This window comes from Nilaparvata lugens, chromosome 2, assembly GCF_014356525.2.
Source record: "Nilaparvata lugens isolate BPH chromosome 2, ASM1435652v1, whole genome shotgun sequence".
NCBI lineage: Eukaryota > Metazoa > Arthropoda > Insecta > Hemiptera > Delphacidae > Nilaparvata > Nilaparvata lugens.
The window spans coordinates 90460717-90521664 of NC_052505.1; the positions used below are offsets into that span (position 1 = coordinate 90460717).

Consider the following 60948-nt stretch of genomic DNA (forward strand, 5'->3'; position numbering starts at 1 on the left):
TATCATCAGTTTAATAGATGAAAATTTATTTATGGAATCATATAGGAAATAAGATTGATATTTCAAAATTAATTATTTTTGCTTGAAGACATGACCGTTTCAGACTGTTGTGCAACACCTGAGAAGAACCTGATATTTTCAATCAAAAAATGATTCAATTGAAATAAATTATGGATAATATTGAAGAAAATACTATAAACTAATAAAATATATAGATTTATTTGAGTTTAATAGCTTACCATTTTGGATGATCTGCGATTATTTTCTCAATACACGACAAATGACTGCCAACGAAGGCAGACTCCCTTTGAAAGAAAGAAGGAATGGTCAAGTTTCTGGAGGAAAGACAAACGTGAACTTCCGCTTCAGTACCATAAATGAAATGTTGGCAATAGATATGAAGAGTATTCAAATCCAAGAATAATTGTAAATGTTATTCTGATATTTATAATTTTTCTAAATTATAATATAAATATAATTTTATTCACAAATGTCACTTGTGAAAAACTAAAGTATTATACCCAGCGCAGTGTGTCTGAACACACCAAGTGTGAAACGATCAATTCTACGCCGTAAATATTGAACGTTGTGAAATAGTAACGAAAATATGTAAGTAACGAGCTTACATACAGAGCCAACTACAGTAAGGTCCACGTTATAATGGCAGGGTTTGATTAGTAATGGTATTGATATCCTTGTCTATTATTCGGAAAACCAGATAGCGCTATATCTTTTTCGCTTTGGTATGTCGCCAGATCGATTTTCAACAATGTAGAACTAATAATTAATTAACAAAATACTTCATCTTGAATTTTTATCATAAAATTATTGAAAAATATCATTTCTTGCTTGATAAAATATAATTGATTATTTTTAACGAGAATTTAAAGTTCATATTACACCAATAAACCTGTATCAGCTACCATCAATAGAAGGCTTTGACAGAACAGAGGATCGGCAACGTTGTTCTCCTATCTTTCTCCACTGCCATTTTAACGTGGACCTCACTATAGTAAGACCTACTTTATAATGATAGCATTTTTAATACTGGCGTTGCCATACTTGTCTGTCACTCAACGATCGTTAACATTGTCAAACGGTTTTTAAGTGTAGAAATATGATAAATTAAATTTATAATCTCAATAAGGAATATTCATTATTAAAAATTTTATATAATTGATTATATATTCTATCCATTGTAAAAATATATTCTTCAATGATTAGTGATAAATTCTCAAAATTGAAATAATTATTCACTAATGATTGGTGATGGATTCACAAAATTGAAATTATAAACTTTTTAATTAATATTGTTATATTTTACAATACATAATGAGATCTATGTTATCAAGTTGGTGGAGATGAAAGGAATAGAGTTTGCCAATTCTCTGCATCACTACTGCATCTATAGTAGAGAGCTGATTCTGGTTATGGGATGTATTGATGATCGATAATTTTTTATGATATATTGAGATTTTTTCCTCTCCATCCCCTCAAAAGTGACATTTCATCAGTATCCTTCCTCACATTATTCTCAATCGTTCTCTTGGTCTCTCTACAGGTCCAGGCTGACCAGAAAATACCTTTGGCACTTGTGGTTTGGGAATTCTTTGTAGATACCCTGCCCATCAGAGGAACATCAATGATTGTTGGGGGTTTTCATAAAGCTCTGTCAACTCAGCATTAGTACATTATACGCTATTGTCCATCATCACATACTGGTCCATAAATATTTTCTAAAAACACATTTTCTATTGTCATTGAATATTTTGTAGGTTCATAATACTCATTCACAGTGTGAAAACAATATTGCAGTATTGGAAAAGGAAACATTTATCAAGTTTCTCCAATGACAGACATGGATAGCAAACCAACAATGGAAAAGGGTGCTGTCTTTTTACACACTACCTCTGTAAACAAAGGCATGGTGCATTTGTGTAACGTCAGCACAGGTGGGGATCACACACCATTAAAAACACTAGCTGATAGAGATCAGCTGAAATAAACAAATTTTCATTGGTGAAGGAGCCCTACCTGTGCTGACATCACATGAATTCATTACGGCTTTGTTTATGGAGGAAGTGTTTTATAGCGTGAAGTGCATCTTCAAACATTGATGGAAGAGGAGAATCAGCAAGACAACAGACTTCACAGACCATTATGTTAAAATATCTCTTATCTGAAAAATTCTTGTTTTCATAGCCCAATTATCTTGTTACACATAATATTAAGTCAAGAATTGCTACCGCACACAGATATCACAGTCTTTGTCGGTGCCATTATTCACAATTTTTTTTATGGTATTGCTATTGTTATTGAATCAATTATTGTCATTCACTAACATCAACACAGGTCCAAGTAGCCCAAAATTATTGATCATGACTTCGAAGAGTGAGGTATAACCATCTATAGTTTTAGGCTTAAACTCAATAAATTGTAGTGAATTCTACCAGAGACAAAAGATTAATCAATAATAATTGAACAGTATCTTTACACCATGATTCTACTCAATTGAACAAAAACTAGTATTTTTACTGAGTACACATTTCAAATAACTTGTATTGTCCATTCTTGATTCGAGCAATTTTGACCTATTGCAAAATAATGCGTAAAGATCTGTTGCACTCAGAAGCGACCAAAGCAAAATTCATAATTCAATGTATATATTTATTTCATGATGATTCAATTTTTTGGGAATATGAATTATTATATTTGAAAAATGTATTTATGAATTAAATTTATTCATTCATGAATAAAGCAATAACAATAATAACGTGAAACAATTATTTTTGACGTCAGCTGTGACATAATTTTGAAATCACAAATGTCGCAATCTCACAAATCTCACATACAGACATACTCCGACTCCGGTTTGTTTCAGATACAGAAAAAAAATTTTATCTATAAAGTCTATTTTAACATTATTTTGTGTAAGTTTTTCTCAATTTGGAATATATAAGTGTTTCAAGTTTTGATTGGTGAAAAATTTTGTGAAGATTTCAAGTGCTTGTTTGTGTGAACTGACTAAATTATCTTCACTAAAAAGATAACCTTATTTTGCTCAGTTTTTTCTTTCTTAACTGTTATCTTAAATTATTAAATTAAGATATAAAACCTGTGAACTATGGATACATTTGTTGTTATTCGTGATTATAAACCTGGTGACGAAAATATGTGCTATGAAATTGTTAAAGAAGGAACTATGTCTACAGTAAATACTGCATTTATAAATGGCCTGACAAGAGAAATAACATTTCAATCCATGGTTCTATCATCTGCACTTTTATTCATATTTTTTGGACTTCCGTTTGGATTTTGCCTGGCATCTATTCCAGGAGTCGTGGTTTTCATGTACTTCTGTATTTACTCTGGACACAAATTCAAAGCGTTACAAATTACCCAAGATATGTACAATATTCCTCGTGTCTACATGTCTTCAAAGTACACAGGTTTTTGGGTTGCTGAGGCTTTTGAGCCTGCAGCAAATTTTAAAAGTGGTCTAGTAAAATGCACAATTCTCAGTGAAAAAGATTTTAACAGTAAAAATATTGATACCGCATTATACTTCAAAAAGATTGTTGGAACAGTTGCGATCACAAGAAGTAAAAACAGCGAGGACTACGCATGGCTGAGAAGAATGGCGGTGTCATCATCCTACCAAAGGTTAGGCATAGCAGCTGCCCTGCTGAAAGAAGCTTTGGACTTTTGTCAAGATAAATATGTTGGAGTTGAATTGGTAACAACTGAATGTCACGATGTTGCGCGGGACTTCTATTTTAAAAAAGGGTTTGAATTGAGGAATATGTTTCACAAGCGATTGGTAGGAAATATTATTACTGTTTTGATTTATGAACTTGTCTACAAATTCAAGACTAATAAGATTCACGTATCACCATGAGTAGCCTCTTAGATGCTTCCTACTGAATAGAAGGCTGTCATTAAGACTGAATTAGATTTTAGAAATAGACGTAATGAATTAAGCTTACAATAAAAAAATCAATATTTACTACGCACATAAAAAATTTTAATTTATCGGTGTAAAAAAGAAACAGAAGCAATATACTTAGTTTTTTTATAGTTATTAGTGTTTGATAGCATTCCAGCATAGTAAAACTTTAACCGGCTTCTTTATAAATTGATATTTACTCTTTTTAGATTAGCTATTATCAAATAAAAATCTTTGATAAGGCACGTTATCTCAGCTTAGTGTACAGTTGGCATACCTTGATCTTAATCATCATCATTACAATGATTGGTTTGTCATGGAAGTGTCACTAATTTTTTGCAATTTTTTTCAGGTTTAATGGCAACAGGTTGAAAAGTAGGCTCTGCCGTATGCTAGAGACTATTTGAATTTTTTGAGGTGGTTATTGGGTAGATCGATATTTTTGATATTTCTTCAAAAAATTACGAACTGCTGACCGTTATACAGGCGGATAGGCCTATCCAGTCTGCGATCCTAACAAGGAGAGAAAACTCCTAATTGAGGGAGAAAAGCATGGTCACAATACAAGAAGATGTCAGGTTCACTTCCTGACACAGTCAATCCAGATCTCCGGTCATGACTTAGAGAGAAGTCTGAAGTAAGTATCGATCTCCCCAAACACCACCTCAAAAATTCAAGGAGTACAGAGCATAAGTTACGCCAGAACCATATTTTTTTTAATAAGATCTTCCAATATATTAGGAATCATATTATGTTCTATTTTATAAAATCATTTGTGTCAAACACTAATTGGAAAAATGTTGCCAACTAAGTGAAATATTATCAATAATTATAATGTCTCTCTCAATCCGGCTATAAAAAAGTGTATTTTTCGAAACACCAAATAATGTAATCAAACTCGTTTATTCAATAAATTTGCATCATGCTTGCCAATAATTTCTTGCAATGATTTTAAGATCGCCTATTGTGTAAAATATTCAGTTTCTATGATTTAGCATAGCATACTCACATTATCGTCGTAAATTGTTATTGTTCAAAATAAACGAAATTTTGTAATGGCTAAAACTAATCTTCAATCAGCCTCTTACCATTTTTCAGCAAAAACAGTTTTAGAACTTGTCCAAGAAATTATTAGTAATGCAAGAGAACCACCAATCATCTCAAAATACTAAAATATTCAAGAATACTTCATTTTTGTTTAAAGCATTTTTGTTTAACTGTGAAAATACAGTTTGTGTGTTTACAGAAGTTCTATTAAAATTTTCTATATAGTAGTGGAGGTGTTATTCTGATTGATATTCATATTCCACTTGAAATCGTCTTAACCAATCAATAATCAATCTATTCAAAAAAGTGACAAATTAGTTTTAGTTGTAAGTTGTTACACAAATATCAATTGAGTGAATTGAAGATTACAATTAATTGACCAGAGAATTTACTAGAATGACCAGTGAGTTTGATAAAAATCGATAATGTTTCAACTACCAAAACAAGTTTCTCGTTTTTTTAAAATGATAAATATAACTTAATTTCAATGCATTTTTTCAATTAGCTATAGTTGAATCAATTTGTAACACGACAGTTGTTTTGATTTGAATAACTACTGTAGTATGTGGAATGTAGTACGTGAATATGATGGAATTAAAGTGAACAGTTTCATCATAAAAACTTTATTTCAAGAAGCTATATATTTTTTACAACCTGCTAGTGAAAATTGCTATCTTAAACAAAATGAATCACAGCTTGAGATCTATGAACAAGAAGGTTTAAATGTCATCACCTCTCAAGTAGCAATGATTGGTTTTTTTTCAAATTACTTCTACGTCATGTTGTTACAACAAAATTATTATAATCATCACTTTTGATACCATGCAAATTTTGATCAATACCAGCTTTCAACAGTTTTTATAGACATGAAAGTTAAAATCATCGTTTAATTAAACCGAATCAAACTCAAATCTACAAGAAATTATCAATGTCAAGCATTTCAAGTTTTAAGCTTGCATTAGATTCTTTTGAAAACAGTCGATTATAATACTGAGATAATTACAATAATATTACTTCATTAAGCACATTTGTTACTCCTTTTACATTGATTCCAAGTCTTCATAAAAATGTCTAAAAATTCAAGCGAGGCACTCATCGGGAATCGATTCCTAAAAACAGAAAATGCATAAATATTATTAGTAAAAATATACAATTTATCAGCAATCTCTATAAAGGTGCATACAGATTTACGCGCCGCGCAATTCACTTTTAATCAGCTGATGCCAAGCTTTCTATATCTGTATCTTACCGTTTCTGTAAAAATACAGATATAATCAGCTGATTAAAAGTGAATTGCTCATGTTCGCGGCGCGTATATCAGTACGCACCTTTAGAATTACAAAGGAAGTGGTGGATATGAAAAATCTTAGCAGTTTGAGGCATAATTGGGAGACAAGTTGAATAATTAAAATACTTATAAAGCACAAAAATAAACATTTTCAACCAATTCTATTGATTCAAGAACACACACTGGAAATAATCTTTAGCACTCTTCTGTAGAATAATAAATATGAGAATATCACCCAAATAACTATTTTTGCGAACTTGAGCTTGAAAATCGTTTCATATTTGGTACACGATCATTTCGTAAGTAAAAACCTATTCAACTTCACATAAACAAGTCGAATCTGATAAGATCTGTTTTACATCAGCTCGTTTCATCACAATTTTTTTTAAAGATTACGTCCTAAGGACACTCCAGTTATGGAGTATAAAACAAGTCAGGTCAATTATTATGTAATTTTACATGAAAAATTATATATTTACATAAATATATAATTATATAATTTTACATAAACAATGAAATGACCCAGAAAAAACATTAATCGTGAAATTGATAATTTTGAGATATGACTTACTTGTGGAAATAATTTGCAAAGTTCCTTCCATAGATTTTTAAGTATTGAACGTTGATCACGTTGGCTCTGGAAATGAGAAAGAATCAACAGTCAGTAGAAATACGAATACCGTAAATCAATAAGTAGCCCACTAGTAATGTAGTAATGTTTCTAATATACAGTACTATACTATATTCACTAACCAAATGAATATTATTTAATGCTGAGTAGAATCAGTATTTTATTAGTAATCCATGTTTGGTTTTGAAGCATCTAAAATTAAAAATCTATTTTGTGAAAATAATTAAGAACTGAAAATTTTGTGAAGTGAACAACTACAACACTTAACCTATTTAGGACTATGTTTAACCTTATCTGAATTTGGGAGAGGAATAGCTCAAGGTTACCTTATTTTTTCTCTCCCTATCATTTTGATGATGTACTTATTGTATGTATCAATAAATAATCATTTAAGGAGAGCACTTTCTTTCTCTCTCTCTCATTCTCTCTCTCTCTCTCATTCTCTCTCACTCTCTCTCTATTTGTATGTTATCACATGACTTTCAAAAGATAGTTTCCGAAAATGTTGATCTTTGTTGGAATGGACCTCAAATAGCCACAATGGGATCGACAATATAGGGAACAGATGGGAATATTTGCCAGGATGGTTGCCGATAAAATACAATGGCCCGGTTGCACAAAAGCCGGTTAAATTTTAACCGTGATTAATTTCACGAAAACCAATCAGAGAAGGCCTTTTTGATATTTTAGTAGTTTTATCATAAAGTCGTCATTTTAGTCGTATTGAGCCATTTTATCAAAAATACCTTCTCTGATTGGTTCTCGTGAAATTAATCACGGTTAAAATTTAACTGGCTTTTGTGCAACCGGCACAGTAAGTATTAATGAATATAATTAAATACCTATATCTTCCTATTGAACCTTGTACTAAAATTATTACAAGAAAACCGTCCATTTCAAGCAGAATAATTGAACCTACCTTATTCAATAGGATTGTTGGAATGAATGAAACAGGCGGCCTTAGAATGTCAGTCGATTCTCCATGCTCTTTGAGCAATAGATCCCCTTCGGAGCCAGCAGCACATTCCTGTATCGGTTTCCAGTCAACACCATGGTCCCTACAACACTGAAGAAAAAAAACATAAATCACTTTCAAAATTATGATGCTTATGACATTTTCACACCAACAATAACAAAACTGGTAATCACCATTAAACTTGCATAATAAATTTATTTTTTAACTACCTTCAGTTTAAAAAATATAATATTGTTATAATTATTATTAAACGAAAATCCCAATTAAATGCTGTTAATCACCCCGAAGACTTCTGCTACTGCAAATATTGACAACGGTAAAAAGCTTAGATGGAAATTCGATGAGTGATACTATACTAAAATTATTTGTCAGCCCGGGAAAATTAGTCATCCTTTGTATAGTAGCGCTTATCGAATTTCCATCCAGCTGTTTACCCTGTTGTCAATATTTGCAGTAGCAGAAGTCTTCGGGGCGATTACAGCATTTAATTGGGATTTTCGTTTAATAATAATTATTTATTAATTAGCATTCGAACAAATGCAACTTCCAACTTATTTTCATCTGTATAATTGCTATAGTTTACTAATTTCATTCACAAATTAACACCAATGGAAATTTAAAAAATAATTTCATGTATTGAGTTAAAATGGACGATAATTTATGGTGTAAGGTGTGAGACTTTGGGAGTGTATGCTATTCTGCAACTGCATAAGGATCAAATTGAATAACCCAATTCAAGCCCCAATTCAGTTTACTGATTTCATTTACAAATGAACACCAATGGAAATTTCAAAAATAATTTCATGTATTGATTTAAAATGGACGATAATTTATGGTGTAAGGTGTGAGACTTTGGGAGTGTATGTTATTCTGCAACTGCATAAGGATCAAATTGAATAACTCAATTCAAGTCCCAATTCAGGACTCGTTTCTGTAAAATAGCATTGACCTTCAGCAGGTGTTGGAGAGGTCTGCAGAGCATCTGCGGTCTTCAACCTCATGGTTCCTGGCAAATCGGTCTTCAGCTAAATGAGAGCAAGGCACAAACCATCATCTGCAGTTTGTCGAAAAGTATGCCTCATGATCAGGAACCTGTGAAGCTGCTGGGCTTCAAAACTCAGCTGGGCCAGCCACATCCAGCAAGTGACCAGGAGACTGTCCCGAATCTGTTTCCTTTTGCTAAAACTGAGGTGACATGTGACGGAGGCATAACTGGTCATGGTGTATTATGCACTTTTCAACTGTCGTATCTCTTAGGCTCAACTCACACTGGCTCGACTCTAGTCTCTCAAATGTTATAATTATTATGAATATATTGTCTTATCTAAAATAATGATGAAACATCACTTTCATCAAACATAACCTCACTTTTATGAAAAATGCATGGTACTATGCAACTTAAGTCGAGGCTCGACCAACATGTTGAGTCAACGCTCGACTCAGTCTCACAGTCGCGAGGTCGCGGAGACTAGAATCGACTGGTCTGAGTGTCACCATTTGAAAACACATGCTGCGTCGAAAAGAAACTGGAGTCGCAGTCTGCGACTTGAGTCGCGTAAGTGTGTGTTGAGCCTTACGGTCTACCCATGTGGTGTCATTCCAAAGTTAGTAGACGGTTGGTCACTCATCAATTGTATTTAAGTTGACTATGCAATTGGAGTGAGGGAACTACAGCCGTGACGTAGGCTGTAGTACAGAGTAGGCAGAATATCGCATTCTTGAAAATCATACCGTGACATACAGTCAAATTATAAAACACAAATATGTTCTGACATGCATGCTTTCTGTTTCTGCTTTACAATAATTATCAAAACATTTAAATAGTACAAGCATTTTGCCATTTAAATGTAAAAACCCCACCTCCTAACCTACTATTTTAATCTCTTAAAGTTTCTCCATCTTCTAGGTCGTGTTTATGTTCTGTAGTTTGGCTATAAATAGTTCAGCTTGTAAATTTCGGGGATGAGATATTTTGATTTTCATAGAACATTTGCTCGATACCAGCATGTGTTCAGTGCATTTATATGAATGCAATGCATCGGATTTATCGGGATCAGTCACAGCCAACTAGTAGTTCTGTGAACAGTAGACCTCGCGCTCAGTAAGTTACATTGACCTGTTGTTATGTTTTCTCAAAAATTAATAAATAATTTATCAATTTAGAATGTCTAGTAAAAATCGTAAATAAATATAGAGCTTTCTGTCCTATCATACCGTAACGTGTCGTCCCGGAATGTGAGTGTGAGCGCTGTTATCAGGTCTGGCTGCAACTGTCTACAACGTTGATGGTAAGATACATTTTCAAGATGTTCGATGTTTTTGAGCGGGTAGTATTATAAATAGTCAACTGTCTACTAACGTTGATGGAAAGATACATTTTCAAGATGTTCGATGTTTTCGAACGGGTAGTATTATAGTCCACTAGACAGCTGATTTATGATGAATAATTCTATAATCTGATTTTCACGGTAATATTGGCGTATGAAGGTGGCTCCTTTTTCCTTTTATATTATCCTTGAAATGCAAAATTTCCAAAAACCTTGTATATACGTCGACGCGCAATTTAAAAAGATACCTGTCAAATTTCATGAAAATCTATTACAGCGTTTCGCCGTAAATGCGCAACATAAAAACATTAAGAGAAATGCTAAACCGTCGACTTGAATCTTAGACCTCACTTCGCTCGGTCAAGGGGTCAACTATAGATCTAAAGTAAGCCATGGATCAGTTTATCGGTTTATTGCAATGCATTGGGTTTATCAAGATTGTTTTATTGGTTAATCTGGAATTATAATAGTATAGCCTTGTCTACTAACGCTTTTCCAGCTTATCAACTTTTTCATGTCATGTTTTTAGATTCTTGAAAAACTTTCAACTTCATTTTATTCATACAAGTTGAATGATCTTAAAATATTTAATAACATCATTCGAATCGGTGATTCATTCCCTATAAGTACAAAGAATTTCAAAGTTCTAGGTCAATCTTGAGGGGATTAAACGACGATGTATTTGAATATGCAGTGGATAAACTATTTTGCTCAGTGTGGTTACTCTATCACTTTTTACAACACGTGATGTCACACTGGCGTTCCCCCCACAACTTCGAATCTTATACCTGTGAGTAATCAACCTTCTTTTCTACTAACGTTGGTGCCATTCAGCCAAGGTTGTGGACATACTGAAGCTGCAAAAACGGGCTGCCAGGTTCATTACTACAAGCAAACATCTTGCTCATTGCAAGCCCATTTTTGTTAGACTGCGTACTCTAACTGTAATCAGACACTTCCTCCTTCACAGTCTTATATACATCAAGGAGAAGCAACAGAATTTGTCAACTCCGACTGATGTGCGTCACCACAACATTAGGCCACAGAATACATACAGAATGGAAACTATCAATCTAACGCCTATCCAACCAATGCTTTTTACATGTCGCAAATACTATAGTAAGGTCCACGTTATAATGACAGTGGATAAAGATAGAAGAATAGCGATGCCGATTCTCTGAATTAATTAATTATATTTCTACACTGTCAAAAACATAAGTAGTAGTAGTAGTAAAAATGACTTTATTGATGATTCAAACATATTACAAAAAATGAAATTCATATAAAGAAATAGCAAAAACTAAATAAAACACCTTTAACATAATAAGAAAAAACAAGACATTATTATGGCATAACCTGTAAGGCTGTCTGCCAGGAGTCGGTTTTAATAGTTGAATTCTTCTATTAAATCTTTTCTAAGTTTAAGAGCCAATTTCAAGAAACTCATAAATTTTCCCCAATCTTTCTCATTTAGCCACTCAACTACTTCTGCCTCAGTGAGTACATATTTACCTAAGTATACTCTACGAACACCCCCTAACATCGGGCAAGCCCCCATAAAGTGAAGCATATCCTCTATCTCGCCCCTGTTACATAATGAGCATCGCCATTGTGTTTCTTCTCTGCCGTGCGAAAAATTGAGGTGGAAAAGAGACCCCCTAGCCTTAACTAATAAACTTATCTTCCTCCTATCAAAATGACCTTCAAGATAAGATCTACTATCGTTCTGCCGCTCTAACCGTTTATACAATCCGTGAAACTGGGCTTCATTCATCCTTCGTACCCACTCAGCTCTCATTTTCTCTTTCATTTTCTCACACAAATAACTAAATTCATTCCTCCATTCACTCTTTTCATTCAAACATCTTACTAGATTACACCCAAATTCATCATCCCATCTCCTCCATTCCTTGTACCATGAAATCCTACTTATTAATACTTTCTCTGCTAATACTCTAGGCAGCCTTCCTCGGGGCAATTTCATAACTATTCTAAAAATATATTCCACGTGTAACTTTATTATAAATAAGAAAATTGGTTCAATATCCAGTTCTAAGTGAATTATGTAATTGGGAGTCGATTGCGGTAACATAAAAAGTTTTTTAGCAAAATATCTTGGCAAGGTTTCTAGAACATCATAGTTTTTACAACCCCAGACCTGTGCTCCATATGTTGCCACTGTTCTCACTACTGCTCTATAAACTTTCCACTTCACCTTCATATCTATGTTATTGTTAACAATGAAGTTACGCCAGACACCATTCATTCCAAATTTTGCTAGTGACGTTCGCTCTCTAATATGTTCGGCAAATGATAATCTTGATGTTAGGATAACGCCCAAATATTTGTACCTGTTCACCACTTCTATCTCCTCACCACCTAGATACCATTTCTCATGCTCCGCCAAGCGTCCTCCCTTCCTAAACACAACTATTTTAGACTTTCCTCTATTTATCACTAGACCCCACCTTTCACAATAACACTAGATATCATCAACCATTCTCTGCAAAGCCTTTGGTGTAGATGCTAATAAAACTAAATCATCCGCATACAGCAGAACCTTTACGTTTAAATCATCCAACCAGATTCCCTCCCTTAAGCTATCACTCAAATCATTAATAAACAAGGAGAAGAGCAACGGGGACATCAAGCAACCTTGTTTTAATCCGCATGTTGTCTCGAAAAAATTCGACATCTTTTTTCCACACCAAATACTGGCCTTTGTGTCTACGTACAAACTAGAAATAATTCTAATAAACTGGTCTGACAAGCCCATCGCATAAAGTTTCTGTATGAGCGCTACTCTATCAATTTTATCATACGCGGATTTCAAGTCTACGAAAAAACAATACATTTTCTTCCCTCTACCTTTAAGTTTCAAGTTAATTATACTAACAAGGTTGAAAATATTGTCAGCAGTCGAATATCCCTTTCGGAAGCCTGCCTGATACTCACATAACACTCTATTTACGTTCACCCACTTTTCTAGTCTTCCAAGCATCACCCCTGCAAACCATTTAGCAATCGAGTTTACAAACGAAATCCCTCTATAGTTTTCTACATCTGATAAATCACCTTTTTTGAATATGGGGAAAATAACTGTTTCACTAAAACAGCTTGGTATTTCTGCGCTTTGGAGTATAAAATTGAATAGCGACAAAATAATATCCAACAGTTCAACGGGAGCTTTCTTAAAAAATTCTATCGGTATTCCATCCGTACCAGGGGCTTTTCCATCTTTACCTCTTTCCAGCGCTACCTTTAACTCATCCCTTCCTATAATTGCATCCAAGATCTCACTCCTATTGCTAGGGCCCACATGTACCTCAATACCTCTTAGAACCTCTGCTGTAAACTGGCGCTCAAAAAATCCTATCCACTGTTCCGGTGTTATTTCATTACTAGTTAACCTTCTTGATGATTTAAATAAACTCACAGTTTCCCAAAAGTTTTTGGAGTCTCTTACATTAGCCAATTTTTCTGCCGCATCTTGATAATACTTCTTTTTATTATCGCACAATAATTTATAATTACATTTTAATTCTAAATATGTACGTCTAGTGATCTCGGAATTACTTTTTCTAAACAAATTTAACATTTTAAAACACCTCACTCGCGCTCTTTCACACTGCCAATCATACCACAACTGTTTAAATTTACCATTCACTCTATTACTCTCCCGCTGTGCATTCATACTCTCCTTAATTATTACAAGTATTCGATTTGTAGCGCATTCAACATCACTAACCTCAATCACATCTGATTCATTCAATTTATTTCTTATACGCTCTTGATACTGTCGCTCTATATTTCCTGGCCAACCATACCTCGGTAGCGGCAACAAATAATCCTCATTCACTCGCAGCTCACTCACAATGACTTCTACCTCTACAGGGAAATGATCAGAAAATATTTCTTGTTTCACCTTAAAATCATTAATATCATTAAGCATACCTCTAGACACACAACATAAATCTATTACTGACGCACCTGAACCTCTCGTGAACGTAAACTCTCCTAACTCATCACCCATAGTTCTTCCATTTAATATAACTAAATCATATCTTTCACAAAAGTCTAAAATCAATCTACCTCTACGGTTCAATACTAAATCTTTTGATCTTCGATCCCATGTTATTCTACATTCTGGATTTAATAATTCTTCTGGTATTACCTGGCTATTCCCTACTCTACAATTAAAATCTCCCAATAAAATAAAATTCCCATTATTATATACTATCCAAACTCTCCACTCTTTGCCACAAATTCAGTAAATCCCCATCCCACCTATCTTCCGCACAATTTAAATATACAGGAACTATAACCGCACTTGTGTTAAGGAAATTAATTTCTAAACCTTGAAAATCATCAAATACTTTAAAACTAGCTTTTCCCCTCAATTTACTTTTATTGTACCCATATACCAGACCTCCACTTGCCCTTCCAAACAAACTAGTTCTTACTGCAGTAACAAAACGTAAATCAAATTCATTGAAAACTCTCTCAAAAATTATATTATCGGCTTGTTCCAAAAAGGTTTCACATAAACAAAATATATCATATGATTTAACGAATTGTATGAAATTTATATCCTTCATCTTCCCTCTCAGTCCAGCTACATTATAACCAAGTACTTTAATAAACTGACTTTCGGAATTTACGGAAAAATTATTTGTACTGGACTCGTGACAGACAACACTTCCCTATCCAGTCACACACTCGTCCTCAGCCTCGTTGACTGCTTCATTCGCGTTCGCCTCGTTCCGTCCTCCTGCTATAATTTTCCGGATACAGTCTGTCAAATCTACACGAAACATTTCCTTCAGCTTCCCGATTCCATCCAATTTTCCTGCTTTCAGCCCATCCTTGTCGGAATACGTGAATACTTGTCCATCCACATATAGTCGATCCACATTAAAAAACATAATTGGCATCGTTTTGGACCTAGAAATGGATAGTACCACCGGCTTTGTCGAATGATAGACAAGGATATCAAAACCAAAGTTGATCAAATACTGTCATTATAACGGGGACCTCACTATAGACACGTCAAGTGACTGCGCTATCTTGTTAGAAATTAAAATCCTGCTCTTTTGATTGGCTCGCGGCAGTGAACGAGACCGATTGATCCGGATCAGTAAAGTGATCCGAACCTCCCATATATATACTATTACAATGCTGAACAAGATGGCGGATTATTGTAACAGGATACTAGCCGAGTTTCCAATCTGTATGTATTCTGTGACTAGGCGTCGACAGCTGTTTGATGTCCCCAGGGGTGCGCCTCCAGAGATGGCGAGTATGCTATGGGAGTTGAGGACTACGCTACTCTAACAGGCTGCCTGCAGGGGTGGAACAGTTGGTCCACAGCGTGTTCGGGAGAGTTGTGACCGGTTTCCTGAGAACAAGGGCTTATTACGATGCCCTGGAATTTCTGGAAAATGACCTAACAGGCTAAAATGATCTCAAATGCTAACAGGCTAAAGTGCCATTAAGTTGAAGAGCAAGGCCTTAATGATAATTGATTTCGATTTGATTTTGATCACTGCCATCCTGATCAATTAGTGTTTTTAGTTTTGTTTTCATATTTTATTCATGACATGACGCCTACAAGTGTGGATAATGGATGAAGAAAAAGGTGTAAAGTACAAGGTGCGCCAGAGAAACTTACTTATTTGAAAAAAAATCCCGTGCGTTGAATTGGTCGTGTAGAGGGGCAGGACGTGCGCATCTGGAGGGGTAAGTTCTCAAATTTATCCTCCCTCAAGTAAATAGCCGTCCTGCTCCGGTCTAGAGGGCAGCGGGCCTTTGCAGTTGAGAGCTTCTTTTCTAATGGTCGATCACCTTCCGCGCTCGATTTGAAATTCCTCCCCACAGACTCGTTCCTGGCCATAATTCGATTCTGTCGTGGGCTTACTTATTCCAGGAGTGTGGAAGTATCGCTAAACCCAGAAATGGACTTCAATGAACCATCAGAACTGCAGAAAATATCGAAAGAGTGAGGGAGTCATTTGTGCGTTCTTCCCGGCGTTCGGCTCACAAACACGCAGCTGCTATGGAAATTTCTGACTCCACTGTTCGACGAATTTTCCATGAAGACCTTCAACTTCATCCCTATAAATTGGTTGTTGTTCAATAATTGACTGAACGCGATTTTGTTGCCCGTCAAAATGCTTGTGATATGCTGATTGACAACCTGCCTGAAGACGCTGTCATTTTTTTCAGTGACAAAGCTCATGCGATTTTTTCATTGGGTTATTTGAAACCCCTGCTTTATGTCGATCGACCACGGACCATAGCACACCTCAAGAACAGCATTCGAGACACCATTGCCAACATACCGATTGATATACTGCAACGAGTGGATACAAATTTCAAAAGTCGACTTTATAAGTGTATGCGCAATGGGGGTCGCCATTGATCTGATGTCATTTTCAAGAATGCATGAAAAAAATTGGGATATTGTATTCTCATATTAAAACAATAACTAAAGTACTTTCGTTTTTACTGACCTTTTAAATAAGTAAGATTCTCTGGCGCACCTTGTACAAGACAGAAGATCGGTGCTTCTACATTTCAATGAAAATAAAGCTCTGTTGTGATTGTCTCAACGTACCTGCATTCCTCTTTCTTCAGGGCTCATATTGTCATTGATCATACAGGATAGCAACGCGAGCAACGTGGTTTGATCGTACACTTTGGCAATGCTGCATGCGTGAACTTTGTTCCCATAACACTCCACGGAGCCATGCTGACAGGAGAACTTGTATTGGCCATCCTCGATGTAAGTCTGCAATCATTAAAATGCACCATATTATTATTCAGAATGAAAGAATTTGAAGATAGGAGAGGAGAAATTAATTTGAAATTAGATTTGTTTTTCTGAAGATAAGAGGAGAAATTACAATTTCTAATTACATAATTATACTATCATAATACATAATAATTATCTAATTATCTAATTATATAATTTGTAGTTAGAATTGATTTTTCTATCGCAATTTACGCGAATCATATTTCAGGTACTGTTGCTGGTGAGATGTTGTGATATCTATCCATAATGAAAACCCTGGTTTCTTGTCAAAAATATCACCATAGAGAAACGATAGCATAGATATCCCATGGTATAGGGCGTTTATGTCGCAACTTGTACTGTTGCTGGTGAGATGTTGTGATATCTATCCATAATGAAAACCCTGGTTTCTTGTCAAAAATATCACCATAGAGAAACGATAGCATAGATATCCCATGGTATAGGGCGTTTATGTCGCAACTTTTACTGTTATCCCAAGCCGATAGTTTACATAGTTCTTTCCTATGCAGCTGTGTGACGCTGGTAGTTTCTCAAATTGTGCCGTTCATACACTATTACCCCAACAAAACAGTAAAAATTGACAATAGTCGACAGTAGTCGGCTTGAGATAACAGTAAAAGTTGCGACATAAATTCCCTATACCTTGGGATATCTACTTACGCCATTGTTTCTCTATGATATCACTTATTTATTGTAAAAATTACAAACATGTTTCATCACCAATGGTGTCATCTTCAGTGTTGATGATGAAGATAAATGATGATATTGATGATTTTTACAATAAATAAGTGATATTTTTGACAACAACCCAGTGTTTTCATAATCATGAATATAATTTTCTTTTCATTTCCACTCCTTTCAAGATTTTCCGCAGATTTTCTTGCAATAATTGCTCTCATTGCAAATCCATTTAGTATAGTACAGTATATTATCTACAGTACAGTACATAAGATACCTGGCAGCCCATATCTTGTCCAACCAATACAGGAGCCAACCACGTCCAGTTTTCGTGATCAACTCAAAAATAAAAAATATTTATGGCGAATTAATTGAATTTCGAGCAAACTTTTGTACTCCGTGACGTTTGCACAAGTAGAAATACATATCAATATGGACGATTTAAATGCATTTTGTCATAGAAAGTAGTCGAAACCTATTCTATGCTTGTATAAAATTAACATTTCTCAGACCGAGAAATTTTATTCTGAACTCTAAATCAATTACTATCGTATTTAAAAAAACTTTTAAGTTGAAAAACACTCACATTTTCTTATGTGGCGACGTCCGTTTCGTGCTGGTATTGCACATTTTCAAGCCAAACAAAGACTGAAGTATTTAAGGTTATGAGGGTGAAATTTGGTCAGATTGGGGGTGGAGGGGAGTTTTGGCGGTTAATGGAGGAGGATTTAAATGAGTTTGTCAGAGTGTGGGAGGAAAAGTTGATTTGGTCATTTAGAATATTGTTTGGCTGTTGTTTGGTATATTTGTATATTTCAAACTGTTCTAGTACATTTAATTTTCTGCTTTTGTGGGAATAGTGGAGTATTGGCTTGAAAATGTGCAATACCAGCAAACTAAACGAAACGGTCGTCGCCACATCAAAAAATGTGTTTTTTCACTTAAAGGATTTATTAAATACGATAGTAATAATAATAGTGAAACCAAGATGGATAACCAACATCTAAATCAATTTTACTCTTAGGGCCAGTTTCCGAGCTCGGGATTAGGCTAAGTTCTAGACTTTAAACTGCTGGAGTCAGAGAATTGGCTTTCCGAAACGGGCCGTAGTCGTAGTCGTTGTCAAAGTCACGTTTGAATTAAATTTCGAAAAACTAGAAAATTGAACACAAAATAGAATAAAGAGAAAATAGTGTGAAGTTTCAGCTATTTTGAATTATTTTGGAATGTTTGATTTCGTCAAGGAAAAACGTTTTCAATCATAGAAATGAGAAAATAAAAACTGCGAACTACTGTCATAAAAACTGAGACTATGCCCCGTTTTTTCTGACTACAGCTGTTTTAAGTCAAAATAAATCAATGATAAGTTAATGTGGCATCAACAAAACTCAATTCAAGTCTTCAATACCTTCTGCTTCATCCATTACTCTTACATTTCACACTCTTCTAGTTTTCTCAGAAAGACACTAGCCTATCTCTCAAAACATCAAAGATCTAATACTCCCACTATTTATTGAAATACTTGAGAGCAGCCTATTTGTAATACCGGCGCCACACTTTTGCCTAGTGCGTACAAGTGACGACTAGGCGAGAGTGTGGATGGCTACTGTGCCACCGCTCGTTTCCACTCAGCTCAGCTTGTCTTCGCTCGGATTTTTGTGGCGACGAGACGAGCGAAGGCGATTGGCTCCCTACCACTGATATTGATGGGGCGCTCGTTTTCTGGTCACATTGCAGCGTTGATGGCAGGACAAACGCGAGCCGCTCGAGTTGGCCGTTAGGCGAGACATTTGACAAGCGACTTGGCAAGAGTTCGACTTTAAAAAAGTTCTACATAATCTTATCCAACAATCAACATATTTGCATGACTTTAAAACAAGTTCAACTTAATGTTTTTCATTGAATGATTTGAAAGGTCATGTTTGATTTTTCACTTTTCACTCATTCAGTCCTGATTTCCAAAAAACGTCAAGGGCCAGACCACCCAGACCAGCGTTTTCAGACGGCGTTTTAAGAGTCGTTAGGGCACAAAAATCTCCGATTTGTTGATTGTGTTGGCGTCTGAAAAACGATAAATATGGACTGGCCCTAATTGAACTGTAAAAAAGCTTTCAACTGAATAAACATATTGAATCGCATCACTATCATGAAATTCAGTGCTTGTAATAGATTATTGTTGGGTAATAATATTGTTTCTCAAACAGATTGATCAAGTGCCATTGATCAATAGCTGGTCGAGAACCAACAAGAGAAAGGACTCCTTCCCTATCTTTGCACTGCGCCTGTATAACGTCCTGCCTGTTAGTGTACAGAACCTGCAGGGTATTCATTCATTTATCTATTCAATAAGTACATTATCAAAGTTATTGCTTTCAGAAACAGAGTTGAGATATGGCTGAAGGTAAATCCATTCTACTTTGTGAATGAATATTTTGATGCCTACAAGGACAGTATAGTTTGACTTGTCATCATGTTTTTTAACGTCATCTATCCAGTAAACTTGTCATGGATGTAGAAGGAGGAATTGCGGAAATCTTCTGTGGCAAAAAATTATTTTGATCCTGTCTATATGGAAATCGCAGTCCTTGGCAACGTCTTCAAGTATTCAAGGATGGGTTACATTGCGTTTTTATAAGAAAGAAAGGAGTGACTGTAGTCGAGTGGATCAGATGCTGGCTTTGTAATTCAGAGGCCCGGGTTCAAATTCCGGCCCGGGCAAGATATTTTTCCCGGGCCACTCCCGTATTTCGGATGGACACGTTAACCGTCGGTCCCAGCTGCCTAATAACAGTCGTTAGGTCATGTCAGAGACACTGAAATTGATAAGGTGCGATCTAACACCAGACCTGAGCCAGCCAGGTCACTCGATATTATAACATATTATCAGAAAGAATTTGGAAATCATACCTTAGCCTTGCCATATGGAACGAAATCCAAGTCAATTAAATGCGGCGCTCTCTCATATGAAGGCAGAAGGTGGTGCAGGAAGAAACTGCGTGAATCAGGACACAAACATTCGTAGAATACACTTATTGTCACTGGTTTGGCTTTTGTTTTCTTTTGGCTGAATGTATGTACCAGGCTATCTTCTTTCAAATTCAGAGATGCGTCATCGGCTATCTGAAATAATAGAAAATTTTCATTATTAAGATTGTTTTCAAATCTTAAATTGTTTTAATTGTTTTATCTGATACAAGAATTTTATACAAGAATAAAATTGTGATAGCTCAAGAGTTTTATTGTTTAGTATAGTTCTAATTTTGTTGTTTGATTTTAGTAAGTATATTATATCGTTTCTTGAATTGTATAAACTTTATTGCTTAAGATTCTATGTAACTGCTTTGAATTGTGTTCAGAAGGAAAAAATAAATTGAATTCTGTTTTTTAATATTATTGTAATTTAATTAATTATGAAATTGTTTTCAATATAGTAAGTGAGCTGTTGGATGCCCCCAGGAGACGCCTCCACCGATCACAGGCCAGTTATAGGATATCAAATTCAAATGATCTTTATTCACAAAAAAGTAATACAGCATCAGAAACATTATATAAATAGTGAATATCCCCCACAAAGACAACAAGTCTGGGTGTGGGCAATGAGCACCGTGAACTGCATTATAACGACCTGACAGTTGAAGATTTACAATAAAAAAAACAACAAAAACAATAGAATAAGTAAGGTAGAGTAAATAAATAAAAAAGCATCTTTAGAGGATGTGGAGAGCACTTAACGTTGTTGAACCCAAATTTCTGTAGTTTGAAAAAAAAAAATATATACATATATATGGTACTGAAAAAAAGAAAAGGTACTGAAAAAAATATCTGCCCTGAAACTTTCCAACAGTCTGCCTCCTGGTTTGAAGCAGTTGGATGAGGCCGCCTTCAAGAGAACCGCCCAGAAGCTGCCGTGTGACAAGGCATATTTCTGTGTGAATGAATAATGTATGGGTGATAATTTGAATTTTTAATGAAAGCGGTCACTGGATCACTGCCATCTGGATGGTTATGTGTTGAATTACGTATTTTGAGTTTTATGACGTCATCGATTCCACAAGAGTGTGAGTAATCAATGAAGCAGAAGATTCATTCAGAAGAACTCCTCTCTGAGGAGCTCAGTTGACGCCGTCAGTAGATCCCCTCTAAAGTGGCTTTACTGACGCGGAGCTCTACTGTCGGGGAGCTTAGTTGGCGCGTTCCCTATTAGAGTGGTTTTCGGCCTTAAGTATGAAGAGGATAATAAAAATTATTAACGATATCGACCATTCACTTCAGAAAAGCTCATACTCCGAATTATTGGGTTTGAAAATAGATCAACGATTGTAAATTGAAATTACAACGTGGATAATATGTTGGAGAAGTTAATATCTGACCTCTACTCACTAAGAAAAATCTATCAGGCCAATTAGTGTTACCAAAGAGAATATCAATAGAATAGGCATAAGTTACTTATTCCCATCCTCTTTGCTGCAACCTAAGGACATTACGTACCATTTTCTATGTATTTTTTCTCCTATATGTTGCCCAAGTTTTTCAATAACCTGCCCCGGAGCATCCAATACAGACAAGGACAAGGGAGTAACTATGCTTTGTCTTTACAACTGTAAAGCAGCCTGGGATATTATAAACAGCCATCGTCCCAGGAAAACACCGATGGAGTCACAACTCAGCCCTGATGAGTTCAACTACTTTGTCAGTGTGGTTGATGAAATACTTGTGGACTTGCCAGACTGTGGCTCAAATCCTGTGGCCAATGTTGGTCAGGTGCAGCAGCGGTTGGGGTCATGAAACCAGTGGATGCTACCCGGGTCAGGAACATCATTTCTAATCTGAAGAACTCCAGGTCACAGGATATGCATGGGCTTTCTACTCTTGTGCTAAAGGCAACTGCTGAGCAAATACCAGAACCAATGGCTGCTGCCAAAAACAACTGTTTCAAGGCTGGAAGGTTGCCGGACAGTCTCAAGAAAGCTACGACGTTGCCAACACACAAGAAAGGGGAGTCTAGTAATCCTCCAATCTCCATTGTTCCAGTCTTCTCGAAGGTGATCGAGACGGAGATGAAGATGCAACTGACCAACTTCTTCGAAAGAAACAACCCACTGTCCTCTTTACAACACGATTTCAGGAATGGTCGATCCACCACAAGCGCTCTGCTCACATTGGCGGACAGTATCCGGAGTGCTTTCGAGGCTGGTGGTTCCCTTGCCCCCACACTGTGTGACCTCAGTAAAGCCTTTGACTGCGTTCCTCACAAAATACTGATAGGAAAACTTAAGAGATATGGTCTAGGTGGCACAGTCTTGGGGACAGTGGTATCTTACCTTGAAGACAGAAAGCAAGTGGTCCAACTGAGTGGTGCCACTTCAAAATTGAAAACTGTGGAGTATGGAGTACCACAAGGATCAGTCCTAGGCCCCCTGCTGTTCATATTGCTTAGGAATGACTTCACGAGCAGGCAGGGTGCGGTACTCTTTACAGATGACACCACCTTGTTATCCAGAGGCATCACCATCGAACAGGTGAGAGAAAGGTCTGCCAGTCTCATTGAGGAGGGCAAGCTATGGTTTCTTGCAAACGAATTGAAGCTCAAATGAGGATAAAACGAGCATCCTAGTCTGCTCTTTGAAGAGTCAAGCAGCTGCTGGGTTTCTGGATGGACAGGAGGATAAGCTGGAATCATCATGTTCAACAGATGTGCAGGAAACTGTCAAGGATATCATACCTCCTGAGAAAACTGAGACACCTGGTTGACCACATCTGCCTCATCATGGCATAGCATTCATTTTTCCAGAGCCACATTTACTATGGGCTACTGCTGTGAGGTCATTCACCAGCCGTCCATGATGTTCTGCTCCTGCAGAAAAAAGCCATGAGGATAATTACCTTCTCAGACTTTAGGAAACATTGCCGGCCTCTCTTCAGGAGTCTTGGAATCCTCATTGTGTACAGCCAGTATGTACTGTGCTCAGTGATTTACATAAAGGAAAACTGGGATCTGCTTCTCAGAAGAGGTGATATACATCAATACCAGATATGCTGCCTCATTGGAGATACCTCGCAGCAGACTGGCTGGAACTTGCAACCCCAACACAAGCTATAAAATTCTTCAACAGTTTTCCCAAGGCAAACCAAACTCTAGGTTCTATGCGATTGTGAAGAGCAAACTTGTTGAAAGACTACTCTACTCAAAAATTCGACTGAGTCATTGTCAATATTGTAGAACAGTTCCATAATTGAATAAAAATACACATTGTCAAATTCTACACAGTTTTTACACGACCATGGTTTCGTGACCACACAGGTCACATTTTCAAGTTGAAAGTCACACTTTAAAACTGTGTAAAATTTGACAACATATGTGTGTTTTTATTAAACCACTCTACTCGTTGGGGGAATTGAGGGAGGTGTCCCTTTTTGCAGATCCAGCACTTCCACAACATGAACAGCCATGCAGTTTTATTAATGAATGAAGAAGAAAGTTTTTTTGACACTGCCTATATGGAGACCCCAGTTCTTGGCAACGACCTCCCAAGTATTCAAACGAGTCATTGAAATGAAGAGGCTTCTTATACAAGGGAGTGGTAGCTTAAACAGTGCTGTATTGATGAATTATTTTTTATATTGACTGAATTTTACATTTTAATAGAGACTCATAAAGGCTCTATTAGGGTATGAGCACTCATTAGGCAGCCAGGTGTTCCAGCGTTCTGAAGAGGATATATTCTCTTAAACCAGCTCTCTGTATACACACATCCGAAGGCCCCAACTATAGACTTTACTTGTAAAAAGTGAATACATTTTAAATATTTATTTACTTAGAAGTTAACTTAAATTAAATAAATTGGTGGGGTATAGATAGATAGGTAACACATGGGCATTACTAACCTCATTCTTCGAAACACTACTGTCTGTACTAAACAAAGACTTATAAACAATAAAAATAATTGCACAAATTCCTACAAAAAGTAATTTTGAACGGTTGGCTTTTAACGTAGAACGTATCATTGTTTTATTTCAGCCACATCAAGTGGCGTTGAATCAATTTATTGACTATCCATCACTCACTTAACCTAAAGACACCTTCGAAGTAGTTTTCACAGTAAAAACTAGGTTTAGAATAATTAATTTGATCAACGAAACAGTAGTTGAATGATAATGTTCTTGTCATAATGACATTATTTTTTTAGATAATTTTTATTAGAATTGAAAATTTGATGATAAGGAATGAAATCCACCATTGCGTAAACAAACGTCACCAAAACACTTCACACTTCAATTCATGAGCAAGCAGACAAACAGCTGCTGCATGCACCGGTGCTAATTTCGATATCTGCCAACTTAGTTCGATAATCGATGTATTCAATGTAATGTGGGATTGTTGGCAGGGATGGGTATCGAACTGAAGAACATCGATTATCTTCTCCAAGTAATTAATCGATACGTCGATTAATCGGTACAAAAAACATCGATTAATCATACTGAGTGCTGGTTGCACAAAAGCCGGTTAAATTTTAATCCTAATTAATTTCAGAAGAACCAATCAGAGAAGCCGTCTTTTCAAAAAGGTCTCTGATTAGTTCTCGTGAAATTGATCATGATAAAAATTTAACCTGCTTTTGTGCAACCGGGTCCAACTGTTTTTAAGAAATAAAAACTATAATTCGATATTTTGTGGAATTTTTGCCCTACCATCTTACTCTTTTGACGCAATCCATCCACTGCTATGTAGTTTAATGGTCATAGTTGCAGAAATAAGAATTAAAAAGAAATGATTCTGAAGAAGGCTGATGTACCGGCGGGCTTATTGTATTGGGCAAGTAGGTAGGATAAAAAAAAGTCAACCTGCATACTAGAAACTGACCGGCTTGAATCTTGGAAACAAATTCTGAATGATTGTAGGAATATAAATTGTAAAAAACCAAAAGATTTAATGTAGGCTATACGGTATAGCCTCCTGCACAGTGACAAATATATTGGCGTCCACTAGCCTACACCAGTTCTTTAGTGGCGCCTACAAAAAATCCGTCCATTGTCACAGTGAGAAACTGTTTGGACACTGCGAATGTCCCTGTGTGGAGTCGTTTTGTCACTAGTGGGGGATACAAGTGGAAGCCACTTATTATCCCTGTGTGAAGGCGTTTTGCCACTACTGGTAGTTACTAGTAGAAGCCACTACTGTCCCTGTGTACAAGAAGCTTAATTTGTAAGGAGAATATCAGCAAACATAGTGTGCTGGAAGCAAAAAAGCCGGTTAAATTTCAATTGTGATTAATTCCACGAGAACCAATTAAAGCCCCGCACACACACACACACTGATTTTATACTTTTTTTTTATACTTCTCTCCTTAGTCATGACCAGATAACTGGATTGACTGTGTCAGGAAATGGACCTGACTTGGTCCTTGTCGTAGAGTTGACATAAAACTATGTCCGTAATAAACACTTATTTACGTTTATAAACTTAGTCAAACATATAAAAAACATTTAAGAATAGTAATATTTGAACTTTTCAAGATGGCCATGCCTGTATGCATTACATTAATTATCTCTCGACGTTAGCTGATGTTTCTGGTGGCCTCGAAGTATTCCTCCACTGAATAGAATGGAGACTCTATTAACCAGTTTTTGATTTTTGTTCTGAAGCTCCTGTCGTCCAAGTTCTTCACACTGTCAGGTAAGGCGTTGTAAATCCTCAGGGCTAGTATTGGGAAACAATCCTTCTTCTTACTCAGCCTGCAGAAAGGGATGTCTATTTTCGCTTTCCCTCTGGTGTTGTAGGAGTGTCTGTCTTCTCTTCTTGTGAGCAAGTGGAAATTATCCCTTGCGTGCAACAGGGAGAGCCAGATATATTGATTGTATACCGTGAATATTCTCAGCTTGATAAAGATGGGTCGGCAGTGGTCCAAGTATCCCGCCGAATCTAGGATTCTTAGAGCCTTCTTCTGCTGGAGCAGTACATCTTTACAGCCTGGAGCGTGCCCCCATAACTGAAGTCCATAGTTGATATGGCTATGAAACATAGCAAAATACACCTCCACCAGATGCTTCCTGGAGATTAATGGCTTCAGACGTCTCAGTAGGTACATCACTCTGGCTAGTTTCCTACAGATGTTATCAATGTGGCTACTCCAGCCAAGTTTAGCATCCAGTGTAAAACCCAGTAGCTTCACTTCTGTGAGATCGTCAAGCTGCTCCCGAACAAGAGTGCATGTTGTCTCCTGGGTTTTGCTTTCATTAAGCATCAGCTCATTGCTGGTGAACCACTGCTTCGCCTGTTCAAAAATATCTGCTGCCAACCTCTTGGACAAATCTGGTGCTCTACCCCTTGCGAAAATAGTGGCATCGTCAGCAAACATGAGGATGTTGCCCATAAATCCAAGGTCATTTATCATTACCAGGAACAAAACAGGACCAATCACTGAACCTTGTGGCACTCCGTGACGAACCCGTAGTGGACCTGAGTTCGCTCCATCAAGGGTAAGAACCTGCCTCCTATCGGAAAGGTAGGCTCTGAAGGTGGCAAGGACTGGACCGCGCACTCCATAAGCAGCCAGTTTCTTGAGGAGAATATCGTGTGAAACACACTCAAAAGCCTTGCTCAAGTCCGCCAGAGCAAGAGACACAGAGTCACCCGCCTCAAAAGAGTTGAGGATCTCAGCAACTAGCTGTGATACCGCAGTGACCGTTGACTTTCCCTGCCTGAATCCATGCTGGGCGTTTGTAAATAGGTCTCTTCTTTCAAAGTAGAGAACCAGCTGCTTCTTCATGCACACCTCAAAAATCTTTGCCAGAGCTGGAATAATTGAGATGGGCCTGTAGCTACCCATGTCTGATGGATCTCCCTTCTTGAAGACAGGTACAGTTCTGGCAAGCTTCAGAGCAGAAGGGAAATAGCCTGCCTCTAGGCAAAAGTTCAAGACAATGCTGAGGGGGTGAGCGATCTCCTCAATAATAGCTTTCAATAGGTCAACTGACACACCATATATATCCTGGGTACTTTTACCTTTGAAACTCTTTACCATCAGAATGATATCATCTGCTGTTACCGGGTCCCACCTATCAAAGACTGTGTTGTGATTTCCTGGCACGTGGAAGTCTTCATCTGCTTCACTTCTCCCTGGAATCGACTCCACTATCCTCTCGACCTGCTGAATGAGAAAATGATTGAACTCATCGGGGCTGGCAATGACTTTAGGCCTCACCCTCTGACAAGCAGACCCAGTGATGGACCTGACCAGGTTCCAAGCTGCCTTACACTTATTAGAGGCTTGGTTAATTGTACTTATGTTGGCCTCCCGTTTAGCTAGATCTACTTCTTGTCTATATATTTGTTTTGCCCTGAGATATTGCTCATTATATTTCTTTTTATCCTCATCATTGAGGCTAGCCCTGCTCTGATAGTTTAGTGAAAGAACAATATTCTTGAGCAATTGAAGTCTAGGTGTGTACCATGACTTATTTTTCATTTTTTTATGAGTCTGGCAACTTTGTAGCTTCTGTGTTCTTGAAGGAAAAATGTTCTCAAATACTTCTGTGAATTTTTTGAAAAATGTATCGAATAACTCTTCAGGGTTATCCGTACAGCCAGGAAGTATCATTGTCCAGTTCACATTAGCCAATGCCATCTTCAATAGTGGAAACTTATCAGGATCGATTTTTCTCACTGATTTTTTATAAAGATTGTGCCATGGCAAGGTATGGGGGGTGTCACTCATCACGCTCCGCCAAACATCTATCACCACTGCATCGTGATCGGCAATCAAGGGTCCTGAACAACTACATTATAGCTCCAAGTGTCAAGAGAAGTAGCAACAGTATCCAAGCAATTATTTCCTCGGGTGGGCGCATGATTTGTAATGTACATTCCATGACTTTGGAGAATACACCTAAATGTGTGATAGATACTGTCATTAACATTTAACTGGATATTCAAATCACCACCAAGTACAATCGGCAAGTGCAAATTACTTAAACTTGAAAGACATTTGTCCATAGCATTGAAAAAATGTTCAATATTGCCATTTGGAGAGCGATAGACTGAGACGATAATAACAGAATACTCATCAATCTTTACTCCTGCAAGTTCAATATCTAGCTCAGCACTGAAGGTACTCAGATCCAGACGATCAAAACTTAAATTCTCCCTCAGGTATATTGCAGTTCCTCCATTCCTGTGAGTTATGCGAAAAAATCCAGTAGCAAATTTTAAATTTTCTATTACATTGAAGTATTCCTGTTCATGAATTTTTAGATGATGTTCACTAATGCACAGTATGTCATCACAGTATTGAAGCATTTGAAATACCTACATTTTACAATTATATTTTTTGCAATGGTTATAATCTGTAGACCGCAATACATTTTCGTTGATCATGAGACAATAACATTAATTTAGATTTGGATATGCTAACTCTAGTAAGTAAACTATGGTGTATTGAATTCGATTCTTCAATACAGATCTCCAGAGGAGATGTCAGTTGAAAGCAAAAAATATTACTACAATAATTGTTTCGATAATGAAAGAACCCATATTTCAGAATTTCTTTATTACCAAGCAAATAAATGGATTTGAAAAGAATACATTGAACTATTAATCCTAGTTTCCTACAATTTGATGAAGTTATGAAGTATTGTCATATCACTCACACCTATAAATATTGAATTATTAATAACTCTACATTATATTAATAGATGGTACCTCTAGTCATGATTGGATAGTGACAAAGTTTAGAATCGTTTGATGGGAGATTCATGGCAAAGGAATTTGAAAACTCATGGAAGACTCACTTTGGAAGACAGAAATTACAGGAGGGAATCAACTACAGTTTTTGAACATATAGGTCTACAATATATTGAATCAAGAAACTTATCATGACTGATAGTAACTAATTATGATTTACGATATATAATACGATCAAAATATGTGATATGAATTTTAAATGTAGCCTACTACATGTTAATTTCATCATGTCATTACACTATTCGATTCACTTACAGAATTCACACTGATCATTAATGAGCGTGGATAAAGCCGTGTTCACACTGAACAACTGTTCAACAAACATGTTTGTGGAAAACGTTTGGGCAAATTTTATTATAATTGACAAACAATGTTTGCCCGTGGCCAGTGTGGACGCGTCACCAAACAAAATATTTGTAAGTGGGAAGAACAGGTTTTATGTTTTACAGCAAACACTGAATATGTTTGGAAAACAGTAATTTTTTGTTTGACAAAAAATGATTGTCCAAACTTTTTTATACATGTTTTAAAAAAGAATATTATGATCACCTCGACACATATTATTATAGTGGGGTATCATAATTAGAACTTAGTTTAGTATTAGCAATTTTGTATGTATAACAACTATGTATATTTGAAAGAATAAGACTTTGATATTGTCAATACCACTTTTATTTATTCGAAAAAAAATAATATTTTTATTTTTTTATATATGTTTTGTCAATAAACTTCTCTGGTTGCAATTCATTGGCAATCAGAGAAATTATTAAACTTTTTAAAATGTTTGTCCCTGAGTTCCTCAACAAACATTTGTTTACCAAACATGTATGTCGAACATTTGTTCAGTGTGCACAAGGTTTAGATATGATTGAATCACTAATTTCTATTGTAAATACTGGTTCAGAAAGTGTATGCTTCAACTTATCTTTATTAATAGTATGGTGCTATATAATTTGTAATGAATTGCTTATCATACGGTAGAAACAATCATACTAAATTGTTAAGTATTTGATTTTCATTTATATAAATTTTAGTCATTACGAGACAGGAAATCTTAGACAAAATGAAACAATTTCTGTGAATTTCATATTCTTGTTTGGATTTTTAGACAATGATAAATAACAATGCACTAAGCAGTAGATTACTTGAAAGGCAGATTAATTTTAGACAAATATGAAAACGTGTGAAACTTCTTTGAAAAATAAACTGTATTTTACCCTAGACTCTGGACTGAATATCTATGCGAAAAGTAATTAAATCAGTTTATTTGAATGAAAATTAATATTTTACAGGAGCATGCTTTCGTGTGTGCTCACACATCAATGTAAAATATTAATTTTTATTTAAATAAAGTGGATTTTTGACAACATTTCAAGTCTATTCAATTATGGAAAAGTTCCACAACATCAACATTCACGCTACAAACTTAATTACATCAGTTTACATAAAATACGACAGCAGATATAGATCACCAGATCCAAGGAGTCTGACACTAAATATAATAATTGATGGCGTTATACATAAATAATCGATCAATACACATTACGATCTCCAATATTGAAAATAGTGATTTATTTATTCATATGGATTTTATCGGCATCCAGAGGAAACCTTTCGAATGTTCTGCCTCGCCGTATTACCCAACAATAAAAATAGATAAAAAAGTGATAATAATATTTGAATGGGGTATGCTGATAGAGAGCAATAACCCAACAGGAAGTTCCATCACGCTATTTGACTCGTGCTGTAGATGCCCGAAAAAGTGGCTGTACAGTTATCTATATATGGGTTACAGGCAATAAAAGGATGTAAAAAGGATTGTATGTTTGGCCTATAAAGAGAATTTAGTGAGTTAGTAATTATCTTTCAAAGACCGGAATTTTATTAAAATCCAGACACTTTAACTTTGCGTTCATAGGATGTTCGAAATTCTTTATTCAAATAAATGTATGTTATGAGATATCAAGCAATGCAATAAATATTACAAGATGATTTGTTCTTGAGAGCGATAGAAATAGAATGATGCTTGCTTTGCAATGCTTAGGCACAATAATTATCCTATTCTATAGAATTATTTCTACAGTTTATTGTCATTATAATCGGGGTTTTTATCAATAATAGTAGTATGCGAATAATGCGTTTATTGTTAGAGAAGCCCTTAAGGTTATTTATACCTTACCACACTTTATGGGATCTATAAAGTGCATTCCAAAGCATAAGTAGAGAATGATGAAATCAGAATTGCTGTACTGTTATGGTATTAAAAAAAAAGTTTTCTTTGGATGGTCATGAAGTACCATATTTCTGGAAGGTACTTCATGCTAAGATATTAGGGAACTTGAACTAAAAAATAGAAGAAATAAATATGTTTGGCTTGAGAAAATTTCAATAAATGAATACATCACAATATGCAGAGATATGTACTTCAAGGAGAAACCCATTATGAAACTATATAACTCTATATAAACTTATGGTTTTGAGTTTAAATTAGTTAAAACAATATTTGGTTTTCCCCATCTGGTAAAACTATCGTGAGAGAATAAATCTCATTATATTTGATTTGATTTATTGTGTATTTCACTTCGAAAATTAACGAATGACATTTGTAAGTACTTTTATAGGAATAACTTTTATAAATATAATCATACAGTACTAAAAATGAAACAATGGAATGATAGAAAAACACTAATATAATATAAGTGGATGAAAAGCACCAAAGAAGTTAGTATTTTATTGAATACTACTCAATTAAAATAAGAAATTTAATTATATAAGTCGTCATATTGCAATATTGGAAAAGTACATACTAAAAATTAAAAATACTAGTTGGCTTTTTTTAATTGGTTTGATACCTACAGAAAATATTACTTATAAATAATGCTGCCTCCTAGAATATTCCCTTTGAATTTATCGAATACAATAATTGCACAATACATTATAATAATTTCAGAAAGACATTGGACCATTTTTTGTAACTTGTTCTAGATAATCTGAATACTTTATTATATAAGTGATGGTGTTTTTAGATACAATGTAAGTACAGTCATTGGGAAGAGCACAGCCAGGACATTTTTCAATTTTAAAATTCTAATTTTGTTAAAATTCATATCACAAAATTTTCTAGGATTTTAAACAATCGAGGTTAGATTTATCTTATTCTATGGTAATAAATATCTCTATCTATCTTATTCAAATGAGTTTACATTAGCCTATAATATTTTTGCATTTTCATCATAAACTAATTTCATACAACATATTATCAATAATTTAAATTACAGCAAACAGACAGATTATTTTCTCTTTTTGTGAAGAGGAAATGAAAGAAAATCGTTATCAATCTTCTCATTGATTCCAGCTCTATAATAAGATAACTCTAAGCATGAAGCTCATAGAATTTAAGACTCAGCATTGAGAATTGTATGCCACATCATAAATACTGTGACAGAGCCTAACAAAATAAAGAGCTATGTATATCAAATAGGGTTTTCAAGAACATTTATTGAGTTTAGAAAAAAATTTGAATAACTGATTTTGAAGAAAGTTTCAACTACTTGAAATGTAGTGCCACATAAAAATTTTGATAAGCCTCAACTGCAATAAAGGAATGTATCATCTACTTATTAACACAAACCATTCATAACTACAACCTTTTTAGATAATACAAAATTAAACAAATATTCAATAAAAATAGACTCATCTCTAAACTTAAAGTATAATAAAAAATAATGGCAATATTCATTAAAAAAACTTGGACCTTTCTTAATACAAGAGATATTCTGGTTATTTATTTCAATCAATCATTCTTGAAGAAGAATACAAATAATTATCCAATTATTGTCATAAGATTCGGAGTAGTTCAAGTTTTGTGAACAATTTTCAACTAAGAAACCTGGAAAACATACCTATTTTACGTACGGTTAAATTTGATAATGGATCGTCTTCTATGAGTTTATTTTGATTATATTGTTTTATGCATTCGAAAACATTTAGAAACCGTCAAATGGCATCGATAAAGTCGAGGAAATACAATATTATCAGATAGATTATGAAATATTGGAGAGACAAGATCACAAATTCACTACATGATAATTTACACCTAATGAGACAATCTGCTATTTACCTATTTTTGAATGAAGTCCTATAAGTCCTGATATATTAAGACATAGTAAAGCAGTAGGAGAGTTTTTATACAACCAAAATATCATCGAAGCTGTCAATAGAATAATTAGCTTACTCCTATTTAAAAATATAATCATAGAACTTAACTTGATCCTGAAAAGATAAGCACTGAATCTTAAATTATAGAGAATACTGGTTGTTGAAGAGATGAAATAGTGGAATAGAACGATAAATATTGAACTAATGACATTGCAGTATTCCCACAATAAAACTTACACTTGAAGGATCTTCACAGAAGCAAAGCGATGGTAGAGTCCAGTATGAGTTGGAATAGATAGCTGCGATGTCGTCACTCATACAGTAGTTATACGAATTCCTGAAAAGGGAAGAAAGTAGATTAAGAGTTTATCAGAATAGAATAAATTCCAGTATCATCACATGAACCATTAATATTGAAGGATACTGTTGCTGGTGAGATATTGGCCCATATGAATAAAACCAGAGCAAATGCTCATGAGCAAGAGCATGGAGCATAAGGTTTTGCTCATGAGCAAAAGGTAGAAGCAAAAGCATCTGCTCATTTTTATATGAATAAGCTTTAACTTATGCTCCTGAACTCTGGAGCAAATGCTCATGTATTTTAGAGATTTTTCATCAGCTGATTCGCTTTTGTAGCCTTAGTTTGTTTTTAACTCCAATCCATCGATATTACATTGATTATCAGATATTTTAATGGGAATAGTAATATCTACGACTATTAAAAGCAGCTGCAATACACAGTTTTTCTACCTCAAGTATATCATGTTCGATTACATATAGACTACTAAGAAACCTGGAAAACATACCTATGTTACTTACGGTTGAATTTGATAATAGATCGTCTTCTATGAGTTTATTTTGATTATATTGTTTTATGCATTCGAAAACATTTAGAAACCGTCAAATGGCATCGATAAAGTCGAGGAAATACAATATTATCAGATATATTATAAACTATTGGAAAGATAAGATCACAAACTCACTACATGATAATTATTTACTCCTAATGAGAATCTGCTATTTGCCTATTTTTGAATGAAGTCCTATAAGTCCTGATATATTAAGACATGATAAAGTAGTAGAAGAGTTTTTTTTTATACAACCAAAATATCATCGAAGCTGTCAATAATTAGGTAGCTTACTCCTATTTAAAAATATAATCATTGATCATAACTTGATCCTGAAAAGATAAGCACTGAATCTTAAATTATAGAGAATACTGGTTGTTGGAGAGAGATGAAATAGTGGGATAGAACGACAAATATTGAACTAATGACATTGCAGTATTCCCACAATAAAACTTACACTTGAAGGATCTTCACAGAAGCAAAGCGATGGTAGAGTCCAGTATGAGTTAGAATAGATAGCTGCGATGTCGTCACTCATACAGTAGTTATAAGAATTTCTGAAAAGGGGAGTAAGTAGATTAAGAGTTTATCAGAATAGAATAAATTCCAGTATCATCACATGAACAATTAATATTGAAGGATATTGTTGATGGTGAGATATTGTGGTACCTATCCATAATGAAAACTGTAGGTTGTTGTCAAAAATATCACTTATTTATATAGTATCACTAAATAGTGATATTTTGACAACAACCTAGAGTTTTCATAATATTGAAGTATTTTAGCAGGTTTATGATTGTTATGAGAATATTGTTAGTTTTAAAGGGAGAGATTAGAAGTATTGAGTTATACAATTTTCAACGGGGATATTTGATCCCGTATGATGATAAACATCTCGTTTTTCAATACATTTGCATGACTCTTGAAGTCAAATTGAAAGTGGAAGAGCATATAAAGATAAAAGGTGTGAACTTGGACTAGAATACAGCAAAATGTACTGGCTAGGACAACAAGTTCCTAATCTAAAAATCTGGTGTGGTACACTCGCACAACTTTCCTTGCTCATTGAACTGTAAGCCTCATTCTCAAACGAGAATAATTTAGGGGAATAACATAATGACGATTGGCGGCAACATATTAATTTGAAATCACGATCAGACTACTGTATTATGTCTATATAATTGTTTTCAGAATACTTTTTCCTTTGTGTAAATTGTGAAATTCGATGATTTTTTTTTTAAGTTGTCAAAACAGCTGTTCTACAGAACAGTATCTTGACTATGACTGTGTTCTTTTTATGAACTGCTCTACCTACCTACCTCATGCACGAGGAGGTTACGAAGTCCCTTTCTCAAGGATGGGGTGGACCCCCCATTAGTTTCCCAGGAAAAAGACTCTTGCCAGTTGATAGAGCTGATAAATAACTATACAGGGTATGTATTTGAAAAAAAAACGTTAGAGCCGTTTTTGAGAAAATCGTAAAAAACATGGTTTTTTAGTAACTGTCATTTTTCTCAAGAATATTACGGAGCTCCTGCAATTTTCCCAGAAATGAGACTCATATGAGTTGATAGGGCTTATGAATAGCCATCCATGGTATGAATTTGAAGAAAATCGTTAGAGCCGTTTCCGAGAAAACCGTGAAAAACATGGTTTTTTAGTAATTATCCGCCATTTTTCTCATGAATATTACGGAGCTCCTGAAATTTTCCCAGAAATAAGACTCATGCCAGTTTTTAGGGCTTATAAATAAAGGGTGATTCTAAAAGAGCGCCGGTTTTATATATCAAATTAAGAGGTTAATTTAAACGAAAAATTGAAAATAAATACATCAACATGTTCATCTCACCTTCCGATTTCATGTATGAAAAATTATGTCATGAATGTGTCCTCCTCTACTGCGCTGGCACGCATCAACTCTGTCCATGAAATTCCCTATTACTGCACGACAAGTTTCCACTTCCATTTCGCCGATAACCCGTCGAATTTCCTCCTTCAAGTCATTGATGTTTCGGGGTTTATTAGCATACACCAATGACTTCAGATGACCCCAAAGATAAAAGTCACAAGGCGTCAAGTCACACGACCTGGTGGCCAATGATGATCGGAATTACGAGAAATGACGCGATCCTGAAACCGTTCATTGAGCAACACAATTGTTTCGCGGGCAGCGTGGCATGTGGCACCATCCTGCTGAAACCACAACTCGTCAATGTCTATTCCATCCAAATGAGGCCATAAAAACTCCCTAATCATCGAACGGTATCGGTCTCCATTCACTGTCACTGCTTTACCTTCCTGGTCTTCGAAAAAATAAGGCCGATGACGCCACCTGACCAAAAGCCGCACCAAACTGTCACTCGCTGTGCATGCATTTCTCTTTCTGAAATGATGCGAGGGTTTTCTGAACCCCAAATACGGCAGTTCTGTTTATTAATGAAACCGTTCAAGTGGAAGTGCGCTTCATCACTGAAGATGATTTTGTTTGCGAAGCTGTCATCCTCCTGCAGTTTTCCCAATACCCAGTCGACAAACTGTCGTCTTTTCTGGTGATCTGTCACTTTCAAATGTTGCGTCAACTGTATTTTGTAGGGGTGACATTGGAGATCGTACCGAAGAATTGTCCGTACAGAAGAACATTTCAATCTCAATTGCTGAGCACGGCGACGAATTGATTTCGCTGGGCTAACAGCAACACTGTCACGAACTAACGCAATGTTCTGCTCAGTTCGGACAGAACGACGACGTCCAGGACTTTTAAGGTCGACTGTTGAGCCCGTCTCAAAGAACTTTTTCATGAGTCTGCGAACTGTTGATTCATTGGTGCTTCATTTCGTCCTAGAGTACCGCGAAGTAGCCTGACAGTAGCCGCATAACTCTCTCCATTCTGATAGAACGTTTTGACGATTAACACTCGTTGCGCACAAGTAAACTTCTCCATGGTTAGACACAGACTGCAAGATCTAAAGAAATACGATCAGAATTGACAATCGGAATGTTACCAGAAATAGAATCGAGGTCACGCATTGTTGCCAACCGATAAACGAAAATTTACCAGCCGTTTAAAAACCGGCGCTCTATTTGAATGACCCTATAGCTATCCATGGTATAAATTTGGAGAAAATCGTTAGAGCCGTTTTCGAGAAAAACATGTTTTTTTAGTAATTATCCGCCATTTTTTCCGCCATCTTGAATTGAATTTTATTGAATTTCTTACTGTCGGATCCTCATGGTATAAGGACTTTAAGTTTAAAATTTCAAGTCAATCGGTTAATTAGGAATGGAGTTATCGTGTTCACAGACATACACACACACACATACACACACACACAGACCAACACCCAAAAATCATGTTTTTGGACTCAGGGGGCCTTGAAACGTATAGAAAACTTGAAATTAGGGTACCTTAATTTTTTTTGGAAAGCAATACTTTCCTTACCTATGGTAATAGGGCGAGGAAAGTAAAAACAGATACTAGAACCCATCTGATCCTATGGAATATGTTTTGATGTTTACATAAGTATAATTATGGATTTAAGTGAAATTTTCTATATTTTTTGCAATTGTGAAGGAAGATTTTTGTTTGGATTTGTATTTTGAAATTAATTAATCTGATAAATTCAAAATTGTAGTAGATACATTTTTTTGGACTCAAAATAGTGAGTGAATTAAGTTATCATTTTTACATAACCTCTAGACTGTGTATTCCAAATTAAGGTTTAGAGCAGTTTTGGGCGAATGCCTGTTGTTTTTACCTGGACTGTATTTGTATATGAATAAGTAAATAAATATAGCTACGTATATACCAACGTTCCCTCCACGGCAGATAAGGCAAGATTATCACTTGCACGGCACTCCTGTCAACCTTCACAACATCTACAGGAGTATTTGAACAAAAACGGACGCCATTTAATAGACGTTATTTTTCGTAGGTAGTCAATTTTACTACAATCCTCCCCTCTAATTCTCGAAATGGCAACATTTGAAAGTGCACACTGGGAGAAAAATTGAATATCGTTTTAAAATAAGTGTGTAACTGTTAAGGTGCGTACAGATATACGCTCCGCGAACATGAGCAATCCACTTTTAATCAGCTGACTATATCTGTATTTTTATAGAAACGGTAAGATTCAGATATAAAAAGCTTGGCATCAGCTGATTAAAAGTGAATTGCTCATGTTCGCGGCGCGTATATCTGAACGCACCTTTACAGTGGAGCATCGATATATATGGTAAGGTCCACGTTATGATGGCAGTATTGGATTGACAATGGTGTTATCCTTGTCTATCATTCGAAAAAGCAGATAGCGCTATCATTTTCTAGCTCTGCAATGTTGCCAGATCGTTTTTAACAATGTGGAAATATAATTAATTGACAAAATATTTAATCTCAATTATGAAAATTCATAATTTAATCATTGGAAAAAGAAATATTTTCTAGACAAAAAAATAATAATTGATTATTTAAAACAAGAATGAACAGTTATTATATTAATATTATCGGTATCAGCTATCCTCTATAGAAGGCAGTGGAGAGGCAGATAATCGGTGCTACAGCGGAGCTGTATGAGAGCTACCTAATCCTTGTACTATATCCTTGAATTATCTATATCCTTAAATTATCTATATCCTTGAATTATCTATATCCTTGAATTATCTATATCCTTGAATTATCTATATCCTTGAATTATCTATATCCTTGAATTATCTATATCCTTGTACTTCTTAGCACGAACAAGGCTAGGAAGGCAACATACCAACGACACTTCAACCACCTCTCACCAAAACTCCGCAATTTACTTCCTGAACACATCAAGATAATAGAAAACTCAAGAAAATTTAAAAACTGGAAGACATTACATAAATAAAAGACATAATTTCGAACAATATGTGAGCCCACTTACCCAATGTATTTGCACCCCCACTCAGAATCTATTACTACTACACCTGCTCTCGTTTATATGGGTTTCCCATAGTCGAGTAGGTTAATTTCCGAAAAAAAATTAATTCTCTTTACATTTGTAGTGACTTTCATAAATTGTATTTTCAAATATTATGTATATTTTATTAATCAGATTGCTTGTTTGTATTTTAATGGATATAAAATGTATTATTATTATTATTTATCGAGGTTTCACTCCAGGTAAATAAATTCAGCAAAAAATATTTAGTTGTGAAAGTTAATCGATATGATTCAAGGAATGAGAGGTATGTTGTACCATTTACTTCGAATAATTTAGCCAGAAACACCTTAATCTACATTGTATAAAAAACATTCAATGATTTACCCGATAATTGTGCTGAGTTTAGGCGCATATTAAGCCAATTGAAAAGAAATTAAAAATGTGGTAAAATAGTTACACTTCAAATGTAGCATAATGTAATTCATAACTAATGTATTGTATTGTTGTAATTCATACCGTTCTATTTTTAATTTCCTTGTCCTATTACCATAGGTAAGGAAAGTATCGCTTTCCGAAAAAAATTAAGGTACCCCAATTTCTAAATTTCTATACGTTTCAAGGTCCCCTGAGTCCAAAAAATTGGTTTTTGGGTATTGGTCTGTATGTGTGTGTGTGTGTGTGTGTGTGTGTGTGTGTGTGGTGTGTGTGTGTGTGTGTGTGTGTGTGGTGTGTGTGTGTGTGTGTGTGTGTGTGTGTGTGGTGTGTGTGTGTGTGGTGTGTGTGTGTGTGTGTGTGTGTGTGTGTGTGTGTATGAGTGTATGTGCGTCTGTGTACACGATATCTCATCTCCCAATTAACGGAATGACTTGAAATTTGGAACGTAAGGACCTTACAATATAAGGATCCGACACGAACAATTTCGATCAAATGCGATTCGAGATGGCGGCTAGAATGGCGAAAATGTTGTCAAAAACAGGGCTTTTCGCGATTTTCTCGAAAACGGCTCCAACAATTTTGATTAAAGTTATACCTAAAATAGTCATAGTAAGCTCTATCAACTGCCACAAGTCCCATATCTGTAAAAATTTCAGGAGCTCCGCCCCATCTATGCAAAGTTTGATTTTAGATTCTCAATTATCAGGCTGCAGATACAATTTAAACAAAAAATTCCGAGTGGAAAAGATTGAGCATGAGAATCTCTACAATTAATGTTTAGTAACATTTTCACCTAAAATTGAAAATAAGCTCGAAATTCGAGAAAATGTGATTATCCAATTACAAACTGTTGGCAACTGTTGATTCTATTAAATGATTCACTATGAAGAGATAGCAGACCTCGTGTTTCTCCAGCGTTATTGCCCTGTCACCAGCTGGCTCAAATCTTTGAATAGTAGACTTGAGATGCGCGGGAACACTAGCGTCACGTGATCAATTTTCATAACGGCAAGGAAAGTTGTGTGAGTGCGCCACACCAGATTTTTTGTATGTAAGTTGACTATACATTATAACACTTTTAGATTTTAGTGAACTGAGCCAACAATTAATTAGTTAATATCATGATGATTTTTAATTGTTGAGTAAATTCTTGTAAAAATTAAGTTCACTGATATATGTATATTTATATTTGAATTTACATGTTTTGTATAATAGTACCTTGTCAAGCAGCCTCTTTGAGGTTCGCTTAAGGTAGCTTATTTATTCAATAAACGTTTTTTCTATTCTATTCTATTCCATTCAGTGTATTTCATCCATACTTCATTGCACAACCCTGTAGCTGTGAACGCTTCAAGGCCACAACTGAAAATTACCTAATCCTTGTCAGTCCTATTCCAGCTGAGAAGCTCGTCGAGTATGGCCTCCATGAGCGGGTTGCCGCCAAGCCGGGACACCTCGGCCCTCGCCGCCTCGTCCAGCTGCTGTAGCGTCTCACGTGTGTAGTGGAACGAGCCGAACTTATCCAGCAGAGTGATGCAGTACTTCTTCACGTCGAGGTCCCGAGTGCGCTGCCTCAGAATATTAATCACCTGGTGGTCGGTCGGTTGGCTTTGGATGGCGTGGATTATCGGGAAGCTGAATTTGCCTTCTGTCAGGTCCTCGCAGAAGCTCTTGTTTTCCGAGTACTACAACAAAACAATAATTGTCAATGTGTTAGGATATGATATAGAAAATCATCGTATGAGAGATTATCAATGTATTAGGATACGAGAGAAAAAGGTTGATGTTACATGAAAATATAAAAATAATACCAGTATTACAGTTGTGATGTGTGTGATGAGGTATTTTTACTTTCCTTGCCCTATTAACATAGGTAAGGAAAGTATTGCTTTCCGAAAAAAATTAAGGTACCCCAATTTCTTGCTGTTTCTTCTGTAATTGGACAATATCTAGTCTAATTATTCAATAATACCAGTACTTTACTAGTTCATCTGATATTTCTAAAGGATTGGGCATTTTTACCTTAGTTAGTTTAGAAATATCAGTTCAACTAGTAAAGTACTGGTATTATTGATTAAAAAGACTAGATATTGTCCAATTACAGAAGAAACATCATAAATTGGGGTACCTTAATTTTTTCGGAAAGCAATACTTTCCTTACCTATGGTAATAGGGCAAGGAAAGTAAAAATTCATCATAAAATTACGGCGTCCTAGGCTCTTGACTCAAATAGCTGGCAACAACTCAGCTGGTAGTTTAAATATTTTTGATATGCATAGTAGTTTCTTGATGCTGTGGAAGGCGTAAATCGGTCCAGGGATCAAGTTGTGAGTCCGTGACTATTGTTCATTGTTGATGAATGACTATAGCTCCTTATGAACAAGGAAAGTAGAGATGAAAAAGTACTACCAGCCAGTCCTTTTTACAAATCAAGGGTCTTACCACCAATTCCCATTCACCAAACATCTGTCTACATGGAAATTGATGGAAAGTGACGCAATAACAAGCAGACTCTACAGTCTCTGTGAGCCACTTTAATCACACAAGATAATTGTGATTTGTGATTTACTTAAATCAATAAACCATAACAAGTTTCGCACTGATGTGCGCAAGACTTCAGCTCGCTGAATAATACTGTTATTTAGTTCTATTATGAAACTGCGAATGGTTGAAAACTTTAAGTTTGATACACATACTCAATCCAGAGTTATAGAAACTGGCCTTCACTCTTAACTCTTTAGCAAGAATTTAACTCGATGAATGTACTGTAATAGTTGTGATACTGAAATAAATTTATTGATTGGGTTCATTCAAAAAGGTATAGAATTAGGACTTTTCCAATGAGACTTTAGTGATCTTGTAGCTGAATTTTGTGTGTAAATTTTTATTGTGAGAAATTTATTTTTCTGTTGAAAAATAATTTTCTCACATTAAGATTTTGCTAACTTGCATCCGGGAAGACTCCAGGGTTGAGGTATTCTCACGGTACTGTATTTCCGTTAGCAATGAAAAGTACACGAGTATTTGGGAATATTTCAAACTTGCTTTATTTTCCTTGCCCACGGAATTATGCTCGTCTCCACGTGGACCGTTGACTTGTTGGTGGAAGGGGAACATAATTTGCGTGGAAAATTTCAGTTCCTATCAAGTCGCGGCCGGAATAGCTTTGAAATCGTATTACTTCGTAATACACACGTACACACGTAATACTTATGCATGTATTGATGAATGAAGAATGTTATAAATTGTAAATGTACCTGACCTTGTTATACAATTTGTTTTGTAATGACAATAAACAATTTTGATTTTGAATCTAGAGATAGCCCCGGGCCTCGAGGATCCAAAATTAACATGTGTTTTGAATTATTTGTTTGCTGTTTAAATTTGTTAATAAGTATTATTTTCCGCGTTATGTTGAAGTAGTGTATTAATTATTTAAAGTTAATGTGAGAATGTTTGTTGAAGATTAATATTAGTGTCAAATTCAATGAGTGTAGTGGGAATTCCAATAGAGATGAATTTATAAATTAAACGGTTGTGAGTGCCATTATATTTTCTAGCCCATGTTGAAATCCCTATATTGGCCGAGTCCCCAATTATTTATTTGAAGCAGAGAAATGAGTGAAGTTCACGCTACCATCGTAAACAGTTAGAATTCCAGACAAACAGTTAGAAAAATCTTACAGGCAGTTTTATAGAATGTGAAATGAAACTATATAAATTATTTGTTATTGTCCAAATTTAAATTAGTTTAATTCATTTAATAAAAATTTAGAATTGAGATAGAGAACAAAAGTTTGTTGTTATTGAAAAAGTCCCATGACTCGTCCTTTAGTATTTTAGAGATCTCTTAATTCCACCCCCATCTGGGGGCGGTTACAGTATCATCATTACTTCTATTTTTCACAGAACTGTGAATTGTTAAAAACGTCAAGTATGATATACAGACTCAATCCATAGCTACATTTTAAAAACTAGCCTTCATTCTTACCTCTCTAGCAAGACTTTAGCTCGCTGAATGTACCATCAATACTGTTATTTAGTTTCATTATGAAACTGCGAATAGTTGAAAACGTCAAGTATGATACACATACTCAATCCAGAGCTATATCTTGAAAACTGGCCTTCATTCTTACCTCTTCAGCAAGATTTTAGCTCGTTGAATGTTCCTTCAATAATTTCACTTTTGTCATAAAACAGTGAATCGTTGATATACGTCAAGTCTGTTCCACAGACTCAAGAGCTACTGTTTATTCTAAAAACTGACCATCACTCTTACCTCTTGCAAACGTAGATTGCAGTAATCATCTCTAATTTGGAAGTAGAGGCCTAATATGCCTGTCAAATTGGAAAAGTCCGATTTATTCTCACTGAACAGTTGCATGAGACGAATAGCAAGCATGAAGAGACCGCCAGTTTCTGAAAACGATCAATAAAACAAATCTTAAACAGCTTTTCAAATAATCATTGTAGAATATATTATTGTTTCATTGAAATTCAAGCACTGAACGATTGATATGAAATAATTTGGAAGATTATTGACCGAACGAAGTGAGGTCTAAGATTCATTGACCGAGCGAAGTGAGGTCTAAGATTCAAGTCGACGGTTTTGAATTTCTCTTTATGTTTAAATGTTTATATGTTGCGCATTTACAGCGAAACGCAACAATAGATGTTCATGAAATTTGACAGGTATGTTCCTTTTTGAATTTCGCGTCGACGTTTACATAAGGTTTTTAAAATTTTGCATTTTATGGATAATACAAAAGGAAAAGGAGTTTCCTTCGAACACCAATATTACCGTAAAAATCAGACTGAAGAATTATTCATTATAAATCAGCTGTCTAGTGGACTATAGTACTACCCGTTCAAAAACATCGAACATCTTGAAAATGTATCTTTCCATCAACGTTAGTAGACAGTTGTCTACTAACTTTGTCTTTCTATAAGCTGAGGCCATGATTCTAGTATTGATTGAGTTTGGAGTTATTCATAGAAAACATTTTTTTTACATTTTTCTTTTTTAATCTGGTAATAAAAATTGCAACAAATATTATTGAAAAGAAATAGAATTCTTAAATCATGGAGAGTGAGAAATGAAGTTTGAAGGAGATCAGCATTATGGTAGTTTATTTTGTTAATTTCATCACACCGATTTTTCGCCAACACGATAACACAGAATGTTCTCTGATGGGTTGATTGGATTGGCGTATCGACGGCAGCCTGACCTGATAACAGCGCTCACACTCACATTCCGGGACGGCACGTCACGGTAGGACAGAAAGCTCTATGTATATTTAGGATTTTTTCTAGACATTTTAAATTGATAAATTATTTATTAATTTTTGAGAAAACATAACAACAGGTCAATGAAACTTATTGAGCGCGAGGTCTACTGTTCACAGAACTACTAGTTATAGATCGATTTAATTTGATAAACTCATAATATTGGATATCGCTTCAAAGGCAAAGTTCAAATTTGTCGCCTCCTAAACCTGGATTCCCACACAACTGTGAATTAAATTGCATTTCTAGGAGGGGCAGTGAACAGTGAAAATATAATTCCCATAAGTACTAATGGAAGTATTCATACTCACTCGGCCGGGCTGAGTGAGAATAGTTCAATTAAAACTCGTGAGAATTATTTTCTACTGTTCACTGTCAATTATATGTGGGAATCCAACTTAATACAATACTCCATGTAGCACTCAAAGTACGAACAGGTTTTTTCAAAAGGTTGCAAGATGGTGCCACAATTAATTATTGTACTTATTTACATCTTCGACTCAATATATTTTTAATGTAAGGCTCAACTCACACTTACGCGACTCAGGTCGAGAGCATGTGTTTTCAAATGGTGACGTCGCGGAGACTAGAATCGACTGGTCTGAGTGTCACCATTTGGAAACACATGCTCTCGACTAGAGTCGAGTATCCTTTCGACCTGCGTCGCGTAAGTGTGAGTTGAGCCTAATTGGTCCAGTATAAAGTTTATAGTAACTTTAATAGTTAAAGAAGAATTTCATGGCTGAAAAATTTGAGAGCCTGGTTCTCCATTAACACCACGGAATTGTTTGGTGCAGCTGTGGATAGGGTGAAACTAGCCACCATGGTAGCCTGCCACCATGGTAGCCTGCCACCATGGTAGCCAACGTTTGGAAGCGGACAGGCACATGAAGAAGATAATGTTTCTAGTGAATTCCACTAGTTTTGTACTAATATTCTGGTACAAGTAGTATTAAAATAAGCTATAGAATATAGGCTATAGTATAATTATTTGTCTTTTTTCTCTAGGGCTACTTTTGAACATAAAAGAATTGAAATCGAAATACCCTTTTTAAATTATTGACCGAACGAAGTGAGGTCAAAGATTCAAGTCGACGGTTTTGCATTTCTCTTTTTGTTTATATTTATGTTAATATATATGTTCGGCATTTACAGCGAAACGCAGCAATAGATTTTAATGAATTTGACAGGTATGTTCCTTTTTGAATTTCGCGTCGACGTATACATACGGTTTTTTGAGATTTTGCATTTTAAGGATAACACAAAAGGAAAAGGAGTCTCATTTGAACGCAGTATTACCGTAAAGATCAGACTTTAGAATTATTCATCATAAATCAGCTGTCTAGTGGACTATAATACTACCCGTTCAAACTCCTCGAACATCTTGAAAATATGTATCTTTCCATCAACGTTAGTAGACAGTTGTCTACTTACTAACTTTGTCTTTCCATAAGCTGAGGCCATGATTCTAGTTTTGGAATTATAGATAGAAATTTTTTTTCACATTTTTCTTTTTAATCTGATGATTAAGATTGCAACAAATATTATTGAAAGAGATTGATTTCTGAAATCATGAAAAGTGAGAAATGAAGATGTAGAAAATCAGCATTATGATAGTTTATTTTGTTAATTTCAACACACCGATTTTTCCCCAACACGACAACACAGAATGTTCTGTGATGGGTTGATTGGATTGGCGTATATCGAAAGCAGCCAGACCTGATAACAGCGCTCACACTCACATTCCGGGACGACACGTCACGGTACGATAGGACAGAAAGCTGTATGTCTGTTTAGGTTTTTTTCTAGACATTTTAAATTGATAAATTTTCATTAATTTTTGAGAAAACATAACAACGACATGGATAGATTGAAACACTAAAAACTTACATTTAAACGAGAATTTTTGGGAGCTGGGCCCGAAAGTTCACTTCACTTCACTTCACTTCACTTCACTTCCTGTTGATTGACAAAGGGGGCCCAGCTCCCGAAAATTCTCGTTTAAATGTAAGTTTTCAAGTGTTTTTAATCTATTCGTGTCGTGTGTATCCTGTTTCATATATATATATATATATATATATATATATATATATATATATATATATATATATATATACACATTTTTTTCTTTTGTGTGTGATATGGTGGATTTCTAGATTGGTGGTTATGTCAGTGTATGTGTGGTCTGTTGATATAATAGGGTCGGCGAAACTTGAATGTGGCTTATTTATGGGTCTGATTTGCACTTTGTATCTTGTTTGAAAGTCTCACCCGGTCTGTCCAATGTACAGTTTATTGCAATCAATACATTTCAATTTGTAGATGCCTGGTTGTTCAAATCGTAGCTTATTTGTTTGGTGATGTTGTAAATGATTTTTCAGTGATTACTTGTTTTGGAAGCAATTTTGTATTGGAGTTTTTTGAAAGATGATGCTATTTTTTGTTATAGTAAGTTATGTGAGTGTGATGACTTTTTTGTCGTTTTCTGTATTATTTTTGGTTGAGAATTTTGTTGTTAGCTATCTTGTACAGCGCAAAACACTATGAGAGGGAGTTGCAAGCGCACCACTCATATCTATCTTTCTTACCTTATTAATTAATTCATTTATTTATTATTTTTACAAGAAAGCACTGACTGAGAGAGAAACCCTATTTCTCTTCCAAATTTAGATAACATTTTTAAAGTCCGAAATAGGGTTATGATTTCACTCTTCTAAAATTTAGTCCATTTTTACTCAAAAACAACATTTTTTTTAATTTTAAAAATTTGTTTTCTCTTTTTTTTATTTCCCCCTTTTTTATTATTCTCTATCAACATCTGATGTATATTTCTTATTTTCTTTTTGCAATTTGTATTTGTTTTCTTTCATCTTATACCTAAAATCTTTGAAGTGTCATATTTAGGCCCGCCGCCAAGTAGACCCTGTTATCCACGAAAAGCAACCCATACCGTGGGATGTTTTGTAAACCATAGAATTATTTTAAGAATATAATTATTAGAACTATTTATAACCAATCAGCTGACAAGTGGATTATTCATTGCATTTATTAAACACATGTCTGGAGAAGCCTAACAATGGTTTACAAAACATTCCACGGCGTGGGTTACTTTTCGTGGATTAGCGTGGGTCTACTTTGCGGCGGGCCTTATTTTGTCTAAGATTATTTATCTTTTGTAACTAGTTTTTTTTTGTAACTGGGCACCCGCCTAAAAAATTTCGGGTTTGGCAGGAACCTCGATAATTGTTTGAATTGTGAATAAAAATTTTGAATTTCGACGGTTTATTTGTCAAATGGAACAGCAACAATGAAGCAGCGCTCCTACAGTATATGAAACGTCGAAAGTATCTCTAATGCTACATTTTTCAACATATATTCTGAGCACTGATCGAGCACTGGGCATTTGTTATCTCACCGCAACAATTGTAATACAGCAACTCAAATGCATTGAACAGTGTAAGATAGAGAGTATCGTGTAGAATGCAGAGCATTTTTGATGTGTAAATAGAAAAATCACTCACTGCGCATTGTCATGACTCTGTAATCATCTTCTGATGGACAGGTATAGTTATCCCTCCAAAATATTTCCATGCCTTGGCCTCTGTGTAGCTCCAATAGTTGTTCTGTGTAAACTGTGGTAGCCTATTGAACAAGAAATAAATTTGAAACACAAGAAATTCAAATAATAATAATTGAAGACAACAAAGTAAGGGATCGTCTAATCTAGGAACATATGAATATACTGATGCCGAGTATCTTAAAGCTGGATTCGCACACAACAGCGACAGTGGAAATATAATTCCCATACGTTCTAATGGGATCATTCATACTCACTTGGCCGGGCTGAGTGGGAATAGTCCAATTAGAACTAGTGGGATTTATATTTTCACTGTTGTGTGCGAATTCAACTTTATAATGCAAACATATTTATAAGCAGTAAACAATGTACAGATCCACATGGAGGCTTTTTGTTTGTGTGGCCAAATGTCGATTTGGACATAAATGACCTTACGAGTAAATTATTGAGTAAGTACACAATGTATGGCTGCATTTTGCATAATTTTTCTTGTGTTCTATCATATTCCAATTTAATTGGAATTTTATTTAAATTTTAATGGAATAACGGCATTTAGCTCTTCCTTCTTCAATTTTGAATGCAGGAGAACGCAAACTTAGTAGGTGTTAGGATAGGATGGTTAACACTGACTGGAGATTCCCAGATGATTTTCCTCAACATAAATATTTTTAATAAGAACAATATGAAAACTTATAGTACCCTTTATTATTTAAAATATTACAACGACTAATTTGGACCATAACTTAGGTCATTTTCAAGACTTTCAAGCTTTATTGTTTCATTTCAAGCTTGAAAATGACCCAAGTTGGGATCGAAACTAGTCGTTGTTGTAACAAAGTAAAATTGTGACGAGAAAATAATTAATAATATTATTGAAAGACGCTCGGCTATCAGCAAAGCTAGCTGACCGCGGAGATAAGGAGGGTACCGATGGCGCACCATCTTCCGCGCATCGAGACGATTCTTACCGCCTCTGGCGGTGGCGAAACTCCATCCCCTCTACTTTGGGAGAGTTATAAACGCTGGACGAGCCCCAGACCAGAGCATTCCGCTCCCAACCTTCCTCTCCTGTACAGCGGCCCGTTGGCTGCCGTACGTCCCTGACCTCCTGTCCTTGTACAGCGGCCCGTTGGCTGCCGTACGTCCCTAACCTCCCATCCTCCCAGGGCACAGCGGCCCGTTGGCTGCCGTCCCTAACCTTCCATCCTCCCAGGGCACAGCGGCCCGTTGGCTGCCGTCCCTATCCTCTCACCCTCCCAGGGCACAGCGGACCGTCGTCTGCCGTCCCTATCCTTCCATCTCCCCAGGGCACAGCGGATCGTCGTCTGCCGTCCCTAACCTTCCATCCTCCCAGGGCACAGCGGCCCGTTGGCTGCCGTCCCTATCCTCTCACCCTCCCAGGGCACAGCGGCCCGTTGGCTGCCGTCCCTATCCTTCCATCTCCCCAGGGCACAGCGTCGTCTGCCGTCCCTATCCTTCCATCCCCCCAGGGCACAGCGGACCGTCGTCTGCCGTCCCTATCCTTCCATCCCCCCAGGGCACAGCGGACCGTCGTCTGCCGTCCCTAACCTTCTATTCTCCCCAGGGCACAGCGGACGGCACAGCTGCCGTCCCTCCTGTCCATCCTTCCTCTTCCTACTATACTGTAGCGGAACCGAGGCCATAAGGCCAATACAAAATTACCTCGAAGTGGTGTCATCAGAGAAGAGAGCGACCTTCACGCCGTCAGAAGCACCAGGAGGTGCTGTCCACACCAGCTGAGGTACACAGAAGGAAGAAGAGGAACTTCGACTTGCCTCCTTTCCCCGCCCACATTACGACTGAGCTAAGTCGTCCAGGAGCAACACCTGGGTATCAATCACCCACCTCTGGAGCTACTCAGGGTGTACGTGATATTGTAATATTTTAAATAATAAAGGGTACTACAAGATTTCATATTATTTATTAATTTGTAAAAAAGTAGCCCATTCAAGTGAAGTGTTTCTATAAATATTTTTATATTCTATACTTTCGTCAAATTACCAAGTTGAATGAATGTTAATTCATTCGCAAATGATTTTTTTGTAATATGTTCTTTGTGATTTTTTATATTATGCTCTTCACATCAACTTTTTCACAAATTTCAATTGAGTTTCTGCTAACGAGTGTGCAAGAGCTCTAAACAGAGAGAAAAAATGAAAAATTGAATAATTTCTTAATATTTACAATAATTAATGTTGAGAATTCGGTTTGATTTCAAGTTTTTGAAACATAAACAAAAATTGGAAATATCATTATTTAGCGTATGGCAGATACACAACACATATAAAGCTTTTTGTGTAGTTGAGAAGTTGATATTGTGGTAATTATTAATATTGAATGAGAAGGAAAAAGAAATTGTCAAAAAACCACTGATTTATTGATAATTAGAAAGACCGGTTTCGGTTATTACACCATTGTCAATCTCTGATAAACTAAAACTAAATACAAGAGCAGCAGAATTTATACTAGTAGGCGAGTGCTGCTATTGGTCGAGGGCATGAATGCCTGCCATTGGCCTAGCTAGACAGTCTCCTCCCCCTCAACGGTGTGACAAAATGGCGGCTTAAGCAACAGAATCGCCATGATAATAAAATTTACTTTCAGTACAAAATAAGAACCAAGAAAACAAATGTGAAAGATAATAAAAACAATATGTAAATGGAAAAACTATAGACTAATGTATGCTTACATGTTTATGATAAAACTAAATTCGTAGTGTTGTACTGGTTGAAATGAATCTGGTCATTTAAACTATACTGGGGATTTTCCTTAATTACTCTTGTTATTTCTAAAGCCTCTAGAATATTCAAGGATCTGCCTTTGTTATTAACATGCAGAAACTCAACATTCTCCTTAACTGTGAACTTGTGATTATTTGTTATCAAATGTTCTGCAAAGGTAGATTCCCCATTTTGTTTATTCCAATCTCTGATGTGTTCTTTAATTCTATTTTTTGAAACTTCTACCAGTCTGACCCACGTAACAAGCATTACAATCATCACATTTAAGTTTGTACACCCCGCTTTTATCCCAAATATCAATTTTGTCTTTACTCCAGCTAAATAGACTATTTAAAATCGGTTTGGTCTTGAAAGCAACATGAAATCCATTCCTCTTCAATTCCCTACCCATCTTATCAGATACAAGGCCTAAATATGGGATTGTTATCCAAGTCTTCTCCTCACAGTTTGAGCCTACAAAGCTAGAATTGATTGAAATTTGTCTATTAATTTTACTCAAATAATCTGTCCACCATACTTCCTTCATACCCATTTGTGACAGCTATCTGTTTAATTTTAGTGATCTCAATATCAAAATCATGATTGCTCATAGGTATTGTTAGTGCTCTATAGACCATGCTATTGAAAGCAGCAAGTTTGTGAAAAATAGGATGACAAAAATGAAGAGGAATGATAACATCAGTATGGGTTGGTTTTCTGAAAATAGAAAACTTGTGAAAACCAGTGCTATGATCTATTCTATGATCTATGATCATAGTCAATACATTAGTCAATAGTTTTTCCATTTACATATTTGTTTTATTATCTTTCACATTTGTTTTCTTGGTTCTTATTTTGTACTAAAAGTAAATTTTATTATCATGGCGATACTGTTGCTTAAGCCGCCATTTTGTCACACCGTTGAGGGGGAGGAGACTGTCTAGCTAGGCCAATGGCAGGCGTTCATGCCCTCGACCAATAGCAGTACTCGCCTACTAGTATAAATTCTGCTGCTCTTGTATTTAGTTTTAGTTTATCAAAGATTGACAATGGTGTAATAACCGAAACCGGTCTTTCTAATTATCAATAAATCAGTGGTTTTTTGACAATTTCTTTTTCTTTCTCATTCAACATATAAAGCTCATGAGTCTCAAATGTCTACATATATAGCCTACTATATTTTTGAACGGGTACGCGACTAGGTGCTACCTCGACTACTTGTCCCCTTTTAAAACCGGTTTTTAGGGGACAAGTAGACGTGAGCCATACCCTTCTAGTTGTCTCCTTTCTGAGGAGGTGACAACTAGTCGGGGGAACACCCTGTCGTGAGGGTGCGAGGTGTCAAGTTGTCGTTTACGGTCGTGACTAGTTGACACCTCCGTTCCAGTAGGTGTCAAGTAGCCGGGGGGACAACTTGACGGCAATTGCATATTTTTACGAGGGTAAAAGTAGTCGTCTACGGTCACGACAACCTATCCCCTCGAATCCACTCCACAAGAAAACACCATTCCGGCTGACTCTTCATTTGAAAGTTGGAAAATGAAGCCTAACTATCAAGTTCTTTATGAAACGGCATTATCCTAATTTTGTGCTAGCGCAAGTGTATATGAATAATTATTTATCCTCATATTAATTATCAGACTTCATATAATACCTCAGTTGATAACCAGACTGATAGCTTCATCTGCCATATCATTGATGGATGAAAATTTGACTGTCCTAGCATTAGCCTCAATTTACTCGTAAACGGTGCGTCTGACGGGAAAATATAAACGATTAAAATGTGTTTAGAATTGTGTTCTCCATCTGGTTCAGTCATCAAAAGGGCTCATTATTCATTTTTTTCTGTTTTCAACCAACTCGAAAAATTTGTCCTAAAAATAGCAAAGACGGTGAATATCTCCCGAACCTTGCGTTTGACGGGAAAATGTTACTGAAACAAAAGTGCTTAGAACTCAATTCTACATCAAAACCAGTAATAAAAATAGCTTGATCCCTCCTCCCTGCGCCGCGGGGGTGTAAGTTGTGCCAACTTGTGCTTTGTAGGTGACAAGTAGTCCAGGTGACACCTTGACGCCAGCGTGCAAGGTGTCATGTAGACGTGAGCCATACCCTTCTACTTGTCTCCTTTCTAAGGAGGTGACAACTAGTCGGGGGGACACCCTGACGCGAGGGTGCGAGGTGTCAAGTTGTCGTTTACGGTCTTGACTAGTTGGCACCTTTGGTCCAGTAGGTGTCAAGTAGTCGGGGTGACAACTAGACGGCTACCTTATTGAAAACACAAAATTTATTTTTTTCTTGGAGAAATTGGAAATATTAATTTGGTTCTATGATAATGGAATAGAGAAATATTACCTCGGGATGTTCGAGTTTAAGTACTTTGTCCAGAGCTAGGAATATAACGTAGTTAGCCGCATTTATGGTGCTGGCCACACCGTAGATGGAATGGGCCACAGGAATACCCCGCCTCAATACTGAGTTGTCTTGAATGTCATCCAATCTGCAAAGACAAGATTAAATTAGAAAACCCTTCAACTATAGTGAGGTTTGCGTTATCTATATAATAAGAGAGAGTAGGGGTTGTGTTTGTTCGCATCAAAACATGTCAACTTGTGGATTGCATAACGGAAAAATGGGAATGATTTAGATATCGAAATTTCGCACATAAAATCTAGAAAAATATAAATCTCGTGCACCTCGAAGCCCAAATTTCAATTTTTCTTCTAGATTTTTCAGAATTAAATGTTCAAATTCCATTCATGGGACATTCAATTCAATTCAATTTATTATACATGATATTTACATTATACATATACAATACATTATACATTTATTTATACATGAATACATACCATATGTTAATATAGAACTAAAATCAAGAGAGACTACTTCTTCGAAACGGATGGTTAAAACTGACAACTAAATTAATAACCAGTCCAATTTTGTCAGATTGGCATTAAGTTGAGGAAGGCTTCTAAACAAGATATAAGTTGTGACACAACTATTAGGTTAGAACCAAGTTGAAGAACTTATCTATACTACGATAAAGGAAATAACTGGCTCATACACGTACGGGATAGGAAAACTATGTTTGATGCATCATCACGTCTGAACTACTGGACTGATATTAATTTGAAATTTTGCATATAGATTCTTAATTAACCAAGGATGGTACGAGGCTTATTTCAATCTCTTCAAGATTCCACTCGGTCAAGTTTTAAAATATACCCTTGCGAAGCACGGGTTACCTGCTAGTAATTGCAATATTTGATTAACATTGGTATTGCTATCCTTGTCTATTATTCGACAAAGCAGATAGCGCTCTCCTTTTCTAGCACCACAACGTTGCCAGATCATTTGTCACTATGTAGAAATATAATTGACAAAATACTAAATCTCTTACGAAAATTTACGATTAAATCATTGAAAAATATATATTCTTGGTGAATAAAATACAATAATTGATTATTTTTAACAAGAATGAACTGTTCACATTACATCAGATATACCGGTATCAGCTATTTTCTATAGAAGGCAGTGGCAAGGCAGAGAATCGGAAACGCAGTTCTCCTATATTTCTTCATTGTCATTATAACTTGGTACCCACTATAGTACAATTCAAGACATAACATGATCTTTCACTGTAGATCAGAGAGAAAATGATGCCCATCATCTATCAGGGTTGAATACAGAATTCTATTAGTGAAAGCATACACTTCTGTAATCTCAAGTAAAAAATCTGGTGTGGCGCACTCACACAACTTTCCTTTCCGTTATGAAAATTGATCACCTGACGCTAGTGTTCACGCGTATCTCTAGTCTACTATTCAAAGATCTGAGCCAGCTGGTGACAGGACAATAACGCTGCAGACACACGAGGTATGCTATCTCTTCATAGTGAATGATTTAATAGAATCAACAGTTGCCAACAATTTGCAATTGAATAATCATATTTTCTCGAATTTCGAGCTTATTTTCAATTTTAGGTGAAAATGTTACTGAACATTAATCGTAGAGATTTTCATGCTCAATCTTTTCCACTTGAAATTTTTTGTTTAAATTGTATCTGAAGCCTGATAATTGGGAATCTAAAATCAAACTTTGCATAGATGGGGCGGAGCTCATGAAATTTCTACAAATATGGGACATTTGGCAGTTGATAGAGCTTATCAATGACTATTTTAGGTATAAATTTGATCAAAATCGTTGGAGCCGTTTTTGAGAAAAACGCTAAAAACCCTGTTTTTGACAATTTAGCCATTTTAGCCACCATCTTGAATTGCATTTGATCGAAATTGTTCGTATCAGATCCTTATATTGTAAGGACCTTAAGTTCCTAATTTCAAGTCATTTCGTTAATTGGGAGATGAGATATCGTGTACACAGACACATATACACTCATACACACACACACATAACACACACACACATAACACACACACAAACACATACAGACCAATACCGAAAAACCACATTTTTGGACTCAGGGGACCAAGAAACGTATAGAATTTTAGAAATTAGGGTACCTTAATTTTTTTCGGAAAGCAATACTTTCCTTATTAGGTAGTGGAAAGTGAAAATTAAACCATAGATAAATAGGGTTTAGAATAGAATGACTTTTCTATCTGTTGACGTGACGAAGTTTGGACAGTAATGTCCACTCAACCACAAAATAAGACAAACCACAAATTTTATTTTTACTTGACCATACAGCACATCCAATAATCCTGGTTTTCATTAGTAAAGTAGTGGTAGAGTTCCCTGAGCAACTACTAACTATCTGGTGAGCTCTCCCAATGAAAACTTCATGGTAGAATAGGGTCATAGTAGAGTACTAGTTTTTAGTAGAGTAGAGTGGGATAGCACCATGTACTCTACCACTTCTTACCTTCCCCCACCACCGCTTCTCACTCTACTCTACCACTACTATGCTAATGAAAACAGTCTCGAGCTAGTAGAGTAGAGTCGTGCCGTAACTTATCAAGTTTAATAAGTATTGTTATTTATTAAAAATTAAAGTGTTAATAATTTATTTAAAACTATTGACATTTTAAGGTTAGATCTGTTCACTAGACAACACACTTTACCTACTATTCTTAATTGTAGTGAAAACAGTTGCTCGACCAAGTAAGTAGAGTAGAGTTAGCTCGGTAGAGTTAATATGCAAGTTACTCGACCACTAACTCTACTAGTGGAAACCAGGCTATAGAGAAGAGCCACGGATCTTGATTTAATCTGATAAACCTAATAGATTCTTTTGATCTTATATTTCTAATAGGCAGGAATAAGTCCTGAGGATATAATGCAATGCTATGATGAAGATGACTTACAGAAGGCTAGAGTTGTGGAGCATTTGAACGATGTCTCCAATCGCCATGAGCTTGTCATTTGGTATGTCAAGCCAGTAATTGAAGGCTTGGGCCAGTTTGGCCCGTATCTGCTTGCCAGGGACTTGCAGGATATATTGGAAAGGCTGAAGCAGCTTCTGAAAAAATCATATTAATAAAAATTGAATATCGTACCTGAAACTGTTTCATATCCTACATGGTAAATCACGTGAGGCTCCAACAAATTCAACTGGAAACACTGTATTCGAAGTAAAAACAGTAATTATCAGAATCATATAACATAATAGACTATGAAGTGGTCTGGACTGTAGCACCATCAGTCTGCACCTGGTATTGGATTCGATTCCTGCCAAGGGCATGGTTGTTTGATCATCTCATCTCATTACACACACAAGCATGAGAGCAGAGGAAACGCATGTTTTTCGAACAGCCAATGCTCGTCAACGGGAGAGGGTATTGCCCTGGAACGAATGTTGGCAGACGACCTATACTATGCCATTTCAGTTGCTAGGAGCGTTGGAACGTACAACATTGTGTGATCGCTGTTGAGCAGTTTTTTTTTAGAAACAATGAATCTGTAGTCACAGTGCAACGCTTTTCCGTTGGGCGTTGAGGTGCAATGCCCGATCGAAATACTGTACTCCGATGGGCTGCAGCATTTAGGAGTACTAGTTCTGTGATGAAAAAGAAACCACCTGGTCTTCCCCGTTCCCCGAAAAGTGTAGACCAAGTCAGAACGGCAGTTGATACTTGTCCTGGACGATCGACTCGACGACACTGACTCTGTCTACATTTTCAGGAGTACGAACTGAACGGGAAAGACCAGGTGGTTTCATTTTCATCACAGAACTAGTACTCCTAAACGCTGAACAACTGAAATGGCGTAGTATGGGTCGTCTGCCAACATTCGTTCCAGGGCAATACCTTCTCCCGTTGACGAGTATTGGCTGTTCGAAGAACATGCGTTTCCTCTGCACAACTCTGTATTATATGAACATCATCCATCAAAAAGAAAAAAACTTTGCTACTGAGAACAAAGACTCCTATCAATACAAAATGGTTTTTTATATTGATTTTTGCTGAAATTGGCCATTCTCACACTTACAGATTTCTCGACAGTACGGCACGACGGGACAGAACGATTGGCTGTTTCTCAAACCGTAAATCTAATCAGCCAATCGGAGTGTTTCCTGTCCTGTCGTGTCGTGCCGTCGAGAAATCGGTACCGTGAGTACGGCCAATTTGAGCGAAAACCAATCAATTTGAATTACAAACAATTTATCTATTGATACATGAAGTTAAGACCAAGTTCAACACCAGGCATTGTTGTAGATTTCAAAGAAGCTGGAAAAAAGTACTGGCACCATGACTGAGCCTTGCGATACACCATGGTTCACCAATGGGGAGAAGATGAGGCTCCACAAATTGATACAATCTGTCCTGGAGATGTAAGCACAGCAACTGTTCCTTGGAAGTTCCATTTTCCATTATTATTTCGTGAGGAATACACTCAAAGGCCTTACACAGGCCGGCAAAAATTAGGGATACAAAGCTTTGGTCCTCAAATTCATTCAGGATATCGGAGACCAGCTATGAGACTTCCGGCTCAATCTGAAGCCATGCTAGTTGAATACTTTGTTTGCCTCAAAGTGAGTCACTTTTTTGGTTCTTGATAGTCTCATACAATTTGGCTATTACTAGTATTATGGAAATTGTTCTGCAGCAAGCTGATGTTAAATGAGAATCTCCCTTCCAGTTCGAGCAGTCTCTTCATTACTGAAGTTACTTGTTTTATTGCATTTCTAGTTAATTCCAAAATAGGATTTGATTTTTTAATTCAAGATTCAACTAAATATGAATAACTTGGATAAATAGAACTGAAGTTGAAATTTAAGCTTTTCGTCAAGTTTCATCACGTATAATATCGTGATATGAAATCGAAAAAACTGTAGATACATTCAAACTTTTTTAAGTTCCTCTATCAAAATGATGTAATAATAAAGTTAGTTGGAATTAAAGAATCTTGCAGTCACAATACACTAAGGAGGCCCCACTTATGGTATGTTCAAGCTTGAGGAATGGTAGTCATAAAATGCTAGTCTTACAATAATAATAATATTCGTATGGCTTTTATTAGTGGGGAGTTCCTGACGGAAGTTCCACATCACCTAAATATATCATCTAAGCCGTCAATGTACCTCACGACTGTCATACTTCAGCCGAGACCAACAGTTTAACGTGTCCATCTAATAAAACGGGAAGGACCTGTTCAAAAACTGTTGGTGATGAGCGGGTTTGAACCGGGGATTTCTAGGCTGCTACGCAAGCACTCTTCCTATCTTCTAGACTACGGATCACTAGTCTTGAAATAAGGAGAGCAACTTGAGATGAATGGGCTGAGGCTTCAACTATATGGGCGTCTAAGGGTATGATCACATTGGATGCACGTATGTGCAAGTGCACGCAAATGTAGCAAGTGCAAATAAGAAACAAAATTTGAAAAAAACCATAAGAACTCTCACACTGAACGCTTGTACTAGCTGGTGACGTTCAGTATGAGCAGCTACAGGCAAGTCACAACGTGTTTCAATATTGCACTTTCAAAATTTTGTTTTCGGCTCTGACATGCACTTTTACATAATACACATTCAATGTGATTAAACCCTAAAGATAAAAAATTACAGCAAGTTGAATAACAGTACCGTACCAAGGTACCAGCATGGACAGATAATAAAATGAGTATGAATGAGGTGTTACTCTACAAGGCAGTTATGACTTTAATGTTTTCCTGAAACTAACCCGGCTCTTGAAAAAGATTTCTCAGAATTTTCTAGTACGATACCAACGGGAATGTTTTTGAATAAGTTACAATTACATTGCAGTCTGCAGTAAACCTATAAATCATTACTCTACTTATTACTTATTTCATGATAAATCTGTATAATCAAATAACTATAAAAACAAGTTGGTATGCGTAATTTAAAAATAGAAATTCATAAACACAGACATAAAGTAAACAAACCTTATCTTCTTCTTCTCTATTTATAAGATTCGACATGTTTTTTTCTTTCACTTGAAATCACAAATGAAGTTATAGTTATTAATACAAATTAATGAAAACCGGTAACGAAAAATCAATACAAATACAATAGTGTGAACTCTGAAATAGCAGAAAGGTAGCTGGCTGAAACCTGGAACAGCTGAAACTGAACAAAATGAGGAATGAACAAATGAAATCACAGCTTCAGCGCTCCAAGTAGATCTTTTGTCAACTACAAAAGTGGAATTTATGGAAACTATCAATAAATAAATTCTTTGTTAAGATGTTTGCCGTTAAACAATGTTTTATAAGGCATATGTACATACAGAGCTACAAGTGAGCAAACTGATAATCGAAGAAAGCCTAAGCGTTCAATGGCAAAATGTTTCTACATTTAACATTTTTGTTTGATTATCTAGATTGAGTTGATCCTGGAGGGTTTAAGTTTCAGGGTAGATAGATAAATCATTTAGATAGACAGTCATTTTCCTTTAAAAGCCAGAACTTCCAGGAAATTTGCAAGGAATCATGGAAAGTCTGTAAAGATTCTCAAAGACAAATCCTGGTACACACCAAGGCTGGCACAAATCAGAAATTTGATTGTTGCTCTCCATGCGAGGATGGGGCTCATTGATGATGAGGGGGGCAGACTTCATCTCCGCAACCAGTACCTGAGAGCAAAGAGCATTTATCGAGCTGAGGTTGATGCTGCTAAAAGGGCGGCCAACATGTCAAAAATTGAATCTGCAGGAAACCATGTAAAGCTGCCTGGGACCTCATAAACCAGATCTCCAAAGATTGTTCAAGACCTAAATGTAAAGCTACACCGGATGAATTCAACAGCTTTTTTATTGGTGAGGTGGAAAAGATAGTTGCTTCCATGAATGATGTGAGATATAATGCTCCTGGTTACAATAACAACCGAGTGAAGTTAGAACGGTGGAAGGAGGTCAGACCTGCGGATGTTGTTCGTGTTATTCGCGGCTTCAAGAACTCCCACAGTCCTGACGTCCATGGAGTTACAGTTGGTGTGCTGAAGTGTGTTGCGGATGGGATTGCTCTTCCCCTGTCTCATGTGCTCAATGTCTGTATGCGACATGGCTGTTTTCCTGATGTCCAGAAGTTATCCCGCACGATTCCAGTCTTCAAAAAGGGTGACCCTGA

The 60948-nt window shown here is 36.0% G+C and overlaps 4 protein-coding genes across 6 annotated transcripts in view; 1 reads left to right on the plus strand and 3 right to left on the minus strand.

The window, feature by feature from the left end:
* The window catches only part of LOC111047524 (eukaryotic translation elongation factor 2), a 20232-nt gene extending 19638 nt beyond the window's left edge, over positions 1–594 (minus strand). For both annotated transcript variants that reach the window (XM_039422087.1, XM_039422086.1), the window contains exon 1: positions 240–594. In XM_039422087.1, the coding sequence (XP_039278021.1) occupies positions 240–242 (3 nt within the window). In that variant the 5' untranslated portion in view covers positions 243–594. The remainder of the gene's footprint in view (positions 1–239) is intronic.
* Positions 595–2848: 2254 nt separating this feature from the next.
* LOC120348814 (N-acetyltransferase family 8 member 3-like) lies at positions 2849–4047 on the plus strand. The gene has a single exon (XM_039422088.1). It carries the CDS (start codon positions 3125–3127, stop codon positions 3896–3898), a length of 774 nt encoding a protein of 257 aa, XP_039278022.1. The 5' UTR covers positions 2849–3124; the 3' UTR covers positions 3899–4047.
* Positions 4048–4664: 617 nt separating this feature from the next.
* LOC111047518 (GILT-like protein 1) lies at positions 4665–25030 on the minus strand. The gene is made up of 6 exons (XM_039422089.1): positions 24593–25030; positions 20615–20827; positions 16832–17005; positions 7832–7978; positions 6853–6918; positions 4665–6102 (listed from the first exon to the last, which is right to left on the minus strand). Exons 1-6 carry the CDS (start codon positions 24710–24712, stop codon positions 6073–6075), a joined length of 750 nt encoding a protein of 249 aa, XP_039278023.1. The 5' UTR covers positions 24713–25030; the 3' UTR covers positions 4665–6072.
* An 8683-nt stretch (positions 25031–33713) lies between these two features.
* On the minus strand, positions 33714–59954 carry LOC111047526 (geranylgeranyl pyrophosphate synthase). Of its 2 annotated transcripts, none has more exons than XM_039422090.1 (7): positions 59767–59954; positions 56727–56881; positions 53752–53896; positions 48600–48720; positions 44072–44211; positions 41166–41477; positions 33714–33942 (listed from the first exon to the last, which is right to left on the minus strand). In XM_039422090.1, the coding sequence occupies exons 1-6, from the start codon at positions 59800–59802 to the stop codon at positions 41166–41168; spliced, it is 909 nt and encodes a 302-aa protein (XP_039278024.1). In that variant the 5' UTR covers positions 59803–59954; the 3' UTR covers positions 33714–33942. The 2 variants fall into 2 exon arrangements, with proteins under 2 accessions (XP_039278024.1, XP_022188980.1); XM_022333288.2 differs by lacking the exon at positions 33714–33942 and adding an exon at positions 34238–35010 and having other exon boundaries at positions 59767–59953.
* Positions 59955–60948: the final 994 nt, after the last annotated feature.

Bases quoted from the DNA above. Each gene is read 5' to 3' on its own strand.
- LOC111047518 (XM_039422089.1), bottom strand. From the start codon at position 24,712: ATGATACGTTCTACGTTAAAAGCCAACCGTTCAAAATTACTTTTTGTA. The intron at 20,828-24,592 runs GTTAGTAATGCC...CTATTATTTCAG, and splicing joins GTAGTGTTTCGAAGAATGAG to ATAGCCGATGACGCATCTCT. The intron at 7,979-16,831 runs GTACGTTGAGAC...TTTTTTCTTCAG, and splicing joins CTGAAGAAAGAGGAATGCAG to TGTTGTAGGGACCATGGTGT.
- LOC111047526 (XM_039422090.1), bottom strand. From the start codon at position 59,802: ATGTCGAATCTTATAAATAGAGAAGAAGAAGATAAG. The intron at 56,882-59,766 runs GTTTGTTTACTT...TGATTTTTTCAG, and splicing joins ATAGAGAAGAAGAAGATAAG to AAGCTGCTTCAGCCTTTCCA. The intron at 41,478-44,071 runs GTAAGAGTGATG...GTTTTGTTGTAG, and splicing joins GCAATCTACGTTTGCAAGAG to TACTCGGAAAACAAGAGCTT.
- LOC120348814 (XM_039422088.1), top strand. From the start codon at position 3,125: ATGGATACATTTGTTGTTATTCGTGATTATAAACCTGGTGACGAAAAT.